The sequence below is a fragment of the Apodemus sylvaticus genome, chromosome 1 (genome assembly GCF_947179515.1).
Source record: "Apodemus sylvaticus chromosome 1, mApoSyl1.1, whole genome shotgun sequence".
In the NCBI taxonomy this organism is placed as follows: Eukaryota; Metazoa; Chordata; class Mammalia; order Rodentia; family Muridae; genus Apodemus; species Apodemus sylvaticus.
The window spans coordinates 105,266,954-105,333,921 of NC_067472.1; the positions used below are offsets into that span (position 1 = coordinate 105,266,954).

At 41.5% G+C, this 66,968-nt stretch overlaps 2 protein-coding genes and 1 pseudogene across 3 annotated transcripts; 1 reads left to right on the plus strand and 2 right to left on the minus strand.

Annotated features, from left to right (window-relative positions):
• The first annotated feature begins 414 nt into the window (after nucleotides 1-414).
• Plekhb1 (pleckstrin homology domain containing B1) lies at nucleotides 415-14,422 on the plus strand. The gene is made up of 7 exons (XM_052177390.1): nucleotides 415-518; nucleotides 2,012-2,087; nucleotides 3,195-3,347; nucleotides 3,888-3,990; nucleotides 4,944-4,983; nucleotides 12,412-12,511; nucleotides 13,011-14,422. The coding sequence occupies exons 2-7, from the start codon at nucleotides 2,051-2,053 to the stop codon at nucleotides 13,145-13,147; spliced, it is 570 nt and encodes a 189-aa protein (XP_052033350.1). The 5' UTR covers nucleotides 415-518; nucleotides 2,012-2,050; the 3' UTR covers nucleotides 13,148-14,422.
• Nucleotides 14,423-16,474: 2,052 nt separating this feature from the next.
• Nucleotides 16,475-56,139, minus strand: Rab6a (RAB6A, member RAS oncogene family). 2 transcript variants are annotated; one of them, XM_052157521.1, is made up of 8 exons: nucleotides 55,409-56,139; nucleotides 35,271-35,329; nucleotides 33,229-33,282; nucleotides 31,699-31,804; nucleotides 29,358-29,469; nucleotides 27,723-27,816; nucleotides 20,592-20,658; nucleotides 16,475-18,501 (listed from the first exon to the last, which is right to left on the minus strand). In XM_052157521.1, the coding sequence occupies exons 1-8, from the start codon at nucleotides 55,476-55,478 to the stop codon at nucleotides 18,437-18,439; spliced, it is 627 nt and encodes a 208-aa protein (XP_052013481.1). In that variant the 5' UTR covers nucleotides 55,479-56,139; the 3' UTR covers nucleotides 16,475-18,436. The 2 variants fall into 2 exon arrangements, with proteins under 2 accessions (XP_052013481.1, XP_052013473.1); XM_052157513.1 differs by lacking the exon at nucleotides 31,699-31,804 and adding an exon at nucleotides 31,527-31,632 and having other exon boundaries at nucleotides 55,409-56,138.
• On the minus strand, nucleotides 42,200-42,875 carry LOC127684606 (cytochrome c oxidase subunit 4 isoform 1, mitochondrial-like; annotated as a pseudogene).
• Nucleotides 56,140-66,968: the final 10,829 nt, after the last annotated feature.

A 66,968-nucleotide genomic window follows, 5' to 3' on the forward strand; every position in this document is an offset into this window, starting at 1 on the left:
GAATACATCTCTAGTACCAAAAAGGGAAAAGTATTTTCTGAAAAATAGGTGAACAAATAAATGTTGTAATAGAAAAATAAATTGGGTGTTGCAGTCCCACATCCGTAGTCTCAGCTGCTCAGCAGATCATTTGAGGACAGCCCTGGAAATATAGGCAGATCTAAAGAAAGAGAGGAAGAAAATAAAATTATATGTGTAGCCTCTTACCTCTTCTGGGGTCAGCACAGGACTCTTCCAGGCTGCTTCTGCCCAGTGTAGAACTGCAGACTACAAATCCCAGCATGGCTCGGTTGTTGAGGTTCTCCTTGCCACGCCCCCTGCCCCCTCCCGGGGAGTGAATTGGGTCTGGAGGGCGGGGCCCGGGGGCAGCTAGGCCCCAGGCACTGCGCAGTGCCTGGGGAGTGAAATGCCTCAGGCTCTCTGGGGGGTAAGTAAAGCGCAGGTGCGGCTGGCTTGGGTAGCAGCTTCATCTAGTAGCGGACATTTGTGGCAGCAGTATCCACAGCAGGTGTCAACAGGTGGGTGCATCAGTGGGAACTTGAGAGGGATTGTACACTCGACCCTCTTGTAAGATCTGTGTCAGAGCTTGGAGAGGGGCCTGAGCCAGAGGAGAAACACAAGAGGCCAAGGCTTCCACTGTAGGTGTGCCAGGCCTAGTTGCGCAGCAACAGGTGTGAGCAGGTGGGGGAAGGGCTGAGGCTCCCGCTCAGAAATAAGTCGTTCTTACTAAGAGAAGGAAGACACCTCAACTCCAGTGTGAACTCTTGTCACATACAGGGATGCATCACTTGTCCCTGTCCCCCTCAGTTCGTCCACCTGTGACGTATTCCTAAAGGTCTCCATTAACGGGTGTCTGGGGACCCAGAGAGGTTTGCAGTAGCTGGCAAACTTTGGGATCACCTGGGGGTCTTTAAAGACTAGCAGTGCTTGCCTCTACCTTGACAGTTACAATTCTGAGCCCCCTGATCCTGCACATTGTATGGTGGGTTGGGGGTTTTTGTTTTTGTTTTTAGTTGTTTGTTTATCCATGGCAGGGTTTCTCTGTATAGGTCTGGCCATCCTGAAACTCACTCTGCAGACCAGGCTGGCCTTGAACTCGGAATCCACTTGTCTCTGCCTCCAGAGTACTGGATTAAAGGCATGAGCTACCACTGCCCAGGCTGGTTTTGTTTTGTTTTGTTGTTTTGTTTTTTTGAGACTGTCCCACTGTGTAGGCCTGGCTGTCCTGGAACTTGTTAGGTAGATCAGGCTAGCCTCCAATTCACAGAGCGCTCTGCCTGCCTCTCCCTCCCAAGTGCTAGGATTAAACACTATGCCACGACACCAGACTGACAGTGGGTCCTTTTAAAGCTCTTGGAGAGGAGTCGAGGTGGCTGGGTGTGGATCCCACTCCACTGCTTTGTAATCAAGGGGGTCTGTACAGTTTGGACCTCTCCAGACCTATTTCCAAACTGTCTTTAAAACAGGCATGATGGCAGAGGTGGTTGGGAAGTTCGAGTGAGACAGTAGGTGAAGGCAGAGAGGGGTAGCAAAGGACACGGGGCCTCAACAGCACCGCTGCTATTTTATGTACTTCAAAAATGGCCGCTGTGGTGTCCGGATATGAAGGAGGCTCTTCCTATCATGGAAATTCATTGCTCTGACTGATTCCTATTTTCTAACATTTTATGAACGTTAAAAATCCCTCATTCCAGCCTTCACCGGCCTCACTCAGGCCAGAGGGGCATGGAGCAGAGACTTGTCAAGGTTCCGAATCTCAGCCTGGCCCGGTCTCCCATTCCCACCCCTCCCTGTTCTATTGGGCAGCTGCCTGCTGACCCCACTGGGACAGTGTCCCCATTCTCTGCAGGAGCAGAGGCTTGGGAGGGGGTGGGCCGGACAGTGCCTGGTCTGTTTGTTTACTAACACAGCCTTGCATGGTTCCAGGTTCTCTAGGGAAGGCAGGGCTCAGGGCTTCTCTCTCAGGAGCTGATTGAACTGTGAGGTCTGTGTGTCCTGGCTCCTCTGACAGGTCCCACCGGACTCCACCCTGGAAAGTCCTTTTGAAGAGATGGCCCTGGTGAGGGGCGGCTGGCTCTGGAGACAGAGTAAGTGATTCTGGGTCAAGTCCTTGTCTGCCTTGACCTGATGCCTGGGCAGGGAGGAGGGAGGCAGTGTGTTCCACACATAATGGCAGACCTAGACTCTGGCTGTATATCCCTCCGGGTACAGATAAGTTTAATGCCCCATGTGTTCATAGCAAACCCAACCCAGGCAGGACACAGACCAAAGCCCGAGCAAAAGTTAGATACAGCTCTGCTTTAGAACCATAGCTCTAGAAGCTCTCTTTTTTTTTGGGGGGGGGGGGAGGTTGTGATGCATTTTGGGGAATACAAAATTTCATTTAGCCCTAGTTGGCCTCATATGTGGCTAAATATGACTTTGAACGCCTGCCTTCACCACCTGAGTGCTGGGATTACAGGCATGTTCCAACATGCCTAGCTTTATGTTCTCTGAGATAGGTCTTACTCTGTAGTCTAGACTGGCTTTGAATTCCCTTCAGCCTCCGAGTGCTGGAACTACAGGTGGGAGCCTCCATACCTTGCTTAAGAAACCCTCCCATGTTTTGAACCAATGTCTAGAGTCACAGTGCCCCAGCAACTCCACCCCCATTTAACCAAAGCTGTAACCTGAAGAGGAGTATCTTGGGGACTTTGGTCTAGGGGCCCCCATGTCCCTTGCCCTTGTCCATTCTCAGTTCATTTAGTTTGTCAGACACTGAAGTCAGGTCCCGCTCCATTTTAGGATCTCATGTGGGGAGGTGCAGATCCCCAATCTGGTGCAAGAGTCAGAGAGGATACAGATGACTGTCACTCAAACCAGAGATAAGAGACATGATAGCGACTTCCAGCAGGGAGAGGTGTTTGTCTTTGAAGAGCCGTGGGCGTGTCTTGGAAGCTCCCACGTGTTGTTATGAGTTACCTTTTACAGCTCAACACTTTTATCGAACCCCTACTGTGCATCAGGTTGGTGGCTGGCAGAGATGAGAAATATTTAAAAAAGAGGCCTTGTTCTCATTTTAGAGGGTTGAGAGGCAAGACAGAAATGACAGTAATGGGGCCCAGAGCTGAGGGGATTCTGGGAGCCCAGCTGGGGCTCTTGGGCCTAGCAAGCTCAGGACTCAGCTTCCCTGATGGATTCGGAATATCATGCAGGCTCCATCCTCCGCCGCTGGAAGCGGAATTGGTTCGCTCTGTGGTTGGACGGCACACTGGGTTACTACCATGATGAGACTGCCCAGGATGAGGAGGACCGTGTACTTATCCACTTCAACGTCCGAGACATAAAGGTCGGCCAGGAGTGTCAGGGTGAGCAGAAGCGTTATTTGATGGAACTCGGCCTGTGGTCAGGGTCTTCCCTATGTCTGAGAATTGTACTTGGAAGGCTCTTGGGTGCTTCCAGAGAGCTCCCGCAAACACTGCTTCTGGGCCTTTGCCAAATGTAGGTCGGTTAGCTATGCATTAAGAGACTGGTCCTTGGTTGAGTTCCTACCCTGTACTGTGCCCCATAGGTGACTCCAGATAAAACGCCTGCAGGTACTAGAGAGAGGAGAGATGACACAAGCTCAGAGAAGTGATGTGACTGACCCAGGGTCACACAGCAAGTCTAATGTTCCAACCACGACTGAGGCCACAGTAGAATACAGTAACTGAGAGACGTGCTAGGAAGTGAATAATAGGGGAAGGTTGCCAGGGTGTGCAGGGTACAAGAGACTCCCAAGAAAGTATGTGTGATCAGAGATTAACGATGACTAGCAAACAGGACCCAAGAAGTCAATCCCTGCCATTGTGCGTGGTTTCCTTGGCTCTCTGGAATCCCCGTGTGTGTACGTGTGTGTCTGCTTCTAGATGTGCAGCCCCCAGAGGGCAGGAGCCGAGATGGCCTGCTGACCGTGAACCTACGGGAGGGTTCCCGCCTGCACCTGTGCGCGGAGACCCGGGATGACGCCATGTGAGTGGACTCAGGAGACAGACGTGAGGACTGGGATCTCAGGGTGCAACCAGAAGAGAGGATTTAAGGCCAGCTGGCAAGCTTATGTCACACAGGCTGAGTGGTGGAGGACAGCAGTGTAACTAATGGTACCTGGGGCATACGCAGAGAACTCAGGGATGGAGGGACACCTGCCTTGGGTGCTGGGGCTCCAGACATTTGGAATCAGATAATTTGCAGTGTGTGAAGTGATCCCTCCCCCAGGCTGATAGAAAGGAGCTGACAAGCCCAGTGACATCTCAAAAGACCCTCTAAGAGCTGCCCTGGTGGATGGGACTCTGAATTGAGGGATAGGCCTAGACCCACCTTCAGAAAGGCAGTGTCTGAGCAGGGCACCCCAATATTAGATGCAACCCATCCCAGTTAGACAAGGGTATCTTCCTCAGTGCCATTTAGTCCCGCACACACATTCCTTCCCCTCCTACCCTTAGCTGAGCAGCTGGGCTCTGCCCTGGAGGAGAAGGAAAGAGATGAGCGTATGGGTGGAGGGGCAGCTCCGCTCTGAGCAACAGCATAGAGCCGCCTTGTCTACCCCGGCCAGATGCCATGGCAACCAACAAAAAGCCAATTGTCCTGCATCCTCTGGGCATTCCTGAGCTTGGGCCATGGCTTGTCGAAGCTGTGCAAGTTGGACCATGGAAGTGGGTTGCAGGCAGAGCATCACCCAGAAGTACAAGGTTCAGAAGAGACACCCCGCCCTCCCAAACTCAGGATAACTGAAGGGAAGAGCGGGACTGAGAGTTCTTAGCTTACCTCAGGCCCATCCACGTGACTAAGGGCAGTAGAGAGTTGCTTTTGTCTGCCTGAAAGTTGGGAAAGGTGGGGACTAGGCGCTAGGTGTGGGAGGGGCAGCTACAAGGTGGGCTTCCCTTACCCTGCAAACCTCTCATCATCTGGAGGGCCTTGCTTTGCAGAGCATGGAAGACAGCCCTGATGGAGGCAAACTCCACCCCGGTGAGTCCCTGCGCTTTGCCCCTCCCCCCCCCCATGTGCCATGGAATCATGGGTGACTCAGACTCGGTCTCTGCCTATTACTTCAGTCTAGAGTGGAAAAGTTCGTGTAGATTCCATCCCCTGGAGTCCCCTGTGGAGAAGGGAGGAGTCAGCAGGTGCTCCCAGGAGTAGGGAGAGAAGCTTCCATGAAGACTCACTGGAGGGTTGCACCGGAGCTAGAACAGAGGGATGCATATATCAGATAGGATGCCACCCAGAACAGTCCTGCAAGGGTGGGGTTACTGTTCCCTCTCTGCAGATGGTAAGACTGAGGCTCATGTGTCCACATAACAGATATGTATTGATATGGGTTCTTACTATGTGCCAGGCACCATGCCAGGAGTCAGGGGGTGAGAAGTAAACCAGGGGATGTAGGCTCTGCCCCCCTGCACTGAGTCTCAAAGGGGCCAGATCGAGAACAACTGATTAATTATTCCGTTTTGATACCAGTCACTGCTCTGACAGGGCTGTGCAGTATGCGACCCTTTTAGGGATCTGATCCAGGTGTGAGCTTCCATGACGCTTAACCTGAGACTTGCAGGATACACATACGTGGGGTGAAAGGGGGATATGGTGGAGGAAACAGCTTTCTAGGTATGAGGGAGCAGTATTCGCTGACGCTGGGGTAGGACGTCTGGGTGACTGAAGCCCAAGGAACGGGAGGGCTGGGGGCAGGACAGCTGGGAACTCAGGCTCTGTCTTGTACTAAGAATATCGGTTATCTTTTATTTTTTATTTAGAGTATCACTTGGGATCTCAGGCTGGCCTTGAACTCATCACGTGTAGCCCAGAGCGGCTTCAAATCTGCAGTGATCCTCCTGCCCCAGCTTCCCAAGAGCTAGAATTACAAGCATGGCCTGCCAGGCCTTGCCTTAAGGATCCTGGAGTCTGCTAACAGCACCCATAAGCCATTGACAGGTTTTAAGCAAAAAATCAAGAGTGGACTGATCAGCTCAGCTCTGTCTTTTACAATCTTTGAATTGATTTATTTGTAGGTGTGTTGTGCGTGTGTATTTGTGATTGCGCGCACAACTGTTTGGAGGCCAGAGGTCAACCTCGGTGTTGTTCCTTAACTGCCATTCATCTTATTTTTGTGACAGAGCTACTCCCTGGGATCTGGGGCTCACCAGTTTAGACCGCTGGTCAACAGGCCCCAGGGATCCTCCCATGTTTGCTCTCATAGCTGTGGGATTGAGCACATGAAGCCATGTCTGCTTTCTACACGGGTGCTGGGGATGGAAGTCGGGTTTTTGTGCTGGCATGGCAAACCCTTCACCAGCTGAGGCATCCTCACAGTACCGGACATTTTTGTATGTTTGTTTTGTTTTGCTGGTTTTAGTTTGGTTTTTCTGAGTTGGGGTTTTTCTCTGTTTAGCCCTGGCTGACCTGCAACTTGGAGATTCTCCTGCCTCTGCTTCCCAGGATTAAAGGCAGGTACCTTTGCCCAGCTACCAGACTTTTATTTTCAAAAAGTTGGTCTGTAGCTAGTACAAACCAGTGTGAGCTTATAATCTCAGCACTTGGGAGGCTGAGACAGGACAATTAAAAGTTTGAGTTCAGCCTGGGGCCCAGAGCCAGACCCTGTCTCAAAAACAAGCACAGAAGGCCGGCGGGCTAGTAGGTAGGAGCAAACAGTAAGGGGTTAAGTGTGAATACCCAGGGACCTTCTAGGAGGTGGGGCCAGTCTCCAGGCAACAGGATGTGCATGTGTGGACTACTAAACCTTGCTGGCTGATGGCTGAGCAGCACAGGCATTTAGGCTGTGGAGTTGAGAGTGCTTAGAGACTGGTGGAGGTGAGAGTTTGAAGTGTTGCCTGAGGCCCAACATGGGCCCCCACCTCACAGACTCCAGACTCTACACTTGCTGCTTCTGCCTGGGGAATAGCTGAGACGTCTCTCACCTGGAGAGAGTGTCTCCTGGGAAGCAGTAGAGAAGACAGTTAGAAAGCCTCCTGGGTATATCCACCTGCGGAGAGCCAGGCGCGATGACAGTTATGTCATTTCCTTCAACAAGGGCTGGGGGTGGTGGTGGTGGTGGTGGTAGTTGGTGCTATCAGTCCCACTTTACAGATGGGGAAAGCTGAGGTATAAGGAGGTGGCTCCTTCTGTTTCAGCGGAAACTTGGTGATTGGATGTAGTGAGGAAGCTGGCGTCGGTAGGAGGAGCCACATGAGCAGAGGCAGGGAAGAGGGATGCGTATGTGTGTATGCCTGCAAATGTGTGCACCTAATGGCTGGAGTCTGGCCTGGTTCAAAGGTTTACCATGGCGGAAGTGGCATTGGAGAGATGACCTCTGAGGTCATCAGGGCCAGCTCAGGAAGGAACTTTAGACTTTTTTCAAAGGCTATCAGAGCAGTTGAGGGTCACAGTCAGGTAGTGGGAGCAGACTTGTGCTCTCGGGTGGGAGGCGATTGTAGGAAGCCTTGAGGAGGAACAGGAATCATCAGGGAGGAAGCCAGGTCAGGCTGAGCACCCTCTGAGCTAAAGTCCTCTGTGACAGTGGCATTGAGCACAGCATGAGGAGGAGGTGAGGGCTGACCGTTCTGCACTCGGTGACTCTATGAGCTGTCTTTTCTCTCTCCCTTTCTGCCTGCTGTATTGACCTTTTACTATTGCCTGGCCCTCCGTGCTCCCTATCAACCTGTACACCTGCCTGCCCCACTGACCCACTGACCCCTTACCTCTGCTTGGCTGTAGAAGCTCCTTCCCATTTGCACCCCAGATACACATCCTCTGGGCTCTGGCTTCCTAGCTGGTGCTCGTGTTTGCATTTGTATTTGCATCTCTGTGTTGCATCTGTGTCTGTGGGCTTCTCTGAACTCCAGCCTATGCAGGAGTGACCTGTACCCCACTCTGGGAGGAGGCTACTGGGGATACAGTCACAGATGAGGCTGGAGTTGTGGGGTAAAGAGACTGGGATACCCATGTGCCTCAGACTGAGGTGGGAGAGCTAGGAGGCTATTGATCCTTCACTGAGTAACAGACACCCCTTTCCCCTTTCTGACTGTGCCCCAGCACAGGCACAGATGGCACAGGACTCAGTAGGGGCCTGGTAACATCTCCTAGTCTCTCTCTCTCTTTTAAAAGATTTATTTATTTGTTATATGTAAGTACACTGTAGCTGTCTTCAGACACCAGAAGAGGGTGTCAGATCTCTTTATGGATGGTTGTGAGCCACCATGTGGTTGCCGGGATTTGAACTCATGACCTTTGGAAAAGCAGATGGTGCCCTTAATGCTCTTAACTGCTGAGCCATCTCTCCAGCCCCATCTCCTAGTCTCTTAAGGTGTAAAGGGCATCTGACATCTCCCTCCCTCTCCCTTCTTGGGTTTCTGTGGCTGGAGCAGGCCCCAGCTGGAGCCACCGTCCCACCCAGGAGCCGTCGGGTTTGCCCTAAGGTCAGGTGTACGACCCTCTCATGGAACCCCTGTAAGGTTGAGAGGCGGATCTGGGTAAGTGCAAGCTTGGCTCGTCCTGCCTCCCTTCTGGCCATCAGGATGAGCCCCCCAAGCCACCTGTCCCCTTCCTCACTGAACCACAGCTGGCTTCCAAGCCCGTGGAATCTGGCTAGGCTTGCTTGTCACACATCACCCTTGTGCCCGCTGTGCCCTCTGCCGCTGCCGCTCTGGTTCTACCTCATCCTGCTAAGTCTCGTGCTGTCCCTGCCGCTGCCCACACCCTCTGCTCTCCATTCACCTGGCTGGCTGGCTCATCCTTGAAGAACTATCTCAAAGGCTGCCTGCCACCTCGCAGTGAGGACTTCCCAGGGCTTCAGGCACTGTTCCCCCCCCCCCCCCCCCCCCCCCCCCCGTGCAGTCCCACTTTATTCCTGTCTGTTTAGACCGGCTGGAACTGGAACTTCCTCCAAGGCAAGGACCAGGTCTCATTTGCTCTGCCCAGTTGAAGCCCAGTCCAAGACTATATGTACAGCATGTGCTCAATCAGTGCCCAGTGATGGGGACAGTCTTTTCTTTCCTTCTTCATGAGGGACTGGCATTAAAAGGTCACTGAATAAGGAAAGGAAGGAAGGGACATAGTCTGGCTCTGTCCTTGCCCTGGATGCTTCTTAGAATCAAGATGTAGTAGTTTTTATTTTATTTTATTTATTTTTTACCACGATGAGCAAATACTGACAAGAAGCACCTGAAGGAAGGAAAGACTTCTGTTGGCTCAGTTTGAGGACATACTTCTCCATGGTGTGGGGGAGCACGGTGGTGGAAATTTGAGGCTGCTTGCTCACATTTGGGCAGAGAAAGGCAATGCCAGTGTCCAGCTGGCTTTTCCATTTTCCTTTTCTATTTAGTCTGGAACCTCAACCTATAGGGTGGTGCTGCCCCTTTCAGTGGGTCCCTCCTCCTTAGTTAAGTCTCTGGAAGCACAGAACAGACATCCCCAGGGGTGTGTCTCCCAGGCGGTTCCAAGTCCACTTAAGCTGACAAGGAAGATCAGCCAGCACACAGTTTATGGGCCTCGACTCTTTCTCTGTCCCCAGGGATCAGCATAGCACCTGGTCTCGTGTGAGTAGACAGGGGAGCTTGTGATCTTCATGGTCAATTGCAAACTCTTTTCTTACTCAATGATGCTGTTTGATGACTTACACGACAACAAATGTTGATATCCTCTGTGTGTTGGAATCTCCTAAGTCCTGGGTGGGGCCCAGGAGCTATGCTATGTTTATATGCATATGTGGTGCTGAGGATTGAACACGGAGCCTCACACATGCTAGGCAAACGCTGCTTTTAATATTGAACTCTTTATATATACCCCTAGCCTGGAAATCTGCATGTTCAAGAATAACTTTTGGGGTTAGGGTTGTGTCTCAGTGATAGAGTGCATGCCTAGCATGTGAGGTGCTGGGGTGATCCCCAGTACTAGGAATGGGTGAAGCTTCTTGTGATTATAGCATGCAGAACAACTGAGCCCAGAAGTCAATAGATGTAGTTCTGCTTAATTCTCCAGGTATTATTGAGAAACTGATGCTCTGGAAGGTTATTTAACTGATCAGTGTTCATCACAGAGAGGCCTGGGACTTCAAGTGGCAATGCCTAAATATGAGATTTGAAAGACTGTAAACCTAAGAGGGGTTATTTTCATGTAAAGTGATTGGACAGCACTGTCTCCTCCCATAGGAGGTGCTAGGCTATGGGAGAAGCTGGCAGGCTTCAGTTCCGGTCCCTGAGGTTACCAGCTGGTTGCTAGGTGCTCTGAGTTTTCTTCTGGGCCTCCCAGAGCTGGAGGGTAGGAGGCACACGTGCCCCGAAGAGACATGAGGTTGTATTTTCCATCCATTCCAGAGCTTCACAAAGTTACCAACTCAATGCAGCTTCAGGGCAGCTGATGTAGTAATGCTGATTCCCTGTCTTCCTTAAGGATTCTTCAGTCTTTTCAGTCTGATTTTTCCCCAACCATTCCTTTGAAGAACATTTTCCCCCCTCAGTATCATTTTTATTGTCCAGGCTGCTAAAGCCAAGGGCTTACTCCCTCAGATTGGCCAATAGGTTGTTGGAAGAGCATTTTTAGAAGATAAAATCCTGAAACCTTGTGGTCTGTGAAAGGCCAGTATGCAAAGACAAGAGTGCTAAGAGATGGAGATGTTGCTCAGAGGTACATGCTTGCTTAACATTCCTAAGGCCTTAGGTTCAACCCCAACATCACAAGAAAGAAAATGTTAGCCGAGCATGGTGGCACACACCTTTAATCCCAGCACTTGGGCGGCAGAGGCAGGCAGATTTCTGAGTTCGAGGCCATCCTGGTCTACAGAGTGAGTTCCAGGACAACCAGCGAGTTCCAGGACAGCCAGGGCTACACAGGGCTGACTCAAAAAAAAGAAAATGTTAGGTTTGGTAGTATGTGCCTATAATCCTAGCACCCAGGAAGCGAGGCTGGAGATTTTGAGTTCAAACACCCACTCCCCTCCAAAGAGGGAGTTCTACAGCCAGGCTTAGTGGTGCATTCCTGTAACCCCAGCACTTGGGAGGTGGAGGCAGGAAGATCAGGAGTTCAAGGCCAAGCTAGGCTGCATAAAACCATGTCTCAAAGATGGAGTAGAGGGAGGTAGCTTGGAAGAGGGCTCAGTCAGTAAAGTTCTTGCCATGAAGAACTTGATCCCCAGGACCCATGTAAATAGAGCACTACTCTCCTATTATCTCAGTGCTGGGGAAAAGAAAGGGAGGGAGGGGGCTGCTGGCCAGTCAGGGTGAATCAGCAAGTTCCAAGATCAATTAGAAACTATCTCAACAATAAAGCTGGAAGTGCATAAGACACCGTGCAGCAACCTCTGACTTCCACATGCACTCAGGCTTCCACACACTCTGGGGGTAAACAGGAAAAGGAATCTTGAAGTAAGGTCCCCACTAGATTTCTTGGTTCCAGGGCATGAACATTTCCAGGAAGAACAGGGTAGAGAGAGGGGGGCAGGGGCGAGAGAGGGAGGACACAATCCGTTTGTGTTGGTCAAGTTGGACCCAAACAGATTTCTAAAGAGAGCTGGGCCATTCTGGTGTGAAGGCTCGTGAGAGGCAGTGAGAATGGGGCTGGGGGAGGCCAGGAGAGAGGGGATTCTGACCCTCTCCAAGTCTGCTGCCCCTTGAGTTAAAGTGGTAGGTCTGGATTGAGTTACTGTTAGGCATGTGTGTATTACTGGCTCTGTCATCACTATTCCTTGCAGGTGATACAAACTGAGGACTCGGCCCTTAAGTAGCACACATTTGGGGGAAGGGGCCAGAAGGGTTAAGAGAAAGAATAAGGGGTACTATCGAAGTCAGAGACCCTAGGAAGAAATATTTCCAAGCCCAAGAGGGCTTCCTCTAGTGGGTAGATTTTGAGCTAGAATCTGGGAGATTGGTAGGGGCCTGAAGGGGAAGGCAGGACTCTCGCCTTCTCTGTGCCTCATCCACAACACTGGGTACTATGGAGACAGCAATGCCTGCCTTGAAGAATCGGAGGTGATGACATGAGAGCACCTCCCTTGGGACCTGCTATGCAGTAGATGCTAGATAATAGTTATTTCAATGGCTACTTCCCCCCCCCCCTTTGCTCCAGTCCTCCTTTAACTCATGCCTAGGGCTTGGCCATAGTTCTCTTCCCTTGACTAGAATAACCAGTTGGGTTTCTCCACATAATAGCATTGTAGAGGTGTCAGACTTACAAAGGGAAGTTGGGAGCCATGGGAAATGTAGGCAATATAGAAGGCCAAGGTAGGAGAAAAAGCCCCATTGGGGGCTGGATGTAAAGGTTTTAGGGGAGAGGGGGTTACGGACTCTATGGGGAGGAGGCCACACCTTTTCCCTTTAGCCTTGGGGAGGAGGGCGGCCACAGAATGAAAGGGTCAGGATCAGACCCAGACCAGGGAGTCAGTTCCTGGGCATTCAACCTGACTGGATTTCCCAGGTACGTGTCTACAGCCCATATCAGGACTACTATGAGGTGGTGCCCCCGAATGCGCATGAGGCCACATATGTCCGCAGCTACTATGGACCACCTTATGCAGGTAAGTGCCCCTGGCATGCCAGTCCATCTCCTGCCACAATCCTGTGCCAGGCCTTGCTCATGATCCATCAATGAAGACTAAGCTTCACCCTTTGAGGGTATACGTATTTCTCACCCCTCCCAGATCCTAGATTCAAAACAGACTTCCCTAGCCCCCGCCAACCCCCTCAGCCAGAAAGCCAAGCAATGACAATCTTGTGCTGCTGGCGACCCCAGGTGGCTATTGCAGAAATGACATTTTTCCTATTCCCAAGGTCTTTCTTACTAGTGTCCATCCTCAAGTGCTGCGTGGATCACCAGGTGCCTAGGGATCCTGGGGTTCCCTGCAGCCCAGCCCCAGTCCCATAGTCACAATCAGTGTGTATGTATGATCTGTAGGCTGCAGTAGCAGACGCTCTAAAATTCTCAGTTCCTCTGACTGGGGAGCAGAATGAGTTCATGCCTTAACATGAGATTAGAGTCACCAGCCCTGACCCTGACTTGTATGGCTCTTCTTACAGGTCCTGGTGTGACACACGTGATAGTTCGAGAGGATCCCTGCTACAGCTCAGGCGCCCCTTTGGCCATGGGCATGCTTGCTGGGGCTGCCACAGGTGCTGCTCTCGGCTCACTTATGTGGTCCCCTTGCTGGTTCTGAGCCCTGGGGCTCAGATTGCTGGATGTGCATGTAGAACACAAGACCCTTTCCTTCTGGATCCTCTGCTATCTACCATCTAAACTGTCCCATTTTGACCCCTTTCTCTCCATTAAGCCCTCTATGCTTGGCCCATTCCTCCACCACTTATCCTCTCCCTCAGAGGAAGCTAACATCTCAGGCACAGACATAGCCTAAAGTTCCTACATCTATTGCCAGGCACCCCCGTAAATCACATGTGAATTTCCTCTACACACAGCAAACATAACTTCATTTGGCTCTAAGTGTCTGAGGAATGGTGCTCACAAGAGAGTGAACAATAAAGCTACAGTTATCTGTCTGGCAAGGATAAGTGGGGGCAAGGAGCAAGGATGCCCAAAGAATCAAATAACAGTTGGCTTGGCATTGTGGCAGGGGTTGGATTGTAGTGGTCCTAGTTCTAGGCGAAGGAGCTTGCTTGATAAAGGCATGATGGGGCTTTTTATGGAGTGAAGTTCTTAATTTCAACTGTAATGAATACCTTAGCTGTCTAGTTAGCACTGGCAGAACATACCCTTATCCAAATCACAGAACTTGGTACCTTTTCCCCATTTGTAGCTTCTCTATGATAGCTGAGCTAACCCTAAGGGTTCCTAGCTGTGGGAATAGGTAAGCTCTTTGGGACCTCCAGCCTTAGGAAGTTCCTTCCATTAGGAAATGCCTTTCTGATCCCAGGAGCTCAGCTCGATGGCACTGTTAACATCTGAAGCGTAGTCTCTTCCTTCACTCTGGAGGGAGATGGCATTATTTTGCTCTTGGGGCCTGATCCACCTTGGTACCAGCCTGGGGAACCCTTCATGTGCCTGTCTGTAGGTGGCAAGCAATCTCTCCATTTGATCCTGTTCCAAACGATTCCATTACCCTTTCCCAATTGCCAATAGAAAAGCTAAAATCCCTGGCTCAGTGGCCAGAGTGCCCACTAAAATTCCTAGCATATGCGAGCGCTCTGTTGGCTTAGCTGCAGACACTAATAAAGGCATGATTGGCCCCAGAACTGGCTTTGCTTGTTTTGTTCCTCTTAGGATAACTCTGTGACCCAGCATCTACTGGTAGATGCATTATGAGTTTAGGTGGAATTGATGTGAGCTGAACAATTTGGGACAATTTATTATCTATTTTGCTTTTCCTACCCATAGCACGGCAGATGAAGTTGGTTATCTCTTAAGAGTCAAAAGAGGCTCTATCAGGATCTCTGTTCTATGAGCTAAGGTGATAATCCAGAGCTGGCACTGCCTGCCAAGAGACCTCTGATATTAGAATATTTGTGTGTCCATGAATGTAGAAAGCCAGAGCTCAACAGCCTTAGTGCCTTTATCAATCTTCTCCCTATTTTTGATGTCTCTCACTGAACCTGGAGCTCACCATTTTGCCTAAACTGACTGGCAAGAGAGCCTCAGGGATTTTCCTATCTCTGCCTTTCAAAAGCTGAGATTAAAGGTTCCTGCTGTGGTACCCAACTTTTTATCTGGGTGCTGTGTCCCCGTACTTATGTGATGAGGACTCTACTGACTAAAACATCACCTCAGCTCCCAAGTGTTAGGACTGTTCCCACTGTAGCTTCCCCCACCTAAGCCGGAACTAATTAATTGTTCATAGAAACCTTGTGGGTAGGAACAAACAACCTGCATTAGGCTTCTGGAGGCTGTCAAATGGCAGAAACTCCAGCTAAAACTGTTCAAGCCAAAGCTAGATTCAAGGAGAATTCAGACCGAGACACTGCTCCCACACTGACAAAGCTGTCATCTGTCTCAAGCATAGGCACTGAGTATGACCATATGATTATTAGCAGAGATCCTAGGAACCACAAGGCCAATCCTCCAAGCATCTTGTTGCAGTGCCTTACCTTTGTTTTCACCAACTCCTCTTCTTTTGGTATTTGTTGTATCCTAATGCTACTCTGAAGACAGCTGCACCAATAAAATGTATGGCATGTGGCTTTTTCTCTTACAAAGGCAGGGATTTCCCTTGATCTCTAAGTGGTCAGACTCTGGGGGGTCATAAGAACTGTAGTATCTGAATGCTCGCTCGCTCTCTCTCTCTGTCTGTCCATCCATATATATTGCTTTTTGAGACAGTGTTTCTCTGTGTAGCCCCAACTTCCCTGAATTCAGGACCCACCTGCCTCTGCCTCTGCCCTCACACCCTTTCTAACCCCCTAGTGCTAGGATTAAAGATTTGTACTACTACAGATGGCTAAAGTGTAAGCTGAAAACCAGCAATGGGCTAGGCTTAGAGGCCCTGTTTGCAGGTCACGTGTCCGTCCCTTCCTAAGATAAAAGTTTTGCTTCGCAACTCATGCCAATCTTGAGCTAACAATCCCACTGGCCCAGACTCTTGAGTCTGGGTTTATGCATATACATTACTTTGTCAGTTAAAATTACTTTAAAAATAAAGTCATTCCTTGCCTAACTCTCTTCACCAAGTCAGTATCACAGAGTACAGATGGTATAACCTGGGACACAAACCTGGGTCTAATGTCTGTGTGTAGTATAGCCTACTCCTGCAGGTGTCCTAATTAGCAGAACACAACAAGCTTAAACACAAAAGAACATTTGGCCAAGAAACATAGTAACCAATGTGTAAGGGCCTGGCTGGTATAATAATATTTTGTATTTTTTTGTAAGCAGAACTACATTTTAAAATAACAGCAAGACAGTAATACAGATTTTATTACTGCCATCATGTGTTGTATTTAATTGTAGCTCTACTTATGTGAACGAAAACACAACTGATTTCCACAGATGAGAGAGATTTGTGTTATCACTGTCATAAATCTTTAGCTCAGTTGCAATTATATAAGACCTTATTTGATATATGGTCCATCACTGACCAAAATATCACACCCCAGAAAGGGCTGCCTCTTGAGCTGCAGCCCCTCTTCCACACCCTCATGCCTTGAAAAGAATTCTGACTTCCTGGGTTTTTTTTTTTTCCCACATTTGTTCTTGCTAGTCATTTATTTATATATTCCAAACGCACTTTATCAACTAGGAGAGAAGCATAAGCAAGAAGCACTGGCAGCAATGGGAAGCCAAGTCAATACCTGTTTTCTTTTGTGTTTTATTTATATATACTTGGCAGCAAAACTGTGTTTAAAGAAAAAATCTAGACCATGAACACATTTTACTGTTTTGGTTTAAGAACTCCAAGCCAAATAAAAAGAGCAGCATGAAAAGCAGCATGCTGGTTACTTCCAAATAACATAGAATCAAATGTAACAGTGTAGGAAGATGATCATTCCCCCTTCTCCAGAAATTACAATTCCTTCAAATAAAGAATGTGAATCGTGTGCCATATTGAATTGATATTTATTTCAGGACATGCCATGTCAAAATAAAACAAAAGAGTCAATCCTTGCTTTTAACAATAATATGTATTATAAAAGCACTTTACAACTCCATCCCATGTTTGAATATAAGTTACAGGGTATGTGGGCTAATGATTATCTGAACGTATTTCTCTATTCAGATCCATAATCCAAGTGCTCTCCGAGTGTTACAAGGTGACAGTATGTGAAAGTGGAGGAGGACAGGGAAAGGGGAGTTGGGTTTTCCAGTTAGGGATTTTGTTGCAATGAGGAGGTGAGGAAGTATGAAGTTATTTTTGTTACCTTTTCATCTTTATACTGTGTTAAGTAATGCTTACAACATAAACTCCGCAGGCTTCTTCTGAGCTAGAACTCAGAATTTTTCCCCTGCAAATAATGTATTTACAAATGTGTTTATTAACTTACACAGCAATCTCACAATAACTAGTAAAGATTAAAAGAGTGCACTCCTAGTATATTTGTTTGCAATGTTTCAAGGGAAATACATATTGCCATGGTGATGAAGCTCTAAATGTTCAACAAAACACCTAAAAATTCAAAGTTTTTTTTTTAAAAAAAAAGGACAAAGAAATAAATATTACCAAAGAAAAAAGATTAAGTGTAGCTTAAATACAAAACTAAATTGCTAATTAACTTATTTATATAGATCTAATAAAAAGCAAAAAACACCTTGAAAGACCCAACATTTAAAAAATGCTAAAAAATAAGGCATAAATCTGTATTACAGTGACTTTTATTTCCATTCTCTCCTTTCCCTCTTAATGCATGCCTTCTCTGACCTGCCTCCTGGGACTTCCAAGGAAATTATTTCCACATTCAAATTTGACCCAAAGTCCAGAGCAGAAGGATATTTGCTATTCTGTGAGGGTACTTTAGTTGGTAAACTTTAGATATTTCTACTAGATCTAGCAGTTTTCCTCATGTCAAATTTATATTCTGCTGGTTCTTAAAGGAAACTGATCTTTACAATGCCTTGTCTACATAGCATTTTTTTTTTGGAAAAGAAACCCAAGTGAAATTTATTGCTCAAGAAGGTGCTAATTTTTTTTTTTTAAAGATAGCATTTTGACAATTAAAACATTTTGGGAGAACTGCTAAAACTTTTATAATTTCACCATGACGAAACAAATATTAAAAAATGGTTCAGAAGTACTTGGTTACTTTTCTCTCCCAGAGTCTAGTAAAGCTTCTGTGAAAGGGGCACCTGTTCTGATCAGACATATATTTTATGTTCCTTTACCTGGCACTCAGTAAATTCGTGGACTCATTTTGAAGACACACCAGAACCCTTTCCTTATTCAAGCACTGCCTATCATGATGGCAACAGCTGAGTTCTGACCTAAAGAAGGCCTAAGTAATTCACATCAGTGCTCAAGAATAATTTTGGGCATTATGGCTCATGGCCCGGAGCTAAAAGCTATCTGTAAACCTATGGATACTTCCAAAGGGGTTGGTTAGACTGCTGTTTGCCATCTCTTGTTTGTTTGGAGAAGGTAAGAACAGGGGAGGGGAGAAGGAAGAGGCAAGAAAAGCTGGGAGACAGCAAGAAGGTAGGCAAATGCTGCTGTGAACACACTGCTCTTTAACAAGCCACACACATACTGCTGAGATTTTCGTCATTTTAAAGTACATTATCATAACATTAAAAAGGGAAAAAAATGTTAAGAAAATGTATCTAATCCTCAAAGTTATCACGAGTATGCTGGAATCATTTGGCTTTTAAAAAATATAAATAATAAAGACACTGACTTTTTTGTGCTTGTGAAGCTAATAGATCATCTCCACGAAACAGGCAGCAATGATGAATTGCAATACGTTATTACTGAAGGGGAAAGGTTCAAGCCAATATTCACACTGCAGTCAATGAAAGAGTATGGGGCCAAAGCAGTGAGCTTCCGCAGAAGGGTTGAAAGATGCCAGGAGGATTAGCAGGAACAGCCACCTTCATTAACTGGCTGCTCCTGAGGCTTCTCCAGTTTTATGTCAATCACTGAAACAAAAGTTAAGGAGTTGCATACAAAAGTACAATTCTAACTCTGTTGAATCTGACATCTTTGACAAGCCCCTTGATTTAAGAACCTATTCATATATTCTCTCATTCTCTTTGTTTTCCAAGATGGAGTTTCTGTGTAACAGTCCTGGCCGTCCTGGAGCTTGTGCTACAGACCAGGCTAGCCTGGAACACAGAGATCCATCTGCCTCTGGAGTGCTGGGATAAAGATACATATGTCACTAGGTCTATCTCTTAAAATGCAACAAAATTCAATGAAATATGAGCCCTACTTATGGGAATCTATTCTAAGAAAATTATTCTACATGAACAAAAACCTATATGAAGATGACATTTCTTAAAGAATTATACAATAGTATCGGACCATATCCTACAAAATAATTCAAATAAGGGGAAAAATTTAATTTAAAATGTTACTCCAACTCAGTAGAACTTATGTTATTAAAAGTAATAAATACTTAGAAATAAGTATCATGCCCGGCAGTGGTGTTGCATGCCTGTAATCCCAGCACTCTGGGAGGCAGAGGCAGGCGGATTTCTGAGTTTGAGGCCAGCCTGGTCTACAGAGTGAGTTTCAGGACAGCCAGGGCTACACAGAGAAACCCTGTCTCGAAAAAACCAAAAAAAAAAAAAAAAAGAAGAAGAAGAAGTAAGTATCACTGAATACAGAGTTACAGAGTGTCAAAAAGTCTTCAGCTTAATAAATGTGACTTTATAAAACAGTAGAAAAGTAAATACAATGAAAACATCCAATCAAGACTTTTAGAAATCATTAGATGTGTTTCATTGTATCTTGTTTCTAAAATAAGAAGCTATGATACAGTTCCATTCTGAGTTATTTCTTGTGCCAAGTCTAGAAAAATCTGGGATATAAAATACAACCTCAGGAGACAGAACATTTTAAGATTTTTGCTTATTAAACAGCAAGTGAGGAAGCTAGGAGATGCTTGGTGAGCTTCAGAGGATCTGAGTTCAGTTCCAAGCACTCACACTAGGTGGCTTACAACTATCTGAAACTCCAGCTCCAGAGGATCTTATGACCTCTTCTGGCTTTTGTGGGAATGCGTGTACACAATATTTAGGGAGCAGGAGACTTAAAGCTGAGTCTAGTTGGCAGTGTGCTTTGCTTTGTAGGCAAGACACCCTGGATAAAACCTCAATACCACATGAAGAATATATATAATTTTTTTAGTACATATAATCTTTGTATTCAGAGAATGAAGGGTCAGAAGTTTGGGGCCAGCCTGACAGCAAGACTGTTTCAAGACAAAAAACAAACTAGACAAAACAAACCCTACCCTACCATATCCTCACAGACAGGAAAAGGGGCAGGTGAGCAAGCAACAAAATCTAAGTAAGAAGCCAGGTCCATCTAGATAACCAGGCCTAATTTGTTACAGAAATCCTGAGTTTATATGTACCCAAGACACCAACGTCTACATTCAAGGTAATAGTCAACTATGACAGTTAATCTTGGTTGGCAACTTGACTAAATTTGTAACATCCAGGAGATAACACTTCTGAGTGTTTGAGAGTATTTCCAGAGAGATCTAAGGTGGGAAGACCCACATTGGATATGGGTGACATCACTTCATGGGCTGGGGTCCTGGACTAAAGTAGAAGAAAAAGAGTAGAATACCAGCTCTACTTCCTGGTTGCAGAAGCAACATGACCAGCTAGCTGCCTCTTGTTCTTGAGTGAGTTACTCCGCTGTTGCATCTTCCCTATGGTGGGTGGGCCACGCCCTTAAATAGTGAGGCAAAGCAAACCCTTCCACTCTCAGCTGCTTTTGTCAGGTGTTCTGTCCCATAACAAGTAACTAATAAACCACTCAAGTATGGCTCCAAAGAACAGTAGTCACAGTAAATGTTTGTTGTCAGTTTGTCAGTTTGTTTTTGTTGAGACAAGATCCTTCTACATAGACCTGGCTGTCCTAGAATTCGCTGTGCAGACCAAGCTTCTCTCAAATTCAGAGATCTGTCCACTTATGCTTTCCCAGTGTTGTGTTAAAACCATGTGCCACTATGCTTGGCTAGACAGTAAAATTTTCTTTAAAAGCAAAAGGATACTGTCTTCTCTGCTTCTGTCCTGTGTGCTTTCCATTCCAGGTAAAGCTGCAGCGACACGCCGGAAAAGCTATGAGAAGATAAGATTTTAAAAGTTGATGACAATAGGATGGCAAATAGGTTATTCCTCACTTAGATGACAGGATCAAGAAAGCAAATTAAGACCTTAAGATAACTGATAATAAGGTTTTGTTACTGTCATCATACAGATACTATATAGTGATAAAAAGTCAACTTAAAACTAGAACTATAAATACGTATACATCCAACATTAGCATGCCAAAAAAATAAAATGCTTAATAGAACTGAAACTATATATAATAAAAACAGTAATAGGGTAAGGGAAAACGTTGCTTTTCACATACACCAGACAGTTGATGCAAGGATGCACGGGAACTGTTCTGCTCCCAGACACTTTACCTATTTCTGTTTTTACCACTCAACTCCAAATTGATGTAATATGTAGTCCTTATTCTTACCTGCCCTCCACCATTCCTACCCCTAATCTTACTAAAAGCAAAGACTACAACATACTATCTGTGGCTGTTTATCCTCAATAGCTATTGAAGCCATTAACTGTATTATGAATTGGATAGTGTGAATTTTGCATGGTGGTGTAAACAAACAGCTATAGTCGCTCTCTAAGTCAATATCCTACTCAGGGTACAACAGAGAGCTTACACCAAGCACCCTGACCTCATGGACAATATTTAATTCCAGCACATCCAAGACCCACATGAACACTGCAAGTTCTTCAACTGAAAGAATTTGGAAACCAAACCCAATCAACAAAAATAATACAGTATGTAAAATTTCTAATGCAGTAAAACCATAAAACTCCCCAAAAACATAGCTCCTCTGAAAATTATTAACCCTGTGGTAATAGCATATAGTGAAATAGATGAAATCCCAGAGAACTCAATGGAAGACAAATATTCAAGATGCAAACAGCTAAACAAAACAGGTAAGGTGACACATGATATAAAAGGATTCAACAAAAATACTGAAGAAAAATCAATGTGAAATGCTAGAAAAAGTAGTAAAAGTCAAATAAAAAGCTCTGTGGAAAGTCTCAATAATAGAATAGATCAAAGACAGGATAGAATATGTGAGCTTAAAGGAAACAGCAATAGAAACAATAACAGCACACAAACTCACAAAAATTAAACACCACCACACACAATGAATGGGTCCTTGAAGAAATCAAGCAATAAATAAAAAACATTCCTGGAATTAAATGAAAACACAACATATCCAACTCTTGAGATCAATGAAAATAGTTCCAAGAACGAAGTTTACACCTCTAAGTGTCTATAGTACGGTACCAGAGAGACTTCAAGTAAGCAATTTAATGATGTGCCTTGAAGAAGAACAAGAAACCAAATTCTATATCAGTAGAAGGAAAAAAAGAAATCACTAAGATCAGGGCAGAAATCAGTGAAAGGGAACCAGCAACAAACAATACAAAGAATCATCAAAACAAAGAGTTGGTTTTTGAAAAGACAAGACAAACCTTTAGCCAAAATGACTCACAGGAAGATCCACATTAGTAAAATTAGGGAAGAAAAGGGAGTCATTGCAGCAAATGCCAATGAAACTCAAAAGTTACTAGGTTTTATCTAAAAAAAAAAAACATATATTCCACTATAATAGATCTAAAAGAAATTAATTTCAAGAGGCAGATGAACTACCAATTTCCCAAAAATAACGAGACACACAATTTAAATAGATCCATATCAAGTAGTGAGACTGAAGCAGTAATGGAAAGTTTCCCAACCAGGCTGCCTACACAGGCATGAACAAGCCCAATGACAGGCCCCGCTCCTAGAAGAGCTATAAGCAATTAACAATCTCTCATTCCTTAAAAAAAATTTTATGTATGTGAGTACACTGTGGCTATCCTCAGACACACTAGAAGGGGGCATCAGATCCCATGACAGATGGTTGTGAGCCACCATGTGGTTGCTGGGAATTGAACTCAGGAACTCTGGAAGAGTAGGCAGTGCTCTTAATCGCTGAGTCATCTTTCCAATTAACAATTTCTAAGAGAGATAATTAGTCTTCTTCAAAAATTAGCGCCCTAATAGGTTATTCAACACCAGGTAGTAAGCCCTAACTACAACACTCAATGGGCTCTGTAGTTGCACTTATATTTAATTGTCTGTATGTGTGGTGTTGGAATGAGCATAGCCCTACAGGCTATTATGTGCTTAGTCTGCAGTTGGTGCAACTGTCTGCAAAGGATTAAGGGTTGTGGCCTTGTTGGAGGAAGTGTGCCACTAGGGGTGGGCTTTGAGGTTTCAAAAGCCCAGCCATTCCCAGTTAGCTCTCTCCCTCTCCCCCTCTAGTTTGAGGATCAGATGTAAGTAAGTTCTTAGCTACTGTTCTGGCACCATATTCCCTGACATGAATGTCATTAGACTAACCCTCTGAAACTGTAAGCAAGTCCACAATTAAGTGCCACACCCCCCCTTTGGCTTTTCAAAACAGGATTTCTCTTTGTAGCTCTGGCTGTCTTAGAACCCACTATATAAACCAGGTTGGCCTCAGTGATCTGCCTGCCTCTGGCCACACTCCTAAAGTGTGGTGATTAAAATTGTGCACCACCACTGCCCAACATATGCTTTAAGTTGCCCTGGTCATGGTGTCTCTTTACAGCAACAGAAAAGTAACTAAGATAGCAAGCAAGCTGTATGTGTGCATGTGCACACGCACGCACGCACACATATTTGAGAGCACATGCACGCACGCACACATATATGAGAATTACAATGGTTAAATATAGGATGCTGTGAATGTGGGGGCCAGGGTGAGACATGGAAGAGGTAGGAGAAAGGAAATGATGTTATTACATTCTAATAATAATAAGAAAAATCTCCCAATTTGAGTCTAGTCCCAGATGGATTCACTGGTAATTTTTACCAAACATGCAAAAGAAGAACACTAAAGGGAAGGGGAGGTTGTGTGTGTGTGTGTGTGTAGGATGCTAAACAGTCGGAGGGTAGACTGGGAGGGGGATAAAGTCTGGCCTGTAAAAAAGAGATTAAAAAAAGAAAAAAAAAAAAAGAACACTAATGCTTCTGAAACTATTCCATAAAATAGAAAAGGAACATTACCAAATTATTTTTTATAAAAATCAAATATGCCCAGGCTGGTCTACAGAGTGAGTTCCAGGACTACAGAGAGAAACCATGTCTGGGGGTGGGGTGGGGTGGAAGAAATCAAATATGCGCTCTCGCTCTCTCTCTCTCTCTCTCTCTCTCTCTCTCTCTCTCTCTCTAATTCAAGAACACATAAAAAGTTCATTTGTGATGATTATAGAGATGGCTCAATAATATTTAAACAATAGTGTTACAAATTACATAGATGATTTGAAAGATAGAGTTACATGGTTATTTCCATAGATTAAAAATAAGAGAGAGAAAAGAAAGGAAAAAGACAAAGTTTTTGGTAAAATCCAAGATCCCTTGGAATAGAAAGAACATTCTAGCATACACCTTGAGTATATATACAAACTTTTTTTTTTTTTTGATTTGGTTTTTTTCGAGACAGGGTTTCTCTGTATAGGCCTGGCTGTCTTGGAACTCACTCTGTAGACCAGGCTGGCCTCGAACTCAGAAATCCACCTGCCTCTGCCTCCCAGAGTGCTGGGATTACAGGCATGTGCCACCACTGCCCGGCTATATACAAACTTTTATCCAACATTATATTAAAGGAGAAAAGTTCAAAGCATTTTTACTAAAATCAGATTAAAAAAAAAAATCAAAGACAAGTACTATTTCCACTCTTATGCAGTAGCGTGCTGGAGTCTTAGCTACAGGAACAGGACAAGAGAAGCAAATAAAAGGGGTACAAATAGGAAAAAAAGTTTCTGTGTCTCTATTTACAGACAACCAGAGCAATAAACAAAAAGAGCACAACACTGATACAAAAACAATGGAATAGAAGACTCAGGATAGAAGGCCGCAGTTACAGCTACCTGATTTTTAACACACTTAAAAATACACATTTGAGAAAAGGCAGCATCATCAACAAATGGTGCTGAAAACTAGCTATCTTTAAGTAGGTGAAGCTAGACCTTTATCTAACACAAAATAACCTTACACAAAATAACTCTAAAACAGGATCTGATGACCTCTTCTGGCATTCAGGTATACATGCAGATAGAACATTCACACATAAAATATACATAAAAAACCAAAAACAAAACCCAAAAAACTAAAAAATAAAACAAAAAACACCAAAGAGGCCAAGTGTGGTAGTATGTGCCCTTAATCTCAGCACTTGGGAAGCAGAGGCAGATGGATTGCTTGAGTCTGAAGTCTATCTGGCCTAGAAAGTGAGTTATAAGACAGTCAGGGATACACAGAGAAACCTCATCTCCAAAAGTCAAAAAAAATTTAAAAACTAAAAAGAGAGCAGGATGTTGGACAGTGGATTGGGGAATGAGGTCTCCAGAAGGCTGGATATAATCAAAATGCACTGTATACACAAACAAACAATAAGAAGTATATATAAAAGCTGGGCGGTGGTGGCGCACACCTTTGATCCCAGCACTCTGGGAGGCAGAGGCAGGTGGATTTCTGAGTTCGAGGCCATACTGGTCTACAGAGTAAGTTCCAGGAAAGTCAAGGCTATACAGAGAAACCCTGTCTCGAAAAAACAAAAACAAAAACAAAGAAGCAATGTCTAACAAAAAAAAATGTCTAACTAGGTTAAATGGTGTGTTTCATAATTTAGTAAGTCAAGACCACTATCAGCTATATAATGATGTTAAAGTCTGCCTAGGATACAGGAAAATGTCAATAGTGGGCCAAGATAGGCCTATTCATCCAATAAATGAATATTTTGAAAAGTGTACTAAAGAAAAAGGATGCATAAAGAAAGATATCAGGCTAGAGATGTTCAGCAGCTAAGAGTATCTGTTACTCTTGCAGAGGAATCGTGTTTGCTTCATAGCACATATACTGTAGTTCACAACTACCAGTGACTCCAATTCCAGGGACCTGACACTCTTCTGGCCTTTTTGGGCACCAGGTACTTATATACTTGCAGGTACAACATTCACACACATAAAAAAATTTAAATGTATGGTAGTGACCTAAGCCTGTAATTTCAGCACCTGGGGGCCCTATGTGAGACCCTATGCCTACAGTTTCTATTGATGTGATAAACACTAGGACCATAAACTACTTGGGGGAAGAAAGCGTTTATGTTCTTTTCATTTCTACATGATAGTCCACCATCAAAGGAAGCCAAAGTAGAAACTCAGAGCAGAAACCTGGAGGCTGGAGCTGATGGACGGATGGGTGCTATTTACTATATTACTCCTCATGGTTTCTCAGCCCGTTTTCTTATAGCATACAGACCCACAAGCCCAGGGGTGACATTACCCACAGCCATTTGGACCTTCTCACATCAATCAAGAAAATGTACCATAGGCTTGCCCACAAGACAATCTTATGGAGCATTTTCTCAATTGAGGTTTCTTCTTCCAAAATGATTCTAGCTCATATCAAGTCAGTACACTCTATCATGAAATAAAAATAAAATAAAAAGAAAGAAAAAGGGGGATGGAGAGATGGCTCAGCGGGTAAGGGCACTGACTGCTCTTCCAAAGGTCCAGAGTTCAAATCCCAACAACCACATGGTGGCTCACAACCATCCGTAACGAGAGCTGACTCCCTCTTCTGGAGTGTCTGAAGACAAGCTAGGGTGTACTTACATATAATAAGTAAATAAATCTTTAAAAAAAAAAAAAGAAAGAAAGAAAAAAAAAAGTGGTCAGCAATTCTATAATTTTGGCAAGTAAGATTTTGGCTGACCTATCTTATAGAAAAACAGCTGATACTATGAGGTGTTCTTATTACCTGCCCTCTCACAGCACCCCACCCACCCAGGAAAAAAAGAAAGACAAAAACAAAAAACCCTTGGGTTTTTTTTTTTGTTTTTGTTTTTTGTATTGAGTTTTTTTCGAGACAGGGTTTCTCTGTATAGCCCTGGCTGTCCTGGAACTTACTCTGTAGACCAGGCTGGCCTCGAACTCAGAAATCCGCCTGCCTCTGCCTCCCAGAGTGCTGGGATTACAGGCATGCGCCACCACCGCTCGGAAGACCCTCATCTTTTGTAAAGTTTAAATAGAGCATACTTCCTCTTCCTTCCCTCCTTCCTTGTCTAAGACAGGATTTCTCTATGTACCCTGATTGTACTGAAACTTGCTTTGTAGATCAGGGTGTTCTTGAACTCACCGAGATCTGCCTTCCTTCCATGTGCTGGGTTTAAAGGTGTGCACCATCACACCTGGCCAGACTGTACTTTATAGAAAGCAAGTACTATTAGTTTTCCTCAATTAGTCTTGATTACCAAATACTGAAATGAGGAAAACCTACCTTTAAGACAATAAAACAGGGATGTAATGAGAGTATGGAAGTTTGAAACTTTATACTTGAGGGCTGGAGAGATGGCTCAGTGGTTAAGAGCACCGACTGTTCTTCCAGAGGTCCTGAGTTCAATTCCCAGCAACCACATGGTGGCTCACAACCATCTGTAAAGGGTTAGATGCCCTCTTCTCGTGTGTCTGTAAACATCTACAGTGTACTCATATATATAAAATAAATCCTAAAAAAAAAAACAAAACCCAAAAAACAAAACAAAACAAAACAAAAAAACCAAGTCCGGCGGTGGTGGCGCACGCCTGTAGGCCCAGCACTCTGGGAGGCAGAGGCAGGAGGATTTCTGAGTTCGAAGCCAGCCTGTTCTACAGAGTGAGTTCTAGGACAGCCAGGGCTATACAGAGAAACCCTGTCTTGAAAAAAACCAAAACCAAAACCAAAAACCCAAAACAAAACCAAAAAACAAACAAAAACTTTATACTCAGAAATACTGCAATCATAATGAATTTGTTATCCTGTGTGTAATCTGAATAGCTTGGGAAATACTTTCTTTTTTTTTTTTTTTTAACAAAACTATGCCACAGATATTTTTTTCTTACTCTCTGAGAATATATTTCTAGGTCATGAATTCTAGTTGCTGTTGCTAATTGAAAGAAACCTTTACACTAAAAAAATAGCTTACTCACAATTATTCACATTTTTGTAAGTTAGGAACAACCATTCATACTCAAATAACACTTACCTGCTTTACATTGTATCCTGCTTTTGCACTGGTCTCAATAAACATAACATTCAGCTCTTTGGCTTTCCTCTCTCCCTCCTCAATTGACACTTGCCTATAAGAAAAAATTTAAAAAGGCAAATTAATATTTTTGAAAAATGAAATCATAAAACTATAAACCAAGTTCTATTGGTGTTGGCTATAGAAACAGCCATTAGTTTGGAAACATAACTGTGTGTAGTACTCAAGAACTGCATGTGTCTATCAGCACTCTGGGAGGCAGAGGCAGGCAAATTTCTGAGTTTGAGGCCATCCTAGTCTATAGAGTGAGTTCCAGGACAGCCAGAGCCATACAGAGAAACCCTGTCTCAAGAAAACCAAATTAAAACAAAACAAAACAAAACAAAAACAAAACAAAACTGTATGTGTCTGTGTTTATGTGTATGTTATGTTTATTTTTCTCCCCTAGTACTGGGAATTAAACTTAGGGTCTTACATATGCTGGGCAAGAGCTCTACTAATGAGCATACACAGTTTACTGACTTTAAAAAAATCCTTCATTTATTTCATGTGTATAATGTTCTGTTTGCATGTATGTCTGTTTACCACATGCATGCCTAGTATCCAGAGGCTTTCAGAAGAGGGCACTGGACACTTGGAACTCGAGTTACGGACAGTCATGAGCCATGTGGGTGTTAAGCCCACGTCCTCTGGAAGAGCAGTCAGTACTCTAAACTATTGAGCTATCTCTCTCCATGCCCGTAATCAAATTGTGTGTCTGTGTGCATGTGTGTAAAAAGAATTTCAGGCTAGTAGTGGCAGTACATGCCTTTAAAACCAGCACCCAGGAGGCAGAGGCAGGAGGATCACTGAGTTTGAAGTCAGCCTGTTCTACAGAGAGTTTCAGGACAGCCAGAGCTATACAGAGAAACTGTCTTGAAAAAGACCAATAAAGAAAGACAGGGCCTCATGTAGCCCAGGATGACTGAACTTCTGATCTCCCTGTCTCAACCTCTCAAAGTACTAGAATTATACAAAAACGCTATCATGCCAAATTTTTATTAAGTGCTTTTGACAGAACCCAGGAAGCCCTCCAGGAACTTAACTACATTGTCAGCCCCCAATTTAACAATCTCTGTGTGTGAATGTGTGCAGCTGCTGGTGATGTACCTGGATGAATGTGTACCCAAACCTTCAACAAACAAGCATGCTTCCCTATATATAGTTCTCTGCCTAGTAGCCTGGCAGTCCCAGCAATCCTCTTGCCTTTGGGGCCCCAACATTGGAATTACAAACAAGGCATAGGCCATACTTGGCTTTTTATGCATTAGCAATCTGAACTCAGGTCCTCAGGTTTGCACAACAACTCCTCCACTGAACCATCTCCCTAGCCCCATAAAACTAAGATTTATTTTATTAATGTGTTTTTATTTGGCTGAACCCATTGAATATTTTTGTTTTGAGACATAACCTCACACCCCTGGTTGGCTTAGAACTTGCTAGCCCAAGATGATTTAAAATTTCTCATTTTCCTGCTTTTACCTCTCCAATGCTGGGATTACAGGCACGTACCATCATCACTCTAGGTTTTAAGCATTTTTTGTAAATAGACATGTTATTTAACATTGAAGCTAAGCATTCAGAGTTATTTCATACCTCTTATCAGCAAGATCTGTTTTATTTCCTACTAGCATGATGATGACATCACTTCCTCTTTCTGTTCTGACATCATCAATCCATTTTGTAGTTTGCTGGAATGAGTTAACATCTGGCATTGAGAGTAGACAGAGGGATTAGTATTATTGAAAATGCCTCCCCCAGTAAAGGACACTTCCCACAAATACCCTAAAAGAGGGAAGGGGGACAGCACATTAAGACCCCATTTTTAATGTGCCTACAACGTAACTCCATTTTATCTGATTACAACTGTCAGTGATCTAAAAAAGTCTGAGGAAAATAAAATCCTCACTGTTCATTTTGGAGAAAAGCTTTTTTCTTGACACAATGATCAAACTATTGTAAATACTACATAATTATAAAAATAAAAAGTTTTCTGATCTTTAAGGACAGTTACAGCAGATAATATGGTGTCACATTGCTGCAATGCTTTTTTTGATCATTTATACTAATACATACCAAACATGACAAAGAAAGCATTTCAAAAGTATGTCAGCCAGGAAGTCCCAACACATCCAGAAAATTCATAAAGCCTTTCTATAGCTTTCAACACCACTGTGCTTGCATTGCTTACTCAGTTTGTGATGACTTTAACCTTATTTTGAAAATCCTTTCTTCTGCTTCTACTATCTCTTCTGTGATTGCAAGTATGTGCAACCAGAACTGTCTATTATATTTGTTTTCTATTAGAATCTATGTGAAGTGACCTTAATTATTTTGATGTACCAGGCTCACTTCTAAATGAATTCACCCTTTCTAAATCTTCTAAAATATTCTAGCTAGAATATTTTAATATTTTTAAACAGCTAAAGTAACAAATTTAGTAGTATTTTAGTCACATTTGTGGAATTTTAAAAGAAAACCATGACAAGCTTCATTTGCTTTGGTTAAAGTAAACACAAACACTTTAAAGCTGCAAAACAGATCAATGCATTATAATGAAAATTAATTTTTTTAAAACAAGTAGCAACCTAAAGTAAAGCTGCAAGAGAAGACTGCATAAAGCACATATCCAAAAACGATTTAAAAAAGAAAAGAAGAAAAATATATCTCGGAATGTACTCTAATTTTGCCACTGTAATTACTGTTTAGTAAGACTTCTGGCTGAGCACACAATAATGTCTATTAATATTATGACTAGTTCAAATGAATTGCTTGTATGTAATATTTTTACAGGAGTGCAAGATGCCATATAATCTTGGCTTTCCTATAAATTATGGACTAGTGTATGGAATGATGTTAAATATTGCCTTACAAGTGTAATAAAACAATTTACAAAGATAACCACAGCTAGAGAGCAGTCACCAATGCTCCATGAGAACTTATAGTCACTTAAAAGACCGAAGGCACTCAGGGTTTTTTTTTTTTGGTTTTCTTGTTGTTGTTGTTGTTGTTTTTGGGGACAGGGCTTCTCTATATAGCCCTGGCTGTCCTGGAGCTTACTCTGTAGACCAGGCTGGCCTCGAACTCAGAAATCTGCCTGCCTCTGCCTCCCAGAGTGCTGGGATTACAGGCGTGCCACCACCACCAGACAACACTCAGGTTTTGAAGAAAAAAAAAATTATTCATTTCCCATTAAATTTTTTCTTGGAGAAAAATGAAAAGTGTAATTTGTTACCAATAAAGAAAAATCATTCACAAAATGCACATATTCAAGCAAAAATGACTAACAAAATACACATTATGTTTCTCTGTTTTTCTCTATATAAGAGAATGACTGGAAGAGGGAAGCACAGAAAATGCTAGCTGACAGAAACTTTTAAAAGTCTCAACAGAAGTCATAAAGGATCTGGATAACTTGGCAGCAGTCTTAAATACAGATTATCTTTGAAATCTGAGATAAATTAAGGAATAATATTCCTTTAACTGCTATACTATGGGCTAGTTTATGGATAAGATGATACTATGAAATCCTTGAAATAAATCATAACTGGATCCCAAAGACAGTGAAAACCTGGCACACAGACGTTGAGCATACATACTGGTACAAACACGGAGGCAAGGATTTCTGACTTTGCTATCCTGGGATACAGTTTGCTATGATAAAATGTTTTTCATGCCAGTAAGGAAAACAAGCACAAGACAAACATGCATGCAGCTATGCTAAAGGTTGAAAGAAGATTAGAAATGCATAATCCCCCCACTCACTTGTGATATCATAAACAACAACTGCCACAGTGGAGTCACGAATGTAGCTAGGAATCAAGCTCCTGAACCGTTCTTGACCTGCTGTGTCCCATAATTGCAATCGCACCTAACAACAAAATCAGTCAAACAAGCGAGAAAAGTAAGAAAGGTCAACCCATCGCAGTATACCTACTTGTGATATCGTAAACTACTACGGCTGCAGCAGAGTCACGGATGTAACTGGGAATGAGGCTACGGAAACGTTCCTGACCCGCAGTATCCCACAGCTGCAGCCTGATCTGTGGGATGGGAAAAAGTAAATAAAAAAAAAAAAACAAAACAAAACAAAAAACTCCAAAAAAATAATACTTAAAAAGGTTTTTTTGGTTTTTTTTTGGTTTTTGTTTTTGGTAACATGAGTGGTAGACAACTCATATAAAGGTTTAATGCAGAGGAATGAAAACGTTAACAAACTCCTTTCTAAAAAGGGAGCAGTACTACAAACTTGCTTGTTCTGAAGGTATAATCATAAAAATGATTTGCAAAAGATTTCACAAAGTAAGAAATAATGCTTTTCCTGACCCTCCCTGTAAGTTTGAATCTCAGTGTCTTCCAAATGATCAGAAGTAGATGGTTGATGTTAAAATACTGAGTATAAAAGAGAAAATGAAGGTAAATATTAATGGAAACATCAAGCTATCAGATGACAGAGTCTCTCTGAAGTGAACATGGGTCTATGATTACTGTATTTTGTTTCTCCTACACATTTGTGTCCAGAACGTTGTAAATGATGGGGGAGGGGATAGAAAAGAGAATAAATTTCTGCAATCTTATATAAAAATGTTGTTTACTTTTTTCTGCCACATCACATTATAGAAAATCCTAAAAATAATTCTTAGTCACACAAAGCAGTTTCCCAGCTCAAGTTTTAAGAAAAACTATTATTACAAATGAAAGTATCCACCTCCCCCCAAAAAAATCACATACTTCAGAAATGAGAAAGAATATTAGAATGTTTCATATTTTGGGTGCATTAAGTTATTCAGTGTTTAAGTGATGACAGTTATCTCTTCAAGGAAGAGTGGGCTAAAATATAATTTTTCTCAAAGAAACACTCAACAAAATGAAAGATTAAAAATTTGACAGATCACCCTGCTACACATTCTATTCTGACAAAGAAAGCCTTTAAGTTCACATACTATAAAAACTTTCTGAATGACTTGACTAGTGTTCAAAAGCTAAAATTTCCTCATAAAAATTCCTATTTTTTTTTTTTTTTTTGGATTTGGTTTTTTTCAAGACAGGGTTTCTCTGTGTAGCCCTGGCTGTCCTGAAACTAGACCAGGCTGGCCTCGAACACAGAAATCCGCCTGCCTCTGCCTCCCAGAGTGCTGGGATTACAGGCATGCACCACCACCGCCCGGCTAAAAATTTCTTTTAATTTTCTTATAAATCTATCTGTTGTCTTTTTTCTAAATCAAGATAGCAAAATAAGTCTAAAGATATCAGGAATTTACAAACTAATTCTGACTTTCTTGCTTTCAACATTAAATGGAAATAATAAATCAGAATGACAAAAATAAACTCCATAAAATTTTTTTTCAAGACCCGATTTTGGTAATTTTGTAAGCTCTTCTCATGGTGACAAATACTGAGTAAGCAGTGACCTTAGTTTTCTAGCCTGAAGTGTTGCAGAAAACTGCACACTGAAAACATTACTCACGGTTCGATCCTCCAAGTACATTGTTTTTGATAAGAAGTCAATGCCAATTGTTGCCTATAAAACAAAACAAAAGAGTTAGCAAATAATAACAGTTCGGTGTAGCCAGCAGTTTGGAATAACAAACAGGATTTATGAATGTGAAAGAAATAATAAATACAGACATAACCACACTTCGGCCAAGCAAGAAAAAACATGTCCAATGTTAACTGTTTCCATGTACTAAGCACTCACTCTGCGTTGGAGTTGGCCTAATTCCTTCAGGCCCTTTTACATGATCAATTCTCATCCTCATTCATGAAAGAAAACTCAATTCTCATACCGATTTTTCTTATTACATAGAGAACAAGACAATGTTTTTTTTTAAAAAAAAAAAAAAATTTATTTATTATCTGTAAGTACACTGTAGCTGTCTTCAGATGCCCCAGAAGAGGGCATCAGATCACATTATGGATGGTTGTGAGCCACCATGTGGTTGCTGGGATTTGAACTCAGGACTTTCAGAAGAGCAGTCGGTGCTCTTAATCGCTGAGCCATCTTGCCAGCCCTGGGTATGTATGTATGTATGTATGTATGTATGTATGTATGTATGTATATATATAAAAAAAACCAGAATATTCAAATATCTGAATACAAATCTTAGTCTGATTATCTTAATGTTCCCCAGTCAGAATGGCTTTTATCTGTCCCAATAATTTTATAAAATGAATTTTATGTTGATGGAAACATAATCACACCTAAACTTCCTACATAACGGCTTGTTCTGGTACCAAAGACAGTCAGAGACCAATAAATATGACTTCCAAGGGAACATAATTCTTCTAATGTGGAAGTAGTATATTAAAGAAACAAAATTTTTCCTTTATCTTTCATTAAGTATCTTCTATGATCCAAACACAGTGTAAAATACTGTGTGCCTGGTTAAATAATAAGGACTTTTAAAAGGCAAGAACTAGGGGAAAAAAGGTTGACATTAATGAAGTCTAAATTAAATAGAGAGATAAATTAACTGGACATGGGGGCTCAAGTGACAGCTCAGCAGTTAAGAGCAGTTTTCCTTCAGGAAAGCATGTTCAATTCCCAGCCTTCACTTGGTGGTAGTCAACCATCCTAACTCCAGTTCCAGGGGATCTAATGCCCTATTCTGATGCCCCTGGCATCAGAATGCACATATATACACACAAGCAAAATACCCACACATAAAATAAAACAGATCTCATTTTAAAAGAAAAAGAGGAAAAAAGGAAATAAGTAGCTATGTATTGGCATGTCCCTCCCTGCTTAAAATCTACTGAGACAAGTTATGTGAACTAGTTAGTCCACTGTAAGTTTCCTATCATGATGGCCTAAATTCTCTGATGTCATAAGCTAAAATAAATTCTCAAAAAAAAAAAAAAAATCTCAAAATCAGAAAATCCAAATCTCAGATTTGGATAAGTTCTCTATTTAAAAAAAAAAAAAAAAAAAAAAAAAAAAAAAAAAAAAAAAACCAAAAACTAATTATCACTTCTAATTTTTTTCTCAGAAGACAGTAAAAATAATTTTTCAATAGACTTTGAAAGTAAACTGACTAATAAGGTTATGACTATGGTCAAGATCATTTATATTTTGTATAATTTACACATTATACAAAGCACTTTTATATCTATGGCTGCATGTAAATCAATAAACTTTTTTTTTTTTTTAAGTTTGGTTTTTTGAGACAGGGTTACTCTGTGTAGCTATGACTGTCCTGGAACTTACTCTGTACACCAAGTTGGCCTCGAACTCAGAAATCCGCCTGCCTCTGTCTCCCAAGTGCTGGAATTACAGGCGTGTGCCACCACCGCCCAGCAATAAACTTTTAAGATTATTTATTATATATAAGTACACTTTGTTGTCTTCAGACACACCAGAAGAGGGTGTCAGATCCCATTACAGATGGTTGTGAGCCACCATGTGGTTGCTGGGATTTGAACTCAGGACCTCTGGGAGAGCAGTCAGTATTCTTAACAACTGAGCCATATCTCGAGCCCATGAATGAACTTTTGGCAAAAACAAAATACCTGATAGGTGTTGTCAAAACTGTCATACATGAATCTGGTGATCAAGGATGTTTTTCCAACTGAAAAGAAAAAGAGAAAAATATGCTTAGTGAACATATTAAGTGCATTAGGTTCCCAGGCACTGCTCAAAGAACTGCAATTAAGTTAAATGGAAAATATATTCAATTGTTTTATCCAGAGTTTGTTGACAGGACTGTCTCATTTACAGATAATGATTTCTTTACACTAAAGACACAGGCAAAAAAGTATTTAGCTAAAAGCTGAAGAAAATGAAGAGATAGGATGGAACAAAATAATGTTGAAATTGCAAATTCACAAAAAGCAAAAGGGAGGTAGAAATGAACAAACAAAACAAAACTCTCACCATCTCATGCTCAATTTGTTTAGTGAATCCAATCCATAGGAGTAAAAGACAAGCAGTGCTGCAATGGGCTATGGGGCTTTAAGAACTAATTCTTTTTTTTTTTTAAATAAGAGTACACTGCAGCTGTCTTCAGACACTCCAGAAGAAAGTATCTGATTCCATTACAGATGGATGTGAGCCACTGTGTAGTTGCTGGGAAATGAACTCAAAACAGTCCTTTGATGGGTTATCAGAGTTTTAAGAACTAGATTGCTTTCTATGCGTTTAGCTGTGTTCAGACACACCAGAAGAGGGCATCGGATCCCATTACAGATAGTTGTGAGCCACCATGTGGTTGCTAGGAATTGAACTCAGGACCTCTGGAAAAGCAGTGCTCTTAACTGCTGAGCCATCTCTCCAGTCCTACAATTCTAATTTTTGCTAATAGCCCAGGCTGGTCTTAAACTCATTATGTAGAGCCTGGATTGGCCTTAAATTTCTGGTCATTCTCTTGTCTCAGTCTCTGGAGCAAGGGATTCTAAGCATGTGCCAGCCAGTATGTCTGGCTGAAATTCAACTTTGCATTGGAATTTTTAGGAAAAGCACAAGACTGATATAGTGAAATACTGGGAATTTCCTTACTAAGGTGTACATTCTCCAAGAACAAGAACCACATCTAATAACTTTTCTGTTTCTCCAGTCACTTCACATAGATTCTAATACAAAACAAACTCAAGAACCAGGTAGGCCTGTGAGTTCAAGGCTCACCCAGTCTACAATGAATTCCAGATAAGCCAGGCTACACAGAGAGGCCCTGTCTCAAAATTATCAAAACAACAAGACAGGTGGTGGCGGCGCATGCCTGTAATCCCAGCACTCTGGGAGGCAGAGGCAGGGGGATTTCTGAGTTCAAGGCCAGCCTGGTCTACAAAGTGAGTTCCAGGAAAGCCAGGGCTATACAGAGAAACCCTGTCTCGAAAAAACCAAATCCAACAAACAAACAAACAAACAAACAAAATCAAAACAACAAATAAAACAAATGTAATAATTCTATAAGTTAGAAAGGAAATAGGTTAATAAACTTCTCAAATGTTCCCCAAAATGTATATATTTTGGTAAAGATAAAAATCATAACCAGTCATTGACATTTTAGTTTAATTTTAAATAAGTTTTGTTTTAAAAAATATTTCACTTTAAATCATGTGTAAATGTGCCTGCACATGTATAGGGAGGAAATATGCATGTAAGTGTGGGTGCCTACAAAAGACACAGGCCACAAATCTACCAGGAACTGGAGTAACTGGTAATTGTGAACAGCCCAAAATGGGTGCTAGGAACTCAACTCAGGTCCTCTACAAGAACAGTTATATATTCTTAACCATTGAGCCATTCTCCAGCTCCTAAAGAAATTGTTTTGTTTTTTGAGACAGGGTTTCTCTGTGTAGCCCTGAATGTTCTGGAACTCCCTCTGTAGTCCAGGCTGGCCTAGAACAGAGATATGTTTGCCTCTGCCTTCCGAGTACTGGGATTAAAAGTGTGTACTACCACATCTAGCAAAATAAGGAATCCTTAACAACACGTGTAAGACGTCAATATTCAATACAATAGAATACTTTGAGAAAAAAGAACAACAACAAAAAAAATCTAAATAAATGGAAGGATATATTATGTAGCTGGTTGCCCTTGTAGAAGAGGAGGTTCAATTTCCAACACCTACATCATGAATTCAGCTCCAGGAGATCTGTTTCTCTCTTCTGGACACTGCAAGCCCACGCATGCACTAGGTGCACAGATATACATGCAGGCAAAATATGCACACGTGAAATAACTAAATAGATAAACAACCAACCAATGATAAAAGACTCTTTAAATCACACATGACATAAGCTCTGTCACAAAAGCTTTTTGAAAAACTATTAAATCAATTCTTAAGTTTATTTAGAAATACAAATAAGCAATCCTGATAGCAGTGAACAACTTCAAAACTGACTATGATAAAATAAACTACCAGAGTCCAGACAGTATGACACTGAATACTGGCTTAAAGACAGAAAAGCAGATCAATGGAACACAAACAGGTCCAAAAATAGATAAAAATCTCTAAGCAGTTGAATAAACATTTCTATCCCTCTGAGACCAAAACTCTACTTCCTCTGATTTACACCCTTCTCCAAGAGGAGCAGAGATCAGGCTTTTATATTATCCCTTCACCATAGTATGTAAAGAATAGTCTAAGAAAATTCAGGTTTTAAAAGGCACTTGTAGCTTAAACTATTTCCCTGAAATGAAACAAGAGTGTTTTGTCAGCATGGTGGTGCTTGCCTTCATTCCCAGTTCTCGAGAGGTAGAAGAAAGTGGATCTCTGAGTGTGAAGCTACCCTGGTCTATACAGTGAGTTCTAGCACAACCAGGGCTATATAGAGATCCTGTCTCATGCCCACTCCCCAATAATAGTATTTTATTACCAATTATGATAGTGTTACACATACCAGATGTTTTAAAGAAACTTTTATTCTTATTCTCACTCTATAGAATTAGTGAAGAAAAAACTTTTTTCTGCCAACTTTTATTTAGGGGAATCCTTTGGTCTGTGTGTGGTGGTGCACACTGTAATTCTAGAACTCAGGAAGCAGAGGCAAGAGGATTACTGCAAATTTAAGACCCCTATGGTTTTCACTGTAAGTTCTAGGACAATAACACTCTGTCCTGTTCCCCATCATCCCTTGAATACCCATTTTCTTTGTCCTCAATGAAAATTAACAAATGAGCTAGAGATAGCTTAGCAAGTAAGAGCACCTTCCAGGTTCAGTTCCCAGCACTCACACTGTAGTTCACAACTATCCCTAACTCCAGTTCCAAGGGCTCTAATGCCCTCCTTTGACCTAGGCACACTTGTAATGCACCTACATACATGTAGGCAGAACACTCATACACATAAAAAAGTATTTTTTAAAAGAAAATTAACAAGAAACAACTAAAAAAACTAGACAATCCTGAAATGTTCAGAAATAAGGTTAATACACATCTTTGCTCAAGCTAGGCTTGAAGTCCTTACCCATTCATGCAGCTGGAACCACGGGTGCTTGCCATAATACTTACTCTACTTCATTTTTGTTTTAATATAATTTTAGGAGAAAACAAACTATAACTCAGTCTAGCTCTATAGAAAATGGCTTACTGTGTTTTTGAGACAGGGTCTCTATGCAATCTTGGCTGTCCTGGAACTTTTTATGTAGACTAGGCTAGCTTTCAACACAAAGAGCTTTGCGGGTATCTGCCTCCTTCCAGAGTGCTGGGATTAAAGGTGTGTATCATCATACCCAGCTGTCTTTGTGTTTTAAAACTTCAGGGTATTTGAGAGTTGTTGACACAGCTTAGCTTGGTTTAGTTGATTTCTGTTGCTGTAGAACTACAGCACTCAAGTGAGAGAGCTTTTGATATAATGCAATGAGACTTAGTTGCAGCCAAGCTTTTTCTGCTGTGATCCCAACATCTCAGCCATTGTTACCATAGAATATAATTATAACTATTATCACAGCATAGTAAATGCAATACACTATAAAAATAGTTAAAAAGAAAAGAGATCATACAATTATCTTGGAAGATGCATTTGTGTGTGTGTGTGTGTGTGTGTTTGTTTGTGTACAGAGGTGGACTTTAAGTGGCTTCCCCAATCACTTTCTACATTACTTTGGCCTGTTTCATCAAGATTATTTATTGTGCATATATATGTATCCTAGAGCGGGTAAGCAGAGGGAAGAAAAGGAAGGAAGTCAGGGGATAACTTTTCAGGGGCTAGTTTTTTTTTCTTCCATTTTGTTTTTGAGGCAGAGTCTTTTGTTATTTTTGCTGCTGCATTATTCAGGCCAGTTTCCTATTGATTCTGCTGTCTCCACCTTCCACTTGACCTTAGGAATGAGGGCTTTACAGCTTCACACCACCTCATCCAACTTTTATATACATTTTGTCAACAATTTTACATTTTCACAGCTACTGCTTTTATCTGCTAAGCCATTTCCCCAGCTTTACCATCTTAGTTTTTGAAGCAGACCTGGAACTGACCTTTAAGGCTACGCTGGCTGGCCAGCCTAAAGCCCTAGAGCCCTCCTCTCCCTACTTCCTTAGTGCTGGTATTATATGGGTACACCATGTTCAGTTTTTTTGTTTTTTCGAGACAGGGTTCTCCGTATAGCCCTGGCTGTCCTGGAACTCACTCTGTAGTCCAGGCTGGCCTTGAATTCAGAAATCTGCCTGCCTCTGCCTCTCAAATGCTGGGATTAAAGTTGGGCACCACCACTGCCCAGCTGTTTTTGTTTGGTAATTAAAAGAAAAATTTAGAACTCAGCAGTGATGGCACATGCTGTTAATCCCAGCACTAGTGAGGCAGAGGCAGGCAGATTTCTGAGAATGAGGCCAGCCTGGTCTATATAGAGGGAGTTCCAAACAGCTAAGGCTATACAGAGAAACCCAGTCTCAAACAAACAAAACAATAAAACAAATAAAAAATATTTTAGATTTTTAAATTTCATTTTATGTATATGGGTGTTTGCACACCTGGTACCAACAGAGGTCAGAACTGGGTGTTAAGATTCTCCGGAACTGGAGTTACAGATGTTTGTTAACATCTAGCATCATGTGGGTGCTAGAAACTGAACCCAGGTCTTCTGTAGGAATGGGAAATGTTCTTTTTTGTTCATGGTGTTGTTTGCTTTTTGTGTAGCCTTGGCTATCCTGCGACTCACTCTGTCCAAGCTGGCCTCGAACTCAAGAGAGATCTGTCTGCCTGTGTCTCCTGAGTGCGGGGATTAAAGACATGTGCCACCACCTAGCTCTAGAAAAACATCTGACAAGGTTCAACATGCTTTCATGATAAAGTTCTGAAGAAATTAGGAATGAATAGAACATATCACAAAATAATAAAGATCATATATGACAAACCTATAGCCAATATTATACTGAATCTTCTGAAAATTTAGACTGAGACAAAAGAGATACCCACTCTGCCTGCTTAACAAAGTGCTCAGAGTCTTAGCCTGGCCTTGAAGCACAGGCAGAGGCAGACAGATCTGAGTTCATGGCTAGCCTGAGCTACATAACAAGACTGTCAAAAATAGAGACAGGGCCGGGTAATCCCAGCACTCTGGGGGCAGAGGCAGGCGGATTTCTGAGTTTGAGGACAGCCTGGTCTACAGAGAGAGTTCCAGAGCTATACAGAAAAACCTTATCTCGAAAAAACCAAATCCAAAAAAACCCAAAAAACAACAACAAAAACAAAAAAACCAAAAAAAAAAAAACAAAACAAAACAAAAAAAGAGACTGGGCTGGAAAGATGGCTCATCTGTTAAGAGCACATACTGCTCTTCCTAGGACGAGAGTTCAAATCCCAGTAACAGGCTCATAAGTCTGTAAAGTCTCCTGTCTTTAATAAGTCTGCAGGGAGATAAAATTCCTCTGGCCTCTGTGAGCACCTGCACTCACACACGCCACCGACACACAATTAAGAACAATAAACATACATCTTATTAAAAAAAAAAATCCACCCTAATCTTAGCTAGAGCAACAAGGTAAGAGAAAGATTATATAAAAGGGATAAAAATAGGAAAGGTAGAAGTCCTTTCATAGCTGACCCGATTTTATACTTAAAATGCTGTGGATGCTATCAACTATTGCTAGATCTGATACTTTCAGTAAAAGCATAAGACAGTAATTAATGTTATGGGTTTCTTCATACCCATAACAAATTTACTGAGAAGGAAATCAGAGAAAATATCTTCCTTCCTTCCTTTCTTCCTTTTTGGTTTTTTTGAGACAGGGTTTCTCTGTATAGCCCTGGCTGTCCTGGAACTCAACTCCGTAGACCAGGCTGTCCTCGAACTCAGAAATCTGCCTGCCTCTGACTCCCAAGTACTGGAATTAAAGACATGTACCACCACTGCCCGTCCAGAAAAAATATCTTAATTAAATTTAAAAAACAAATTAAAGATACAAACTCTTTTTATCTTTTCTATTTATTTTTTATATGCACAGGTGTTTTGCCTGACATATGTCTGTATAACATTAGCAAGTCTGTTGCCCAGGGAGGTCAGAAGGTGTTGGATCCCTTGTGACTGAAGTTATAGATGGTTGTGAACCACGATCTGGTAAGTAGATGCTGGAAGTTGAACCCAGGTTCTCTGGAAGAGCAGCCAGTACCTTAACTGCTGAACCAGCTTTCTACCCCCAACCCCTATCCCAATTTTTAAGTACCTAGTAATATACCTAACCAAGGAAGTGAAAGACCATCAGTGAAAAAAAAACTGAAGAAATTAGAAGATGAAAAGACTTCTATACTCCTAGATTAGCAGAATTAATACTGTGAAAATGGGTAAATTACTAAATGCAACCTACAGAACTCAATGCAATATCAATCACAATTTCAATGATACACTTTATAGAGCTATTAAAGACAATCAAACTATTCATACGGAAATACAAAAAGACCATGAACAGCAAAAGCAACTAAGTAGACAGAACAATGCTAGAGCTATGATAATACTTCTCAGTTTTTTTTTTTAAATTTTAGACATTTTTTTCCCTCATAACCTGGTCATTTATTAACACAGACTGTTGGATACAGCAGTCCAACTTCCAGCATTTTGACTGAGGGAGAGGAAGCAAGAAGTGGGATCTCACTTTTTCCACTTGTTTTGTTATATTCCTACTTGGCAGAGAAACCCTTCTTGTCCAGCATATACTGGGTCTGCATGGTCACAGAGTCTCCATCAAAGCTATGAGGGGTGGGGCTGTACCGAAAGTGTTTCTCCCACATCAGAATTAGAGCATGAATCCCATGAGAAACATGGCCACGCCCACAACTGTCTTCTACTCATTGGTGCTCCTGTTCATCTTAGGGAAGCTCTTGTTAAACTGGAAGCAGGCCAGGCCAGTCTTCTCCTTCAGGGTCTTCTGGCTGGCAGACAACAGCCTGACACGGCCACATCAGGCAAGGGGTGGTCAGATCAACACAACCAGAGAGAGCACAGTTGTCACTTCATAACACTCCCATGTGTACTCAAGACACATACAGAGGTAGAAATGGCTCTGTTGCCAATTAAATTAAGTGCTCTGGTAGCCATCAATCCGCTAGTGTTGCTTTAGCAACCTCCCTCTTCACCCTCACAGCTTGCTAGTAGAGGATCTCAGATTTTAAAAATCACTTATTTCATGTGTATGGGTGTTTTGCCCATAGAGGCCAGAGAATCTGGAAGATCAGCGAGTGCTCCTAACTGAGCCATCTCTCCAGCCCTGGTATTTATATTCTAAAATATCTGCATAGGAATCTAATACAGCCAGACCCATAAATGGTGTTTAAGAACCACTGGTGTTCATAAGTAAAAATTCCAAGTAATTATCAATTACCTTTAGATTGAGTAAACATTCCTTCCTATGTAAACAAGCTCCATACAATATTATTATATTCTATGTTATCTTCCTATCCTACCTCCTACCAATATCATTGTAATAGCTTATATAACACTAAATTAAGTTTTAAAAATGTGATTAAGATATTCTGATAAAAAGAAAGGTTAAGCCAGGCGATGGTGGCACACACCTGTAATCTCAGTACTCTGGGAGGCAGAGGCAGGTGGATTTCTGAGTTCGAGGCCAGCCTGGTCTACAGAGTGAGTTCCAGAACAGCCAGGGCTATACAGAGAAACTCTGCCTCAAAAAAACCAAATCCAAAAAACAAAACAATAAAACAAAACAAAAAACAAAAAAAAACAAAAAAAAAAAAAAAAAGAAAGGGTATACTGAGGCAAAGAACACCAACTAAAACTAGTAAATAAAGCATTATAAGGTCAATATTAAAGGGATATTCCTGAATCTGTAGTTATCTCTTCACAAAAGAACTTGTCTACTTGGGAAATAAAACATCCAGATGCTTTCAAACTCACTCTAATTATTTCTACATTTTCAGTCGAAAAATTCTTTTTTATATGACTTATCCTCAGTGTTTCAACTTAAGTAAAATATTCTGTTCTTAAACTCTGTCCATTAATTGTAACTTTCATCAAAGAACTTTATCTACAGCCATTATTACTGTACTGTCCCAAATAGAAAAATTTTACTTATTCTAGCTATATTTATTAATTAGAATTCATTTTAAAATTTTATTTATTATTTATTGTATGGATGTTTTGCCTGCATGTTATGTCAGTATACAATGTGCATGCAGTGCCCTCAGAGACTAGAAAAGGACTGAAATTTCCAATTTGGGTACTAAGAATCAATCCTTAATCCTTTGGAAGAGCAGTCTGTGCTCTTGACCTCTGAGCCACTTATCAGCCCCTAGTTATAAGAATAAACTTTCCTTTCCACTTTTCTTAAATATTTACAATAATATACATATGTATACTTTAATTCTGTAGATTCAGAACCAGTACTGCTATTACTTTGTTGCTGAAGGAATTCCAGCTTTCTCTATTGGAAACTTTTTCAGAATGACTCTAAGTTTTGTGGTGCTGAGATCAAACCCAAGGCCTTGCACATATTCAGCAAATACTCTGCCACTGCACTTTAGCCCCTTCTCTCAACATGTTCCCTTCCTCTTTTAAGCACATTCTAACATTTTGCCATCACCAGAAACTACAGATCACTTGGAAAAGCTCTTAGGATTCATTTTAAGAATTAAATGAACTAAAATTGTAAGGTATGTAGCAAGTAATCAAATGTTAGTTAATAGTATTACATATGAAAACAAATATACTAATACCTGGAAATTACTAATTTACACAATTTTACTAATACTAATTTAAAAAATTAGTTTGGCCGGGCTTGGTGGCGCACGCCTGTAAGTCCAGCACTTGGGAGGCAGAGGCAGGCAGATTTCTGAGTTCGAGGCCAGCCTGGTCTACAGAGTGAGTTCCAGGACAACCAGGGCTACACAGAGAAACCCTGTCTCGAAAAAAAAAAACCAAATCCCAAAACAAAACAAAACAAACAAAAAAATTAGTTTGACTCAAACTGCTCAAAAAATATTAGTGAAGTTGGAGATATGATACCTCAGTGGCGAAGACTGCTAGCTACTCTTCCAGAGGACCCTGGTTTGATTAGAAGCATTGAGATGGTGGCAAACTGCTGAGACCCACATGACAACTGGCAGCTGTAGTAACTGCAGTCCCAGGGCATGCCACACCCTCTTCTGACCTCTACAGGCACCACAAACATATAAGGTATACTGACATACATTCAGGCAAAACACTTACACATAAAATGACAGTAATTTTTAAAAATGTTAGTTTTACAGTAAATAAGATACATATTTACCATTACAGTTGTCAGGAAGTACTAGATGGATTTTGTTTTGTTGCAAAATAATATAACTTGCTAGAGATGCTATAGTAAAGTATGAGTAACTTAAACAACAGAAAATAAATCTCTCACAGTTTGTAGACAGGAAAGCTGAGGTTACAAGATTGGCAGTGTTGGTTCCTTCTGAGGGCAAACCTGCTCTACTCCTTTTCCAGAGCTTCTGCTGATTTTCTACCAATCCTTGGCATTCTTTGGTGTACAGAGTTTCAACATGATCTTGATCATTTCCCCCTCAGTACAAATGTGATTAAATTTCCTCTTTATTAGGCTATCAATCATATTGTATTAGGATCATACCCTAGTATTATCTCAGCCTAACTATTTCTCCAAAACCCCTTACATGTTAAGACACTGAAGGTTCTGATCTTAACATAAATTTAGGAATGTAACATAATAAAAAAAAATACCTCAAAGTTCAAGCTATATAGTTTATAAAGCTCTTATGTTTTTCTTTTGATAGAGGTACTAAGACTGAATTAGCCATCCTTTATAATTCCTCATAAGACCTTAGTTCTAACTTATTATCAATAAGGTTATTTCTGAAAATCCCAAAGGATGGGAAACTAGGAGCCAGAACTAACCATATGGTTAGAGTTAGTACTTATAGCCCCATCTCTAGAAAAATAGTAGAAGACTGAGGTAATCAGCAATAGCCAAAGTATAGAATCTTCCTTATAAAAATTTAAAAAGACAGCAACTGGAGAGGTTCTGCGTTGCTAAACAGAGGTGGGCAAGGATTGGAAAGAGCATGGCCCCAATTTCAACCCTCTTCCTCATACAATGCCCTATGTATCTCTTCCATATCATCAGTGGGTATAGAGTTCAGAAGTATACTGTGTGAAAAGCAATAAGCATGGCCCTATTATGTTTTAATGCATAGCATTAAAATTTAAAGGAGCTAGAAAACACACACACACATTAATTATAAGGTGGTGAACCTAGGATCAGAGTTTCGTTTCTTTTTTGGCTATTTGTTTGTTTTTAGATAAGGTCTGATTTTTGAGATAGTAGCTCTGGCTGGCCTGGATCTCACTAAAGGGCAGGCTTTCCTGTTTCTATCTCCTTCTATCTCTCTAGTGCGGAGATTAAAGGCATGAGCTTAGAGTTTAGCTTTCTTAAGCACAATGATGATATTCTGTCATCTTACTTTGTTTTCCTGTTACTTTTTGTAGTATTACGCATCAAACACAGAGCAGACAAAACAAAACCCACCAAAGACCTATTGTCAGTTTCTTAACGATTAGGTATATTCAATAGTTTTATGCATTTTACCTGCATGGCCATTACACTAGACACCAAGATTTATGATCTTAAAGATGTTAAGAGTAGTTTTTTCCCCTGATGGCTGCTGTTGTAGACTAACTACTATATAGATCTTTAATGAAGGGGTGGCTTAAAAACCTATCTGAATTTGAGTCATTATATTTCCCTTTCTGCCTTTATTCAACTAATTCATTTTTGAGTATGAAGCTTTTGTTTTTAGTTTAGTTTTATTTTGTTTTTATTGTTGCTGTTGGGGGGGGGGGGAATCTCCCTATGTAGCACAAGCACTAAACTTGAAATTGAAATCCTCATCCTTCAGGCTCTGAAATGCTGGAATTACGAATGTTATATATACCATAAAATTTTACAGATCTCTTTATTTTGTTTATTTATTTATTATTTTATATGTATGAGTGTTTAGCCTGCACTGTGTGCATGTTTGGTGGCCTCAGAGGCCAGAAGGTGTGTTTCCTGGAACTGGAGTTTCAGATGGTTGTGAACCATTGTGTGGGCATGAGAACAGAGCCCAGGTCCTCTGGAAGAACAGCCAATGCTCTTAACCACTGAGCATTCTCTTTAATTTCTCTAGCCCCAATATATACATTGTGTGTGTGTGTGTGTGTGTGTGTGTGTGTGTGTGTGTGTGTGTGTGTGCTAGAAATTGAGCTCAGGTCCTCTGGAAGAGTAGCCAGTGCTCTTAACCACTGATCCATCTCTCCAACCCCAAAGGAAAACATCTGAAGAATGCAAAAACATATATGACTAAATCACAAATTATAAAAAAAAAAAAAATCACAGGATCTCACACTGCAGACCAGGCTAGCCTCAAGTTTTTGAGTGTGGAAATTACAAGTATGGGAAGCCAAGCTTGCCTTTAACTTTTCTTTAAAAAATTATTATTATACAGGTATGGGTATTTGGCCTACATGTATGTCTGTGTGTCTAGTGCTGGAAGAATCTAGAGGAGGATGTTAGATCTCCTGGAACTGAAGTTACAGGTTGTGAGCAGCAATGTGGATGCTAAGAAAACCAGGGTCTGCTGAACAGCCAGTGCTCTTAACCACTGAACCATCTCTCTAATCCCAGGCTCTAACTTTTTAAATATATCATACTTATTGCTTACTTATTGTCTTAGTTAGGATTTCTATTGCTGTTATAAAACATCACAACCATAAGCAATTTAGGGAGGAAAGAAAGGGTTTGTCTTACACTCCACATCACAGTCCATCATGCCAGAAAGAACCGAAGCAGAAGCTATAGAAGAGCATTGCTTATTGCTTGCTCCCAGGCTTTGCTCAGCCTGCTTTCTCACACAACTCAGGACCACCTCTCCATGGCTGGCACTCCCCATAGTGAGCTGAAAACTCCCATATCAGAGAGAGAGAGAGAGAGAGAGAGAGAGAGAGAGAGAGAGAGAGAGAGAGAGAGAGAGAGAGAGAGAGAGAAGGCTTGTCTATAGCTCTATCCAATGGAGGCATTTTCTCAAATGATATTTCCTTCTTTCAGATGACTCTAGTTTGTTATCAAATTGCCAAAAAACTAGCCAACAAAGTTACAAATCTCAACTCTCCAAAAACTTACTGAAATTATTTTCTTAAAAAAAAAAGGCGGGCAGTGGTGGTGCACGCCTGTAATCCCAGCACTCTGGGAGGCAGAGGCAGGCAGATTTCTGAGTTCGAGGCCAGCCTGGTCTACAGAGTGAGTTCCAGGACAACCACAGCTACACAAGAGGAAACCCTGTCTCGGAAAACCACCAAAAAAAAAAAAAAAATATCACTAATTGAGATAAACCCTTTTGTTTTTTTCAAGACAGGTTTCTCTCTGTAACCCTGAGTGGCCTAGAACTCTGAGATCTGCTTTCCTCTATATCCTGAGAGCTAGGATCAGTCTCACATTATGCCCAGACTCAATGTTTTTTTTTAAAAGCCCACATTTTCTTCAACAAGTAATTGACCATTGACTAACTCTAGATACTTAGGATATAAAATCTTTCTCCTTCTAGTTTATTTAAGTTTCCTCAATCTTGCCTTATTTTTATTTATTTTTTTAAGTATCCTCTTTTATGTGACTTTCCTACATACAACTACAAAGACTTTCTGATACTGAGTAAGGTTAAAGTCATTTGCTAGATAGATTTGGAGGAGTCAGTGATCTCTTTGATCCTCTGCTCAAGGTGGCCACATTGAATAAGTCTCCATTTTCTTCTTACCTCTCCTTAAAAAAAGGTCATTTAAATATTAAAATTTTTGATCACTGCAATTCACTACAAAATAACCTCAAAGTATGATTATGAAAAAAAAATCATAACTCAGGCATGGTAGTTCATTTGTAGTCTTAGCATTCAAGAGACTAATACAGAAATGTCAAGTTCTAGGTCAGTGCTATATAGGGGGAGACAGATAAAAGCACAAAACAAATCCATTTACTAGGACTAAGGATACAGCATTTAGGAAAGGTTTGCCTAGCTAGCATATATAAAGTCTTCAATTCAGTGTTCAGCATGGCACAATAGTGAGACTCTACATAACCCAGCCTACCTCCAACAGCAACAATGATAATAGAGGCCTGGAGAGAGAGCTCAGTCAGTAAAGTGCTTTCATAAGCAAAAGGATATAAGTTTGATCTCAAAAAGCAATGTTCAAAGGGGAGAAGTGCTAGCCATGTAGGCATCTGCTTATCATTTCAGCACCGGGGAGGAAGAGGTAGGTGGTTTCTTGGGACTCTCTGGCCTGTCAGATAGCCTAGCCTAACCAGTGAGTGCCAAGTCAGAACAGAGAGAACAAAACCCAAGTAACAACATCCACACTGTCTTCTGACCTCCACACACAAGCTCATACATAGAAACACACATACACACACCAAGAAAAAAATGTCAATCAGGATTATTCTGTCCAGAAACGAATCAATTCTACAGGTAATATGGTCAACAAAATTTCTATAGGCAATATGGTCAACAAAAACAAAAACAAGCAAACAAAAAATCCCAAACCTCAAATGTGCTTACAAGTGAAATTTGTACAACAGGTAAAAAATTTAGCCAAAAATCATTAATGTTTTGAGTACTTCCAAATAGATACTGAGTGAATGAGAGATGAACTTACAAAAACTTGTGTGGCTGGAGAGAAGGCTCAGTGGGGTTCAGAGCACTTGTTGCTTTTCCAGAGGACCTAGGTTTGGTTCCTAACCACCTGCATGTCAGCTTTCAACTCTAGTTCCAGGGGATCCATCACCCTCTTCTGGCCTCTCAAGGTAACAGGCACACTCATGGTTTGCAATATATACATTCAAGTAAAATATGAATACACATAAAATAAAAATAAAGTTAGCAGGACATGGAAGGGCATGCCTATCTCAGTACTAGAAATGCAGAGGTAGGCAGATCTCTGTAAATTTAGAACAGCCTAGCACACATAGCAAGTTTCAAGTCAAACAGTGCTACACGGTGAGTTCTCATCTGCAAACAAACAAATAAAAATGTGATAATATAAAGGTGCTTGCTACCTAAATATGTACACAAGGCTGGCTGGACCTACCTGCCTCAATCCCTTAAGAATTAGGATTTTTTAAAAAGATTTATTTATTTATGTCTATGAATACACCATTGTTCTCTTCAGACACACCAGAGAGGGTATCAGATTTCATTACAGATGGTTTTGAGCCACCATGTGGTTACTGGGAATTGAACTCAAGATCTGGAAGAGTGGTCGGTGCTCTTAAATACTGAGCCATCTCTCCAGCCCAAGAATTAAGATTACAGCAGTGTATTACCGTGACTGGCTATTCCTGCTCTTTTGTTTGTTTGTTTGTTTGTTTGTTTAAAGAAAATTAAGGGCCGAAAAGAACAGCAAGTGGTCTTAATTGTTGAGCCACCTTTTCAGCCCTTAATTCGTTCTTTTCTGAGGCTACCCAGGTCTACTTGAGACCATGTCAAGAGAGAGAGAGAGAGAGAGAGAGAGAGAGAGAGAGAGGGGGGAAGGAAGGGAAGGAGAGAGAAAAAGAGAGAGAGAGAGGGAGGGGGGTAAACTAGAAAGATGGTTCAGTGAGAAAGGTGCTTGTTATGTAAGCATGAGGATCTGAGTTTACTCAACAGCAATAATGGAAAATGTTAGGTATAGTTTGTTATCCCAGTGCTGGGAAGGAAAAGCCAGTGAATTCACTGGATGGCCAGCCTAACCTAATTGACAAACACCAGGTTCCAGTAAGAAACAATGTCCCCCAAAATAAGGTGATGGCTCCTGACCTCTGACCTTCACCCATACAAATCCATATACACAGAGGCTAGAGAGATGGCTCAGCAGTTAAGAGCCCTTGCTGCTCTTCCAGAGGCCCCAGGTTCAAGTCCCAGAACTCTCATATAGCAGCTCACAACTGTCTTGTAACCCCAGTTCCAAGTGGAATCCAATCCAATGTCCTCTTTTGGCCTCAATGGGTCATGCATGCACATAGTACAGATGCATGTATGCATGCATTCTTATACACATGCACTTAAAAAAAGAAATGAGGAACATTTTTTTTTTTTACTGTTACTTGTCATGCTCTCACAGGTACTTGGAACAGAGTTTAAGTCCTGGGGATCAGCAGACCAGTTTGAGAGCTACTGGATTTGAAAGTATCAGGCCACTTTGTCCTTGCAGCTTCATTCTGCAAACAAAGAAACTCAAAGGGAATATCTTCTGTATCTTATTTTTAAATCTTAAAACTTATTTTTAAATCTTAATTGATAATAATGATTAAAAGCACAAAGTTCAAATTTCCAGTGTTAGTATTGGCCATTGACCTTTGGCAAATTACTCAACATCTTTTTATGTTTTACCTTCCGGATCAATAAAAATAGTAAACAGAATTTATTAGTGTATATAGTGCCATTATGAAGACTAATTAAATGTAAAATTTTTCTAAGTGTCTGGCAAATTGAGCATTTAATAAACACTTAGGTAGTTTACTGAAAAACTTTTAAGTGTTTTAATAGACTCTGCCCATAAGGAATTTACAGAGAAGAAATGCAAAATGCCCAATACAGCAGAGTGACCCATACTATACTATTATAGCACTCAGTATTACTAGTCTCTGACACCTTTTCCCTATTTACTATATTGTAGTTCAAAAAATTGACAGAAAAAGGGTAATGTAAAGTGAAAAAAGCAGTATTGGTTATGCATGTCTCCTTGCCATCATGTTCATAATAATCACTAATAATTACATTTGCAGTAAATTCCATTGTAAACCACTTAATAACATTCCTAAAAGCCCCTCTGGATTTCCAGACAATAGCCTGATAATAGCAAAAGATTCTCCTGACTTTAGAAGTTACAAAGTTTAATATCCCTTTATTATACACCAAAATAAAGAGAAAATAAGATTGCCAAGACTCATGCCATTAACTAGATCCGCCAAGTAATAAAACAATTCATCTTCATTACAGAGCAGGGTATGGTTCATTTGAAAAGCTAAATAAAATCACATGACCACATCATGTGCATATTTGATATACTTTTTTGTATTATACTAACAGCAGATAATAGCTTTAGCTGGGAAGGGACCCTATTTAAATCAAAAAGAAAAAAATATAATATGCAGACAATTGAGTTTTTTTTCTCTTAGTGTTTTAGTGAAACAGTTAATAGGCTTTGACTACTATTAAATTTAACTATTGTTTGATCACCAAATATTTCTGAGCAGCATCCATGAAACTGGTTCTATGCTAGTAATAGGGGTTCAATGAACATAAAAAGATAATAATTTTCATGGAACTTGCATTCTGTTTTGCCCTGGAAAACACAGAAATCAAACACATAAAATACTATAAATGTGGTAAATACTATTAAGGAAACAAAGAAGGCTATACCAAAGACTACAGTCTTTAAAAGCTGAATTGTGGATTTCTAACAGACTTAAAAATAAATAATTCATAGCAACTTACATCAATGTAACATAGATTCTACAGGCCTTTGCTAATGCACAAGAAAACTATAGACACTGACCGTGAAAACAAAAATCAATCTTTCAGTGTCAAAACTATTGGACAGCATTACTTAGCAATATGATGACCTCAAAAGATAATTAACCTCAGAGTTCTAAAGAGCAAAAAGCATGCAAACATAACCCTAAAGAAAGCGAGTGAAATCTGATATATAGCTTAATATAATGCGGTTATATTATATATAGAAAGATTATTTCTATATATATAAAGGAAAGCTGAAACAGAAAAAGAATATTGTTTTTAAAACTAAGGAAATCTAAATAAATAATACATTTTAGTTAATAATATAATCAATATTTAGCCAATAATTTTAACAAATATACTTTATTACTCTAAGGCAGTAATTGGAAAGAGGATGCAGGATGCATAGGCATCCTCTGTACTATCTTACCAATTTTCTATAAATCTGAAACTGCTAATATGTATAAATGTATACATACATACATACATACATGCATGGTTAAATCTAACAAGGCATTATTTAATTTCTACCTGGGAAGGCTGGGAATAAATGAAAAGAAATAGTTGATAAATTAAAGAAAGAAATGACAGAACCAGAGAGGCTGATGCAAGATTATCTTGTACTTTTAAGGCCAGCCTGGGCTACACAGTAAGACTGTCTCTGTCTCTCTCTATACACACACACACACACACACACACACACACACACACACACACACACACACACACGAAAGCTGTATTAAAACACATTACTGTTTGCCAACTTAAAAAAGATTAATTTCTTCATGGCTGAGGATACAGCTCAGTATGTATAGTGCTCACCTAGCACCAGATGAACCAAACACAATGGCAAACACCTGTTAATTCCAGCACTTGGGTGGAGGCAGGATCATCAGATATTCAAGGCAAGTCTTATCTATACACATTTAGTTCATGGTCAGCCTCATTACATGAAAGTGCCTCAAAAAGAAATTAATTTCAAAATAGGAAAGAAATGAAATGAAAATAAAAATGGGTATGGTGGTTCACCCCCGAAATCCCAGCACTCAGTGACACAAGAGGATTCTAAAGTTGAAGCCAGCCTGGGCTATCAGAACATAACTCTAGATTAAAAAGAAAATAAGTAACCAAAAGAAAACGAGAAGTCATAAAACTCTAATATAACACACTCAAGAAATCCAAAGGAAACCTGCACATAGTTACAAATTAAGATCTCTACTTATGATTAAAAACTTCAACAGAAAGATTAATGGATTTTTATGCAAAATAAATTTAGTCCTGTATCACAATATGAGGCAGTCAACAATCTCCAGACTATACAATAAGCACATTCAAACCTATCTATTAACAACAACCAATGAATTTCATTTTATGTACGGCCCTGTCCTGAAACTGCCATGCAACACTAATGGGATCAGGATCAACTTCACAGGTTTTCACCAAGTTACCTAAGGGAAGGCTTATTTTATTTAAAAATGTATTACATTTATTTATTGTAGTTGGTGTTCGTGGAGATCAGGGGACAACTTCTGAGAGTTGGCTCTCCCCTTCTACCTGGGATTTAAATTTAGGTTGTCAGATGTGGTAATGTCTGTTTTACTCACTGAGCCATCTCCCTGGCCTAGAAATGTTTATACTTGAGAAGCATCCCCAAGCAAACAAGAGGGAGACAAGACCATTCCATTCTACAAGGTTATAGGAAAGACAAATCCAAGTATTACAAGAAGAAAAATTATTTCCCAGATCCTGCTGAAGGCAAAATTGCAACCAGTGTTAACTGGCTATAAATTACAAATTGGTATAAATAGTTCAAGCTAGTAACTAAAGCTAAGAATATTTTATCAGTTATATGCTTTCCCCTCCAAATAATGTTGTCTATAACCTCATTTAAGATATCTAGTAGGTATTCAATGTTTGATTACTTGGAACTAATCCTCCAATGTCTGAATTTTAATGATGGCCAAGAAAAATGTAAAAGAAAAATTAAGATTATACTCTCTGAATTACTGTTTAGTTTGTATAATCTAGAATAAAGCTGTTGAAACTAGTAATCTTCGTGGCAACCATTACAAAATTAGGACCTTGTATCCATTAGGAAGAACAGTGTCTGCAGAACCTTGACCAGGCAAATGACATTACAATTTCATTCTCAAGACCCTATGAAATATGAAATATACACACACATACAAATACATAATCAGTTAACTCAAATAGTGTTCTAATCTAATTTAGAGATCTAGATGATCAATATATTATCCTATTACCAAAAGGCAATCCTACAAAACAAAGATATATTTTTAAGCCTCTCATACATCTTAAATATGTAATTGGAAAATTCTCAAGAAGAAATTAATAACATTTCACCCGTTAATCCTTGCTTGTATCATCATGAAGATACTTAAATATTTCATGTTGAAATGAGAAAAGGGAGAAGTGAGATGAAAAAATTCAAAGTAAACTGATCATGACATAGCATCTGGCAGAGATCGAAAAGGCATCAATATTGCCAAAAGAATTGTCAATGATGAAAATCAATAGAAAATAAGAATTTCCAACCAGTCCCAACCCAGGAGACTAAAATCATCACTCGCAATGCCACCTCTTTTCAAGTCGCCTTTAGTTGAAATATATTAACTCACTAACCCTAATTAATTCTTTATTTAGGTGTAAACTGAGCAAGAATTGTTTTTCTCTACGACCACCACTTCGCACCTTCCGGTAGACTAGTACAACTCCAAGCCAAGCCTCAGGGGAAAACAACGCCCAGATCCCACCCTCCTTCATCCAAGGTTGAAGAGGGGCCCGTCCCCCAGAGTTGGGGGCTTCTCGGAGTGGGACCTCACTCCCAGTTCCAATGGGAACCGGAAAAAGAGCAAGGAATCAGGGTGGGGCCCCAGAGAGCCGGCCCTGGTGGAGGAGACCACGCAGAGCGGAGGAAGAAAGGGATGGACAGGAGGCTGGGCGGGGTGAGGACTGAGGAGGACAGAGCGGCCAGAGAGGGCCTGGCTGCGGGCGGCGGAGTCCGGACGAGGATCAGAGGTCTAAGCTACGCGCCGGGTAGATCCTAGCGAGGAGCCAGGGACGAGCGGAGCCAGGGGACCCCGGGGAAAGGCTGGGGCCGGGGGCGGGGGGTAGGGAGAGCGAGGCCGGCGGGGAGCCTGAGCGGCCAGAAGGGCTGCACTGGGGGCGGTGCGGGGAAGCCGCGGCCGGCTGCCAGGAGCGGGGGAGCCGCGCACTCACCGCTCTGCTCTCCCAGGAACACCAGCTTGAATTTCCTCAGCGGATTCCCGAAGTCTCCGCCCGCGGACATGATGGAGCCGGAGGAGCCGCCGCCGCCGCCTCAGCCCAGAGACCTCTTCCAGACCACTGCAGCTCCAACCGGCTGACGAAGAGGGCCGAGCGGAAGGGGCAGCCTCCGAGTCCTCTCGGCCCCTACAGGGCCGGGCAGAGGGGCGAGGCCGAAGGGAGAGTGACTCCACCGACCGGCAGCCGACGCCGCCGCCTCCCCGCAGAGTCGCCTAGCACCGAGCCAGGCCAGCGGCCGCGAAGGGACGCAGGGCGGTGTCGGAGGCAACCAGCGGTGCGCTCGGGCTTCGCTAGCCTAGCGCCGTTCCTTCCCTCAGAACGCGGCGCGGAAACTGAGGTGAGAGAGGAGGGTGGCGGGGCGAGCGCCGCAGACGCGTCTGGGACCTAGCACGCGCAGCGCTCGGGCTCTCACAGCAGCCGACGCCACCGCAGCCCAACCCGCTGAGTGCGCGAGCCTCTGGCGCGGATGCGGGGAGAGTCCGGGCGCGAGCCTGCCGCCCCGCCGGCGTCGGACGTGATGCGTGAGTACGTGCGCGTGCGCGTCGCCGCGAGCGCCTTCCTGGTTTCGCCAGCAATCCCGACTCCTCCCGTGCTGCTGAGAAAGGGGCTGATCAGGTTCCTACTGGCGCCTGGAGAAGCCAGGAGGAGGCGGGACTGATTTCCGGGTAAGCAAGGGGAGGGGAGGAGGAAGAGAGGGAAAAAAAAAGGGAACGCGTACGTCACTGTCAAGTCGAGCCAATCAGAAAAAGCGGAGGGCAGGCAGATGCTAAGTGAGGTGGCGGTGCGAGAGCGCGCTCGACTCTCGCGCGGAGGAAGGTGTAGGGTCCTGGCGGCCATAGGAAGTGTGGCGCGACTCAAGGCGATTGGAGGAGGGAAGAGGGAAAAGAAGGTGGGACGGAGGCGGAGCCGGAACCAAAGGTGGAATGACCGCAGCAAAGCGTGGGTGGGGTTGGGTTGCTCAAGGGGTATTGTTGGTGCTAAACCCTTAGCGCCGCTCCTCCTCCCTCAGTTCAGCCCTTCACCCATTTGCCCTATCCTTCTAAACGTAATTCCTTGCTCAGCATCTTCGCATATAGATTTCCCACCGTTACTCCCTGGAGTTTCATAACTACCAGAAACAAGTCCTCTCCATTTTGTGGTTGAGGAACCTGGAGTTCAACAGAAGGAAATGACTTGCAAAATCCACGTAGTCGTGTAATAGAATCAAGGTTTTATTCGAACCCCTGCTACCTCCTTACTGTTAAGCCATCTCACTCCCTAGTGTCTGTTGGCGTGATCCTCTGTTGTTTTAGGTGCCCATAACGTCAGGTGATGACCACCTTCTACGCGCTAGAAATGGGTTTAGATGCCATATAAACCAAACCCCTCATATTACAGATAAGAAATAACTGCCCACTTAGCTATGCAGCTTCGGAAAAGGTCACACAAGATACCGGAGGGCTGCCTCAACGAGATCACAAATCTGCGGAAGGAGTATTTAAAAGATCACTCTTTTTCCCTTAAAGCAGCACTTCTGGATATGCTTGAGTGGGGCTCCCATAGTCATCCGAAGCATTTCCAATTGTCAACATGATTTGAGATCCAGTAAGATTATGGTGAATGCCATAAGAAAACATGAACTAAGCATAATGTGGACAATTATGTAACATATAATTAAATGTAAGTTTTCATCTAAATGGGATCCCTAAAAACAGTATCAGACAAAAACAAAATATATTGTATATATTTTGTATATATGCAGGGTATATATGAATTGAGTATAATATGAATATTTGTTAATTAACAGTATTTTGAGCCGGGTTGTAGTGGCGCACGCCTGTAATACCAACACTCTGGGAGATAGAGACAGGCAGATTTCTGAGTTCGAGGCCAGCCTTGTCTACAGAGTGAGTTCCAGGACTGCCAGGGCTATACATAGAAACCCTGTCTTGAAAAAACCAAATCCAAAAAACCCCCAAAAAACAAACAAACAAAAAAAAAAAACCCAACCTAGCATTTTGTACTGATTCATTTATTATAACATGTAAGTCCTATTAATGTAAACTGTTAATAGAGGATTCTGGAGTGGTATATGGGAACTAATATAATGGCCTTTGTTATTCTCTGTCTAGTGCTTCACATCTGTAATCCCAACCCTCAGGAAGGTAAGGCAGGAGGATTGCTGTCAGGTCCAGGCAAGCCTGGGCTCGTTAGTTCCAGCTTAGTCTAAGATACAGAATGAGGTCCTGCCTCAAAAAAAAAAAAAAAAAAATCAGAAAAAAAAAAAGAGCTAGAGATATGTGTCAGTAGTAGAGTAATTTTTCTAGCATGTATGAGGCCCTAAATCTACTCCTTAGGACCTAAGAAACTTCTGGAGCCACACATGGTGGTGCATGCCCATAATCATAGCACTTGAGAGATAGAGGTTAGAGGATCTTAAGTTTAAGGCCAGCCTGAGCTACATACCCAAGTCAAGCTGCATGAAACCACTCATCAAAAGAGGGAAAAGAATTCTAAATAAAGTCTATTCACAGAAGACAAAAAACAAGCTCAGGACCATTGAATAGAGAATTTGGCATCTGCACAATTTCTGCAACTCTTCAACATCTCATGGGACAAGATCTAAAAAAGAGATCTCTGTTCAGCAATAACAGAAACCTTTTAATGACATCAAAACTCACATCTGTAATGCCAGTAAGAGGGAATAGAGGCGGGAGTTTGAGATCATAGGTAACTACAGAGGTGAGTTTGAGGTCAGCCTGAGCTACATAAGAGCTTGTCAAAAATACTTTGGAAACATAAATAAAAAAAATGTATAAGTAAAAACATCAAAAGTCTCTTGTTAATTTAAAAAGTCTATATACAGTATATTCTACACAAAATACTTTTACATTATTGACAAATCCTTATCAAATGGAAAATGACTCACTGATGGATAAATTAGGAGAAGAAACAAGTTGAAAGTGTCTATCTTGACCTACCAAGGACACAACTATATCTCAGAACTTTCTCTATCTAAATGTACTTTCTGTGTTCTCTAGGAATAGCTCAGGGGTACAGTGCTTCCTTTGCATACACTAAGTCTTGGGTCTAATCCTAACACTAAGTCAACCAGTCAATAATAAAGAATTACAAAAAAAATTTTTTTCCCTGCAGTTCCTCTCAAACAAGTGGTAGAATTTTTGAATGTATATCTAAAAGGAAAAAGGAAAAGCTGGGTCATAATATAAATATTTGACTTTTAAAACCACAGTAGCAGCTGGTACTGGATGATGGAGAGTTTCAGACCAGCCTAGACTACATAGCAAAACTTGTCTCAGAAAGAGAACTAGCCAAGTCTAGTAGGTCATGCCTATAATCCTAGCAGGAGTCCTAGCTTGGGTGACATAATTAATCTCAGGCAGGCGTGAATCTCAGCAGAAGACATTGTCTCAGAAGCAGGGATAGGAGGAGGAAGAAGAAGAGGAAGAAGAGGAAGAGGAGGAGAAAAAGGGAAGAAGAGGAGGATGAAGAAGTCATTGAAATTGTTGTCTTGGCTCATACGAGTAGCTTCTCAGGTCAGAAAGGACACCGCCAACAGTACCTCAGTTCCTAGCACACAAAGTACAGTAACAAGAAACTATTTCTCAAATGCGTTTGCAAACAAAAATGAGAGTGGCTTTTTCTCTGGTAGGTTCCAGGTTTTCATTGTTTCCTGAAATAGCCTTTAGAGTGGCATCTGAGGATTCTAACTGCTTTGTACTTCCTCCAGAACATTGTGAATCAATTCCTTCCTGCTGCTTTGTTTCTAGTCACCAAACAGCTGGGGCTCTGAGGAGGAGAGGCTGGTATGACAATTCTGACCGTCTGTGTTTCACACCTTAGCAAGTTGGAGGCCTCCCTTTGTCCCCTCTCCCTTCTTCCCTCTGCTCTGTCTTCCTGGATCTCAAGCTGTTGTCCTTGGTTGTCCCAGACTTTAATCTTCATAGGATCAGAACTTATATATTGTACCCTAACTTTTGAAAAATGCTTGGTACACAGTAGTCATGCAACAGATATTTGCTAAATAAATAAAATAAATAAGAATTAAATTTTTTTGTTGTCTCAAAAGAATGAATAGAATTTTGAACATTTGAGGAAGAGTAAAAACATTTTGTTAGAGACTATCAGCCAAAAATTTGTTAGTGTAAATTGATACTATTTCCTATTTGTGCAAAGGATGTCCAGAACAGAGTTCATAACTAAAACCTAGCAGCAATAGAAGGGAACAGCCTTAGCCTGGTAGCTGGAAATTCAGAATTACTTAGAGCAGCGTCTTTGATTAACTTAAAGTAATTGGAAATCTGTCGAGGAATCTTATATAGAAATTGTAATAAAAGTATAACTCACCTTCACTGAGAGAGAAATTTTGTTTTATTTTATTTTAAAGACTAGGTCTATCTCTTTGTGGTCCTAGAGTTCACTATGTAGTCCAGGCTGGCCTTGAACTCATAGAGATCCACCTACCTTTGCTTCGCCAGTGGTAGAATTAAGGCATGATCCCCCATGCCTGGCTAAAAAAAGTTCTTGAAAGAGGACTGTTTTTGAAATTTTTTTGGTGTAGCCCAGCCAATCCTGGAACTCAAGATCCCCCTGCCTCAGCCTACCAAGTGCTAGAATTAGGGGCATGCACCTCCACATACAGTGATCTTGTATTATTCTTTGTTGTAGACACTACTAATTGCCCACTTCAGAATAAACAAAACACACTTAACTTTTTTTTTTCCAGCTAAGGTACAGGCACATGGCACAGTCTGAAGCAGTCAGCGATGAAAGAGTTGATATAGAAGTTTTTGAGAAAAAATGTTATTTCTTTAAATGAGAAAGTACAGTTGTAGAAAATCTGTTTTTCTACCTTTGGATGTGACTGTTCATGAGCATAATGTTTATAGTTAATACAGCTCTATGTAACTCGGAGTTTAAAATATCAACCCATTGACGACAGCTGATCAGGGTGGCCAGAGAATCATGAACTAATGAATGGACTCCGGATCTAGCCTTTCTCTGGACTTTTTTTTTATAGTAAAACTATAAACATCCTTATATGTAACAATGTCATAGTATATAAATGCTTTGTATTCCTTTGTTATTATAAGAGATGAAATTGTTGTATTTGGATTCTCAAAGCCCTCACACAGTTTCTTGCATGTTACAGATGTGATATTATGTTTATATCTAAAACACAATAATAGGTGCTAAGATGGAACTGCCTTTTCATGTCTACTACTCCCTAAAAAAAGTTTTATTGCTCTTATAAATGCAAGAAAGCAATAGAAAGAGAAAAAATATCCAGGTACAAAGACCAAAATCATATTGCCCGTATTTGAAACAAATAATAGCTTTGGCAGGAATTCAAATTCAAATTCCATCAAATTCCTTTCCAACCCACCCTACAGAGTTATTATGATCATTACTTCAAATACTAGTGGTTCAAAAACAGTATAAAAATAAAGGATGCTCAATAACTCAAGGAGACCAATTAAAAGAGTTCGATTAATATATAAAGTGTATTTCAGGTGTCTCATTTCAAAAGAACCATGCCAAAACACCCAGAGTACCTAATATTAAAGCCTTTTGTCAGTGCTTAGCATGTATGAGGCCCTGGGTCCAACCCCTAGCTTCAAAATGAACAAACAGAAGCCCAATGACAAACAAACAAACAAAAAACCAAAAAACCAAATATATTGACCTGAAGAGTAACCTGTAACTATGTACCATGAGAGAAGAATAAGAATTATTTAGTAGGAGTTGGAGAACTGGGCTCAGCAGTTAAAGAGCACTGGCTGCTCTTCCAAAGGACCTGGGTTTGATTCCCAGCCATATGGCAGCTCACAACTGTCTGTAACTCTAGTTCCAGGGTATCTGATGTCCTCTTCTGGCTTCTCCAGGCATGAGGCATGCAAATGGTGCACAGACACATGTGCAGGCAAAACATCCATATATATAAAATAAAAAGGTTTAGAAAAGATTATCTAGCCAGCGTGAAGGAGAGGGAGAGAGAACGTAAATGGAATGGTCTTTCCTATAATTATAGTTAACTCATAGCTATGAAGTTATTTTTGCTACAGATTGATCTGCAGAATCTATTTTTGATCATTCCATTTTGTTCTGTTCATGTGAATCATGGCCCCATTATGAATAATGTGATTTGTCAAGCCTGAGGAGTAGGGTGTTGCTTCCAGGGCTTGCCATTGCAGCAGGGAAAGAACTTGCTCCTCATTATATGAGGGCCAGAATGTGTAAAACCTGACACATTGCAGGAGCTCTGCAATCTCCCTGCATCCCTTCCAGCAAATAAAATCTCCTCTAGGACATCCAGGAGGATGAGTCACTCCACCTGCTACTCAGAGATAATCGCTCTCAGAGTGGAAGAGAACAACTGCTTTCACTGCTGTTTATAGAAAGAACACAGCATCGTTGGACAGGAAAGTAAGCACAGCACTGCTGCACTGAAATACCAGCAGTTGAACTGCAGCCAGTAAAAAGCCTATATACATTTGAACAGCACAAAGTAACTAGGATATTATCTTACATAAAAACAAAAGGGTAGGCTAGGCATAGGTGGTGTAGGTCTTTACAGATCTTCTTGAATTAAAGACCACCCTGGTTCCTATATAGTGAGCTTGGGGTCAGCCAGGGCTAGATAGTGAAACCCTATCTCAAAAATAAATAAATTAAATAAATAAATAAGACCTCAAAATCCTTATAAAGATCATAGCTCAAAGCATCCAATGAGGTAATGAGCAAGAACATCTTGGAGAAAAATCTGAACAAAGTTGCAGCTCAAAGGTGATTAATTAAAATAATTTCCACCTCATTTCTTTTGTGAAAGTATTCCAAAAATGTGTTCGAATAATTCAGTTGCGCACTTCAGGCTCTGACATCTCTACCCAAAAGCCACACTATTTTACATTGAGACACGAAGACTAAGCAGGAGTAACTGGCTAAAGTGAGTGTAGAAGTGCTTACTACAGGGGAAAATAACAAGAAGCAGGCTGGTTGGCTAAGAGAGCCCCAGAAAGGACCAGTGTGAAACACCGGGGAACACCATAGACAGTTCCCACTTCGGGCTGAAATATGCAGTCAAAAGATATTTTCATGTCAGCCATCCTACTTTCTGTCTTCTTGGCTTCACTTGATATACTAGCTGCTATATCTGTTGTTCAGATCTGAGACCATCAAAGTCAGTGTGTAAGCTGAGTATGGTGGTGCATAATCTTAATCACAGCACCCAGGAAGCAGAGCAGGTGGGTGGTGTGTCTCTGTGAGTGTGAGGCCAACCTGGTCTAAATAGCAAGTTCCAGGACAGCCAGACCTACATAGGGAGACTATTCTAAATAATACTAATACTAATACTAACACTAACACTAACACTAACACTAACACTAACACTAACACTAACACTAACACTAACACTAATACTAATAAGTGGAATTTGAAAAAGAAAAAATATAATTTCAATTTACATCCTGAAGTAATTTGTTTTGCACACAGCATTGTCCGACTCACCCACATGTCCTGGCTGTTTAATTGTCACTTTTGTTCTGTTAGAAGGCAGAGAGCTGCATGCAGGGCTTTTCCATAAGCAAAATGATGCCTTCTTCTCTTCACATCTTCCATAGCCTTCTTGGTTAGTTAGTTAGTTAGTTAGTTAGTTAGTTAGTTAGTTAGTTAGTTAGTTAGTTTTTGAGAGAGGGTCTCATTGTACAGCCCTGGATGGCCCGGAATTTGCTATATAGACTAGGCTGACTCAAACTTACAGAGATACATCTGCCTCTGCCTCCTTGAGTGCTGGGATTAAAGACATGTATTACCATGCCTGACCTCCACAAGCTTTTAATGAAAGAAAAAGAAAACAACACAGCTCCACCCTCTTCCACGCACACATATAATCCATTCATGAACCTCCTCAGGAGCCTTTCATCTGGAAGAAACCAAACATTTACCTCTTAAATGATGTAAACAGTAGGGTTGATCATAAGTCATAAGCTAGGACAACTCCAGGGTTGGTTAATGACCCCTTAGCCATGTTGACAAGAATCAAGATCTTTTGTCTTTCTGTCTTTCTACTTGCCTTCCTCAGAATTCTGACTCTGATGTTAGGTACTAGCAGATGACTGAAGGAACTCAAGTTGAGACATTTCAAACACTATAGCCCAGAGACTGATGGACTCCCTGTTACATCTCATTGTCTTGATTAGGTCATGTATCCATCCTACAGATGTCACTGCAGGAGAAAGAGAGGCTGTTGCTACAAATTTGTAACTGACATGAGGAAGAATAAAAAGAAAAGGCCCTTTGGCAGCCAAGCACCAATGTTCACTCTACTAAACATACCAGCTTGGCTTCCTATGCTGTCCCCTGAAATATTCGGTCATTCACTTGTTCATTCTATGATCACTTTGATCACTGTCTACTAACACTCTAGTTTTCACTGGAGACATCGAAGAGAAAAAGATGTGGCCTTTGTTCTTGCAGGTACACGAGTCTACTGTGACAGTCTACTGTGACAAATGTGAAGAAAAGCAACTAAATTTAAGAAAACTTAATGAAATGAATAATAAAAGTAAAGCCATTTGATAACTTTATTGCATCTTCTTGTTGTCTTTTCACCACTGTGTACACCAGACCAGCTGGCCCTCAGGTTTTTAGAGCTTTTCCTGTTTCTCGCTGTAGGAGCTCTGAGATTATAGACACACTCATTCTACTTTGTGTGGCCATGATTGGGATCTGAACCCATGTCCTCATGCTTTAGCTACTGGGTCATATCCCCAGCTTTGACCATTTGAAATGCATCTTTTTGTTGTTGAGTTTGTGTATACACACACACCACATGTCTATAATCTCAATATTTTGGAGGTAGAGACAGGAAAATCAAAAGTTCATAGTCATTCCTGGCTATATTTTGAGGTTGAGTAAGCCTACATGTAACCCTGTCTCAGAAAAAAGTTAAAATAATAGCTGTATAATCTATATTCTCAGATTTGCTTTGTCTTGTGATTGGTGCTTAATCAATAGTAATTTGCTATGCTTGTGCTCTTGTTTTGCTTCCTGTGAAGAATTTAATGGAATTTAATGATCTTCAACAAGTCTCAAAAAGATAATTAAAGGAACTCTTGGCCCTTTGCAGCTCATAAGTCAGTTTTGAGCAGGTATTATATAGTCTGGATTTTCTGGTAGCAGATTCTTAGTCCGTGGTTCAGCTGTATTTGATATCTTTCTTTCCTTCTTTGATATCTTATCTTCCTGTCTTCTGTCCTTCTGTGGCCCCCTGTCACTATGTTTCTCTCCTGACTTTCCCCTTAATATCTTGGCATTTCTTCCCAATTACTTTTTCTCAGACTGTTCTTCTTAAAAATTATTTTTTTGTGTGTGTTTCTGAGTGTTTTGTCTATATGTGTATCTGTGTACCATGTACATACCTTGGGCCTAAAAAGGCCAGAAGCAGACTCAGATCTTCTGGGACTGGAGTTATAGACATTGTGAGTCACTCTGTGGGTTCTGGGACTCGCACCCCAGTCCTCCAGAAGAGAAGCCAATGCTCTTAACTGCTGAGCCATCTCTCCAGCCCCTCTCTGACTGTACCTAAATGTGGGGTACCAGCCAGGCACAGTAGCATGCATCTATAGATATAAATTGGGAAGTTGAGGTTGAAGGCTCACTAGAATCCAGAAGTTGAAGGCAATGCAGGGGGGCAGGGCGCTACTCTATAGGAGTCTCTTCCGTCCTTCTCAGCCTTCCCTCTACCTGAGTGAGTGCCATCATCTTTATTATCAGAACTACCAATGCTCAACATTGCTTCTCATTAGGGAAATGCAAACTAAGATCATACAATGGCATTTCAGAATACTGGGGTGGCTTTAAAAGCTAACAATAAAACATTTGCAAGGATGAGGAGCAAATGGAGCTGTTAAAAAATACCTGTACACAAATACTCATCACATTGTTCATAGAGTCAACAGACCGAAGCAGCCTAAGAGTCCATCAGCAAATGAATGGATATGCTGATATTGGTAACATGAGGATGCATGCTTGTGATCCAATAGGAACATCAGAGGTTCCCAGTCATCGTTGAACACCCAGCAAGTTCTAGGACAGCCTGAGCTTCGTGAGATCTGATCTTAAATTTAAAAAAAAAAAAAAAAAAACAAAGAGAAAGAAACAAATAGAAATATATTCATAAAAGGTTATGTTGTTCAGCCATAAAATTGACTAAATTGTTGACATATTACTTAGATTAATCGTGAAAAAAATGGTACAAGGCAAATAAACCAGAGATGAGTCCTCTTATATAAATATCTATTTCAGGCAAATTCCTGGAGGCATAAATTGAAGATTACCAGGAGCTAGAAAAGGACTAGAGGAGAGCTAGCTTTTCGTGGTTATAAAGATTCTGTTTGCAGTGATGGAAAATATTTATATTGTGGCGATGATTGTATAACATTTGAGATATTATGCTTAAAATGCTTAAAATGGAATTTTACATGTATTTTACCTCCCACCCCACCTGGTGCGTGCATGCATGTGTGTGTGTGTGTGTGTGTCCACTTTGGGTAGGGAGACGCTTACAACTGGAGAACCTACACAAATGGTTCACTTTTGTGCATCTCGCACTAATTGTTATTAATAAACTGGTAGACTCTCTGGGTTTGAACAATGAATTATTTTGATTGCCCCATCGCTAAGAGCTCTAATTTTAAGTAGGCACTAGGACCTGGAAGAGGCTTTGGGATGACATCATCTCTAGAAAACCAAAGCCTCTGGCCTCCAGGGGCGGTACCAGAGACATGGGCACTTGATACAAACATTAGTTCTCAATTAACCATGATTTGGTGGCAAATCACCTCTTTCCTTGGGTCCAGAGAGCTGTGGCCAAGAAGAAGCAGGGGCAGAGTTCGCGGCAGTTAGAGAAAACTGCCCCACCCACTCAGCAGGCCACACTCAGCATGGCCACCTCAAATCCCGGGCAAGGCGGCACGCCCCTCCCTTCCCTAGAGGGGCGGGACCTCAGAGACAGAAAGAATTCCTGTGAACCAAGGGGCAAGGGGGGCTGGGGGTGGAGCCATCCTTGATGTAAGCGTCTGGGCGGAGGGGCGGGCTTGTCCTGCGGAGCCTTGGAGGGCTGCAGCTGCCACGTTAGTCAGCCTCGAAAGCTGGATTTTGCCCAGTGTTGTGCCAGCGTCAGCGCTTCCGGGTTGAACTCTAGCTGAGCAGATCAGTCTCCTCTCTGACTAGGGACTGTTCCTCCCCCTCAAACTCAGACTAGTAAAAGCCCTTAAAGTCATCTCCATTAAGATGACTCATCTCCGCCTTGCAACTCCCAGATGCCCAGATGAATTGGCAACACCAGGTGTAGCTTGATCAGAAATATAAATATATATATATATTTCTGATTATGAACGTACGGGCATATTCTAGAAATCTGGAGAATTAGGAAAAAGATGGGAAAAATAATGTATTATTCCACCAATTGGAAACAATAGTAACTTTTGTCACC

Excerpts from the sequence above, each read along its gene's own strand:
- Rab6a (XM_052157521.1), bottom strand. The coding sequence starts at position 55,478 with ATGTCCGCGGGCGGAGACTTCGGGAATCCGCTGAGGAAATTCAAGCTG. Across the intron at positions 29,470-31,698 it reads AGTAGTTTACGATATCACAA|ATGTTAACTCATTCCAGCAA; the intron begins GTAGGTATACTG and ends TCTCAATGCCAG. Across the intron at positions 20,659-27,722 it reads CAGGATACAATGTAAAGCAG|CTTTTCCGGCGTGTCGCTGC; the intron begins GTAAGTGTTATT and ends ATCTTCTCATAG.
- Plekhb1 (XM_052177390.1), top strand. The coding sequence starts at position 2,051 with ATGGCCCTGGTGAGGGGCGGCTGGCTCTGGAGACAGA. Across the intron at positions 3,348-3,887 it reads GGTCGGCCAGGAGTGTCAGG|ATGTGCAGCCCCCAGAGGGC; the intron begins GTGAGCAGAAGC and ends GTCTGCTTCTAG. Across the intron at positions 3,991-4,943 it reads GAGACCCGGGATGACGCCAT|AGCATGGAAGACAGCCCTGA; the intron begins GTGAGTGGACTC and ends CTTGCTTTGCAG.